This window comes from Chlorocebus sabaeus, chromosome 22 (genome assembly GCF_047675955.1).
Source record: "Chlorocebus sabaeus isolate Y175 chromosome 22, mChlSab1.0.hap1, whole genome shotgun sequence".
NCBI classification, from domain to species: domain Eukaryota; kingdom Metazoa; phylum Chordata; class Mammalia; order Primates; family Cercopithecidae; genus Chlorocebus; species Chlorocebus sabaeus.
Window position 1 is genome coordinate 6,426,291 of NC_132925.1, and position 72,089 is coordinate 6,498,379.

The following is a 72,089-nucleotide window of genomic DNA, read 5'->3' on the forward strand; positions in this document are numbered from 1 at the left end:
GTGTCTTTGCCAGGTTTTGGTATCAGGATGATGCTGGCCTTGTAAAATGAGTTAGGGAGAAGTCCTTTTTTTTCTATTATTTGGAATAGTTTCAGAAGGAATGGTACCAGCTCCTCTTTGTACCTCTGGTAGAATTCAGCTGTGCATCCATCTTGTCCTAGGTTTTTTGTTTTGTTGGTAGGCTATTAATTGCTGCCTCAATTTCAGAACTTGTTATTGGTCTATTCATGGATTCAACTTCTTCCTGATTGAGTCTTGGGAGAGTGTATGTCTCCAGGAATTTATCCATTTCTTCTGGATTTTTCAAGTTTATTTGCGTAGAGGTGTTTACAGTATATTCTCATGGTAGTTTGTATTTCTATGGGATCAGTGATGATAGCCCCTTCATTATTTTTTTATTGTGTCTGTTTGATTCTTCTCTCTTTTCTTCTTTATTGGTCTGGCTAGTGGTCTCTCTATTTTGTTAATCTTTTCAAAAACCAGCTCCTGGATTCATTACTTTAAGGGTTTTTCGTGTCTCTATCTCCTTCAGTCCTGCTCAGATCTTAGTTATTTCTTGTCTTCTGCTAGGTTTCAAATTTGTTTGCTCTTGCTTCTCTGGTTCTTTTAATTATGATGTTAGGGTGTTGATTTTAGATCTTTCCCACTTTCTCCTGTGGGCATTTAGTGCTATAAATTTCCCTCTAAACACTGCTTTAGCTGTGTCCCAGCGATTCTGGTAGGTTGTGTCTTTGTTCTCATTGGTTTTAAATTATTTATTTATTTCTGCCTTAATTTCATTATTTATCCAGTAGTTATTCAGGAGCAGGTTGTTCCATTTCCATGTAGTTGCATGGTTTTAAGCGAGTGTCTTAATCCTGAGTTATAATTTGATTTCACTGTGGACTGAGAGACTGTCATGATTTCCATTATTTTGCATTTGCTGAGGAGTGTTTTACTTCGAATTATTTGGTCAATTTTAAAATAAGTATGATGGGGTGCTGAGAAGAATGTGTACTCTGTTGATTTGTGGTGAAGAGTTCTGTAGATGTCTATTAGGTCTGCTTGGTGCAGAGTTGAGTTGAAGTCCTGAATATCCTTGTTAATTTTCTGTCTTGTTGATCTGTCTAATATTGACAGTGAGGTGTTAAAGTCTCCCACTATTATTGTGTGTGAGTCTACATCTCTTTAGGTCTCTAAGAACTTGTTTTACAAATTTAGGTGCTCCTGTATTGGGTGAATATATATTTAGGGTAGTTAGCTCTTTTTATTGCATTGATCCCTTTATATAATATAAATTATATAATACAATGCCATTATATAATGCCCTTCTTTGTCTCTTTTGATCTTTGTTGGTTTAGAGTCTGTTTTATCAGACACTAGGATTGCAACCCCTGCTTTTTTACTGCTTTTCATTTGCTTGGTAAATATTCCTCCCTCCCTTTATTTTGAGCCTATTTGTGTCTTTGCACATGAGATGGGGTCTTCTGAATACAGCACATCAATGAGTCTGGACTCTTTATCCAATTTTCCAGTCTGTGTTTTTTAATTGGGGCATTTAGTCTGTTTACATTTAAGGTTAATATTGTTATATGTGAATTTGATCCTGTTATTATGATGCTAACTGGTTATTGTGCCCATTAGTTGATGCAATTTCTTCATGATGTTGATGGTCTTCACAATTTGGTGTGTTTTTGCAGTGGCTGGTACTGGTTTTTTCTTTCCATATTTAGTATTTTCTTCAGGAGCTCTTGTAAGGCAGGCCTGGTGGTGACAAAATCTCTCAGCATTTGCTCGTCTGTAAAGAATTTTATTTCTCCTTCACATATGAAGTTTAATTTGGCTGGATATGAAATTCTAGGTTGAAGATTCTTTTCTTTAAGAATGTTGAATATTGGCCCCCACTCTCTTCTGGCTTGTAGAGTTTCCAGAGAGATCTGCTCTTACTGTGATGGACTTCCCTTTGTGGGTAACCTGACCTTTCTCTCTGGCTGCCCTTAACATTTTTTCCTTGATTGGAACCTTGGTGAATCTGATAATTATGTGTCTTGGGGCTGCTCTTCTCAATGAGCATCTTTCTGGCGTTCTCTGTATTTCCTGAATTTGAATGTTGGCCTGTTCTTACTAGGTTGGGGAAGTTCTCCTGGATAATATCTTGAAGAGTGTTTTCCATCTTGGTTCCATTCTCCCTGTCACTTTCAGGTACACTGTCAAATGTAGGTTTGGTCTTTTCACATAGTTCCATATTTCTTGGAGGCTTTATTAGTTCCTTTTCATTCTTTCTTCTCTAATCTTGTCCTCATGCTTTATTTCAGTAAGTTAATCTTCAATCTCTAATTCTTCTGTTTTATCAATTTGGCTATTGATACTTGTGTATGCTTCACTAAGTTCTTCTGCTATGTTTTTCAGCTCCATCAGATCATATATGTTCTTCTCTAATCTGGTTATTCTAATTAGCAATTCCTCTAACCTTTTTTCAAGGTTCTTAGCTTTCTTCCACTGAGTTAGGACATGCTCTTTTAGCTCGGAGGAGTTTGTTATTACCCACCTTCTGAAGCCCACTTTTGTCAAACTCATTCTCCGCACAGTTTTGTTCCCTTGCTGGTGAGGAGTTGTGATCCTTTGGAGAAGAAGAGGTGTACTGGTTTTTGGAATTTTCAGTCTTTTTGCACTGTTTTTTCCTCATCTTCATGGATTTATCTACCTTTGGTGTTTGATCTTCATGACCTTCATATGTGGTTTATGTGTGGACATACTTTTTACTGATGTTGATGCTATTCCTTTCTGTTTGTTAGTTTTATTTCCAACAGTCAGGCCCCCCTGCTGCAGGTCTGCTGGCGTTTGCTGGAGGTCCACTCCAGGAGGCCCTGTTTGCCTGGGTATCACCAGCAGAGGTTGCAGAACAGCACAAATTGTTGCCTGTTCTTTGGTCTGGAAGCTTTGTCCCAGAGGGGCACATACCAGATGCCAACCACAGCTCTCCTGTATGAGGTGTCTGTTGACCCCTGCTGGGAGATGTTTCCCAGTCAGGAGGCACGGGGGTCAGGGACCCACTTGAGGAGGCTGTCCCTTAGCCGAGCTCAAGAGTTGTGCTGGGAGATCTGCTGTTCTCTTCAGAGCCGTCAGGCAGGAACATTGAAGTCTGCGGAAGCTGCACCCACAGCCACCCCTTCCCCCCAGGTGCTCTGTCCCAGGGAGATGAGAATTTTATCTATAAGCCCCTGACTGCGGTTGCTGCCTTTCTTTCAGAGATGCCCTGCCCAGAAAGGAGGAATCTCTAAAATGCCTTTCCAATGCAGGCTGGATGTTTCATTGATTGGCATTCCTTTGAAAACGACATCAACTCAGACTAGCCTGCAGGTAGCTAAATTTTAGTGGCACTACATACACTTGGCTCATACTTCTGTAGTATTTCTAGCAAAACTTTCTTAAAGTCAGAATCTCAATATTTTTATTCTTCCCAGAGACTCTCATATTTAGTCTTTAGTACTTATTGAGCAAAAAGTAAATAAATGATTGCAGACTCACTCATGTAATTATTATATGTTCCTCAAATCTTAACTTTACCTTTTGAGATATGTTTCAGTTTCTGTATTTAATACTTTAAATTGTAAGTTTATCCAAATTTCTTACCTTCTATTCTCTTACAAACTCCTTTCCATTTATTGCATGTGCTATTTCTCATTAGTGACTTTGATTTGCCCATTTCTCATAGTCTAATTGCTGTTTTCAATTACGCAGGTCCTTTGCTCTTTAATTCTGTGGTTTTTGCAATAACAGATATGTTGAACCAGCTAAAGCACACTAGAACCCTTGACTAGGAGCTGCAATGACTTGCTTGCTTCTGCTTTCCTCTTGTGCTCTGGGAATTTTCCTAGTGGTTGACTTCAATCTTGATAGTGGTGAAAATATTTGAAGCATGATTACACTTCCAAGAGCTTTATAACTAGTCTAAGGATTACTGAATTGAAGTTGTGACTCACTTAATTTCAAAGCAGCACTGCAAATAGTCTCTTTAAATATCTGAGGTACATAAATAGCATGGTTAGACTAAATCATGCTTAAGAATAAGTGGCAGTAGCCTTCCTTTCTAAGAACAAAAAATTTGAAAGGACATCAGTTCATTTCCATTCAGCAAACTCTTGGTTTTGGCCCTATAGTGTAATTCTAACTTTGGATGAAGCATCCAATTCCATGTGTTATCACTCTTGATGCAATAGATTTCAAATTTTCTTGGCTGTTACTTGCACAAATAAATTCAAGTACACATGGGATGGACACACACACATTTGCACACATATACACATGTGAGGCAAAAGTGTCAAAGTTATATTCATATACTTATAGTGCTTACAGTTACTATAATTCATTCTATTATTTATTCTATATGTAAATTATTATTGGTCATAGAAGTAGCATTTGCTGCTAAATTTATTTCACATGACATAAAAGTGTTATGAACTGCAGTTTGAAAAACCCAGTCATGTGTAGATAACTTTGAATGAACTGGTTTTAGCAGGATATGGGATGCAGAACAGGCACAAAATAGGACTAGAATAGTTTTGAGCAGTATCATTAGAAAGCCTTCTCTTAAGATATTACATACCTATGTGAAAGCACTCTGTAACTTTCCAATTTTACAAAGAATTTTTAAAATAACAAAATTTTAAATGGAAAATGTTTTGAGTAATCATCACCATTAGTGCATACATGCATTTGGAAAATATTTGACACCTTGCAGTGTTAAAGATTTGCAAACTATCTGGTTTTCACATTTCCTAGTAGTATTTCAATTTTTGAAGTACTTTTATAGCTGTGAAAATAATGCTATTTGATGGGAAAAACCCAGTTTTTAACTTTTTAAGGTCTTTAAAATGTTTTTAAAAATCCTACATCAAAATGAAAAATATGATGCCTGGTTTTAAAACATCAGTTGTAGAATTCTAAGCATGTATTAATAAAGATCAATATTTAGAAGAAAATAATAGATTTCCTCAACCACGTAACCACTTAAAATGTTATAATTCATGATCTATTGTTAGATTCTATTTCCAACATCTGATAGAAAAAGTGTACAGGGGATGTTAGATTCACAGCTTGATATCCTTAAGATGCATAAAGTTCATTACAAATAAGGAATGTGGACAGTGCAGGAAAGATCTAAGAGTCAGTTAAGTACCTACATTACCTGTAAAAAACACTTTCATTGTGTTTTGTGTTAACATTCTAATGCGTCCAAAGAGTCATACCATCAAAATAGCCCTGCCATAGTAGCTGTGCAAGGAAAATCAAACAAACTGAATGCTTACCCTAGATCTGAGACAGCCATTGAATGTGAAAAATCCATGTGGAGACTTGAAACAATTTAAAACAGATTATTTTATAAAATCTATCAGCCAGTAAAGTATGCTTTTTGTGGATAACATTTCATTCATTCATTTAATAAGTATCCATTGAATATTTTCTATGTGTCAGTGTGTTAGATGCTAAGAATTTAATAATAGGCTACGTAGGATCTCTGCCTTTCAGTTTTCTTTTTTCTAATTTTTACTTTCTTTTCTAGTTTTTGCTTCCTTTCCTATGAAAGGGTCACTTTCATAGACCTCATTCATTTTCTGTGGCAAGCAATTTTCTTTTCATCGATTTTCACTAATTGCTGACTCCTATATGCTTTTTGCTCAGCTGTTTCCTTTAATTTTAGTCAATGCCTAGAATGTGCTTAGAATTCTCCCATTGAGAATATCAACTCTCAATTCTGAGAAAGTTGGGACTTTCAGTCCATTTGATCCCAAGGCACATAACTGCGTATCTGTTGTTGTGTTACAAACAATCCCAAAATTGATAGGTCATTTCAATAATATTAACTTATTTTTCTTTACAAATCTGCAATTCTGACAGGGCACAATGGAGAAAGCTTATTTCTGTATGATGTAGCATAGAGTGACTCAAATAAACTCCCGTGGCTTGAGGATGTATTTCCAAGTATGTGTACTAATGTGACTGTCAAGTTGATGGTGACTGTCAGTTTGGAGCTCAGCTGGGGCTATTAGTTGCAGGCTTTATTTTCCCTCCATGTGAGGCCCTCCATGAGCTGCATGAATTTAGATTCCCGACATTGCAGCTGGGTTCCAATAGTGAATGCGCTATGATAACTAGGCAGAATCTTCTATGTTTTTATGGCTGAATATTAGAAATCCCAGAATATCACTTCTGCCAAATTCTATTGGTAAAGGAAATCATCAACTCAAGAGGAATTAGACCTCACCTATTGATGGGAGAAAGTGAAAAATAATCTTTTTTCATCTTTAACTTAACACATCTAACAAATATGTCTGATACCTCATTCCTAACCTGGTCTTAGATATGGTTCTGAACCTAGAGTTTGTCTTTCTCTTTTACATACCCTCTTTTTTCCTCTTTCTCTTTCTACCTCTGCAGTATGTTAACACATCTTGCATTTATGGCTCCCCTAACCCTCTTAGTTCTTCTCTGTCTTGTGTATGTGTCATACAAGGTAAAAAAAGGTATCCTGCGGGATGGATGAGGTTTCCACAACAGAGAGGGATTGACAGTGATACTTTCACCCTTTTGTTTGACTTGTGTTTCTATGTATCGTGGTTTACATGTGCCCAAGTCAGTGGCTCTTAAGTTTCTATTATCTAGTTTTGATGTAATTATCATCATAAAGTATTGATGGCGGCTGGGCGCAGTGGCTCATGCCTGTAATCCCAGCACTTTGGGAGGCTGAGGCAGGTGGATCACCTACGTTCAGGAGTTCAAGACCAGCCCGACCAACATGGCAAGACCCCATCTCTACTAAAAAATATAAAAATCAGCTGGGCGTGGTAGCACACGATTATAATCCTGGGTACTCCAGAGGCTGAGGCGGAAGAATCACTTGAATCTGGGAGGCGGAGGTTGCAGTGAGCTGAGATCATGTCATTGCACTTCAGCCTGGGCAACAAGAGTGAAACTCTGTCTCAAAAAAAAAAAAAAAAAAAAATTGTTGATGGCGTTTAAAATGATCACTCTGGAGAAGCATCACGTTTAATCTCTGGAGTTGAACAAGAAATTAACAAAACTAATATTTCACCTAGCACTGTCTATAAACTCTGCCTATATTTTGTTAATATACATTCTAAAAAGACAGTATCACAAAAAAATCAGCCAACAATTGCAATTATCAAGACCTATTTAATACAGTTTGCAACCGTAAGCATTGTTCTAAGTGTATTCCTTGTTTTGGGATTTTAGCTAATGATAACATCATGCATAGCTTCATATTTTAAAATACTACCTAGCTTATCTATATGTAACCCTTTTAAATTTTAAAATGTGTGTATATTTTATAATGTATATAATACAGTAGTTAATAAAAATTTATATTAATTAGCAAAATATTTTATATAAATTAAATTTTTATATAGTATGTATGTAAACATTTTCTACTGAGATAGTGGAAAATTTAAATGTTTTCACAAGTGGCCTCTAATTCTGTGAAATAATTTTTATGTCTTTTAGCGACCTGGTTCTAATCTACCAATATAATCCTAGAGCCACTACTTCACAGGACTAACTGTTGGCTCTCGATAAACTGAATTTTTTTCTTTATTTGTTGATATTCTTTCAGCTGTATTTTGAAATCTCCTACATGTTTGTCTGCATCACAAAACTTTAGTAATTAGAAAATTCCACCTTTTTTAAAAATTTTACTTTAAGTTCCAGGATACAAGTGCAGAACGTGTAGATTTGTTACACAGGTATATGTGAGCTATGGTGGTTTGCTGCATCTATTGATCCATCATCTAGGTTTTAAGCCCTGCATGCATTAGCTATTTGTCCTAATGGTCTCCCTCCTCTTACACCCCAGCTGCCGACTGGCACCAGTGTGTGTAGTTCCCCTCTCTGTGTTCATGTGTTCTCGTTGTTGAACTTCTACTGATGAGTGAGAACATGTGGTGTTTGGTTTTATGTTCCTGTCTTAGTTTGCTGAGGATGATGGCTTCTAGCTTCATTGATGTCCTGCAAAGACATGAACTCATTCCTTTTTATGGCTGCAGAGTATTCCATGGTGTATGTGTGCCGTATTTATTTTTATCCAGTCTATCTTGATGGGCATTTGGGTTGGTTCTGTGTCTTTGCTATTGTAAATAGTGCTGCAGTAAACATACCTGTGCATGTGTCTTTATGTAGAATGATTTATATCCCTTTGGGTATATATATATATACACACACACACCCCCCCCAATAATGGGATTGCTGGGTCAAATGATATTTCTGGTTCTAGATCCTTGAGGAATCACCACAGTCTTTTCCATAATGTTTAACTGATTTCCATTCCCACCAATGGTGTAGCAGTGTTCCTATTTCTCCACAGCCTCGCCAACATCCGCTGTTTCTTGACTTTTTAGTAATCACCATTCTAACTGGTAAGGGATGGTATCTTATTGTGGTTCTGATTTGCATTTCTCTAATGATCAGTGAGTTGAGGCTTTTTCATGTTTGTTGCCACACAAATGTCTTCGAGAAGTGTCTGTTTATATCATTTGCCCACTTTTTGATGGGGTTGTTTTTTTCTTGTAAATTTAAGTTCCTTGTATATTCTGGATATTAGAACTTTGTCAGATGGGTCGATTGTGAAATTTTTCTCCCATTCTGTAAGCTGCCTGTTTACTCTTATGATAGTTTCTTTAGCTATGCAGAAGCTCTTTAGTTTAATTGAAAATTCCACCTTCTATTTATCCTTAGTTACATTATTCCACTTTAATCTCTTCTTGATTTCTTCAGCACAAAGTATGTATTATAGAGCCATTTGTCTTGCATTATCGTTAATGTTCCCTAATCTCTTCAGCTAGGTTGTAAACTCTCTGAAGTCAAAAAATATTTTTAAATATAAAAACTTCTGGAAAAAAAAGAACAGGGAAGAAGCTAAAGAAAAAGTACTCAGAACTTGAGGGATATAAACTGTTCTTGTAGTCTGATGATTCATTTCAAAATTAGGATACAAAAATATGACTGGGAAATTAGCTTTTTCTTTGATATTGCTTCAGAATCAATATAAGCAAACATTTGTCTTATTTAGATTATATGCCAAAAAACCATTTCCTATGCTTAGTTAAGATATTATGGGGAATTTATCCTGACATTAGTTGTCCAAATACATAGAGGAAAATCTCTTAGTGTAATCTTTATTTCCTTCTCAAACAACTTCATTGGAAGTTTACTATAACACAATATGATGAAAATAACTTTAGACTTTCAGACTTTTCTTGTAATGTTTTGGCAATTATTGTTATCAAAATTCATGAGAACAGAAGTGAACACCCTTGTGTATTAGAGTGCTTCACTTCTTTTACTCATTTTTCAGTCATGATCTCTTTGGTTCACAGCTTTCTTTGCGAAAATTCATGCTGGAAAATTGAAACTAAGATGCTTCCAAAAGTCCTAAAATTCCAAGGTATACAATAGTGTAACTATTTGATTATTATTGAGAATGTACTATAGATGACTTGACTAACTAAGCACTTTATGTGGACTGTCTTCTTTATTCTTTGCCTCCTTCATTAAACCTGAAACAGTGCCTGAGACACAATCTTGTGTGCAAGTAGTTTATTTCAAAGGCTATAAATGGAATAAAAGATAAAGGATAAGGGAAAGCACAGTGGGGAAGAAAGGAAAGCCAATAGGGGTAGATATTGACCTGTTTACTATAGTGGAGAATTGATGCTCAATTCCATTAGAAATATCTTCAGGAACTCTGTAGAATGCACCTCAGAACAGACTGCCCAAAAGGATAAGAAATTGAAGCATGTTGTTGGTTGTGAGCTCCCTCAGCTTCCAAACTGCACTTTGGTGCTCATGCTAAGAGACTTCTTGCTTTGGAGACAGACTTAAGAGGGGAAGGAAAAGATTCCTAACTTTGCCAAAGTGGGACAGCAGTTCTGAGCAAGGAGCTGTCCTTGCTTGTACTGAATTGTACTGATTGTACTGAAATCAAGTTAGCCAAGAGGATACTTTATAATCCATAATTTAGAGCTGACAAAACTCTCTTCTAGAGTTAAAGAAGAGAAGTAAATTATGCAATGTGATACAGGTAGGATTTGGTGAATTCATTGTTCAAAACAACTCCATTGGGCTTCAAAACCAGAACTCTAGTAATATGGGCTGAGATATAGCGGTACTAGTAGGGAAGGACATTAAACAAGTTACAGCAAATAACAGCTCTCTTCAGTTTTTTAAAGGTGCTTATATAGTACAAAGCACTGTATGTAGTATAATATAAAGGATTTTTTATAATATAATCATTAAGAGCACACACAGTGGCACCAGACTGGTGGCTTCAAATCCCACTTAATCTACTTCCTTGCTGGGTTTCCATGGGCAATTACTTGGCTGTACTTCCCTTCTTTTGTTCTTGTTTTCTTTTTACAGTTACATAAAAATAAGCTTTACAATAATTCCGAGCTCATAGCTATGTTGTGATAATTAAATGAGATTACGTAGGTAAAAATACTTCAACCTAAACCTAAAGCACAGGAAGTTATAAAATGCTAGCTGTTTTTAATACTAATTCTAATTTTATTCTTTTCCAAATTATATCACCACTTTCAACTGAGGAAGCAGTAATGTAGAAACCTCAGAGCTAGATTATGAGTTTCTCAGTGCAGGGGAATGTATCGTGTTAATCTTTTTTTTTAAACAATTGGCTACCAGACAGTTTATGTCATATGATACTACCTATACAGAAACCAACACACAAACTAACAGACTTTATTATATATTTCTTAAATGGGTTGTTAATTGTCAGATAAAGTCAAACTGGTATAGATACCTACACTTTAACTGAAGACTTTAAGCAACTTGAAATTTATGAAAACAATACAAGTTATGAAAAGCAACAAAACAATCATACTACGCTCTGAAATCAGTTTTATGTGGTAAATAATACAATATAGACACCCTGTTAATTTAAGCATAACTACAACAGATTACAGATTCAATGCAGTGAGATACTGTTACAACTTTGCCACACTCTCTTCAATAGCATTGTTTTCCAATATGTTCTTTGGAATTCCTTAAGTTAGTATGGCTGGAACAGTAATATTCTCATACAATACATAATGTCTGTATCTGGAAGTCTACAAGTTTTTTCAAGCTATTTTTATGTGTTTTGCAGTAGAGTCACATTTCTCTATATCAGGATCCTAATTAGTATATAAGAGAACATTTTTAGTCTTTTCAAGTATACTTACTTCAGGTTTAAGTATTGAGTGTTCATAATCACCATTGTTAAAGATAATTCTTTTCCTTACATTGTATCCTTTAAATTGCTAATTTCTTGCTTTGTTTTTATGTCCTAGAAAGAGTCACTGAAGCTTCAGCAGTGTTCAGGTTTTTTGATCGGTGGTTCATATTCTGAAACAGGGTGCCTTGTCACATACCGGTGTGTACTTCCACAAGATAGCATGAATAGAGGAATGTTGTTAGTCTATTTTTTTTTTCGGTAAGAAATGGAACTTTCTAATTGGAATCTGAAAACAAAATAAACCCATAAATGGTTGTTTTTATTTGCCAAAGCCATGAACAGTATAAACTTCCTGGGTGTCTTGACTGAATAGCTTCATTGGTGGACTATCTTATGACAGTTATTATTTAATCCCTCCACTCCTCATATACAGTGGGCTGCACTTGCCCTGAGAAACTACTTAATACACACCTTTTGAATACATTACTATTAATGTGAGGACATTTTCACGTGCAGTGTGATCTGACTACTGAAGGAGTATAACATATAATAAAGCACAGTAGAATAAAGAAAAAATTGTTAAAAATATGCCAAATATACGTGGAACTAAGACATTTATGTAAGAACATATATTTATTTTTTACATAATTATTTGTGTAATTATATAAAGTAAAAATTTAAATTAATTTTCACACTTTTTTTTTCCTTTTTTGAGACAGTGTCACACTGTCACCCAGGCTGGAGTGTAGTGGTGAGATCTCGGCTCACTGCAACTTCTGCCTCCTGGACTGAAGCAAACCCCCACCTCAGCCTCCCAAGTATCTGAGAGGACAGGTGCTTGGCACTACGCCTAGCTAATTTTTGTATTTTTTGTAGAGATGGGTTTCACCAGGTTGGCCAGGGTGGTCTCAAACTCCTGGGCTCAAGCAATTCACCCACCTCGGTCTCCCAAAGTGCTGAGTTCACAGGCGTGAGCCACTACACACCATTGCACACTTTTTTCCTAATACAGTATTTTGAATATTGGAGTATTTTTTTATCTAGCTTAATATTAATGCAATAAATATACAGTTTAATAGTTGCCAACCAAAAATGCAACAGCATGAAAACATTTACTTATTAATGCTCATGAGTCTGTCTGTTACCTGTTTTGCTCTTCCTGTGTTGACTGAACTCATTTGTGAGTTTGTAGATGACACTGTACTGGTTAAGCAGTTCTGCTAATTTTGGAAGTGCTCTATCATATGTTTGATTGCCATATACCTTTAGGTCAGTCTATGATTCCCTTATTTGTGACAATCAGACTTTTCTCCATATCATCTCCCATCCTCCAACAGGCTCTCTTGGACTTGTGCATTTGGCAGTTGCTGGATTCCCACTGAAAGTATTCCAGACCTTTGAAGTTTGTGCTTGGGATTCCACAAGAAAATATTCTATTGGCCAAAACAAGTCACACGTTAGCCCATATTCAAGAAGGGAAATATACTCTGTCTATTGATGAAGGGGTTTGAAAGTCAGATTGGAAATGGCTTGGAGATAAAAAGAGAATAAAGTATTAGGGTGCTTTTTATAATCAGTCTATTACTATAGCTTTAAGAAAATGTGCTAAAATATTTATCTTAAAAACTTAAGCTTTGTCTTTCTTCCACGAAGAAAACCAGTATTAAGCTGTTTTAATTACTTAACCTTACATCTGATTTTTCATAAGCCTATTGCAAAGTCATTTGACATTTTAAAATTGTTGTTGTAGAATTATATTGATCTCTATTATCTATGAGGAAAATACTGCTGGCTTATTCTTTAGGCCTATTGTTTTGAAATCAGAATAAGAGTGCCTTGAAAACACATGAAGACCTTGCGCTGAATGAGTGGGCAAAGGTACCATTAAGGGGATAGTTTTCTAGATAATCAGCCATGGTGGGAACCTCTGCATTTAGACATATTTTCAGTTAGAATTCATTCAGCCTTTGCTGTGTTCCATCGTAGATGTTTCTCAAATTTACCTCATTTTTTTTTCACAGACATCCCAGAGCTAATGTTTCTCCAATTTACAGATGAGGATACTGAATCAGAGAGGTTAATTGATTTATCTGAGCTCATGCCATTAGCAAAAATTTGAAAGCCTTAACACACTCTTTAAATCCATTATCCCATTTCCCACTATACTACAGATTTATCTCGAAGTGGTACTGAGTAGCATTTGAATTGAATGAAATCATTGGTTGTATGACAAGTTGGGAGACCCTTAAAAAATCCAGATAAATTATGATGAATATTTTATCCAAGGAAGTAACCATGAAAAAATAAAAAATGAATGTTTGGATATAACATTTAGTTAATGTCTTTTAATCTTTATTGCGGAACCAGAATGTTGAACCCCCATAAAGTTAATTGAATACTTGAGAAATTGACTACTACCTATATGCAGAAATAATCTAGTGACAGGAAGCTTTAAAACTGAGGTAATTAAAACAATTATTTGTGCTTTCTACAATCATGAATGAACTTTATTTTGTCTAACTCAATTATTTTATGTATGCTGCAAAATGGCTGTTACTATTTTCATCCTATATATGAGGTAGAGATATTTCAGTATTTTTTAAAACTTTTTAATAGAAAAGAACATGAATAGGGACAAATATATTATTTCACTTTGTCAGTAAGCCATAAAATATTCATGTACAGCAATATTTCATTTATTTTGATTATGTGAGAATGGTTTTCATAATTATTGGAAATGCTTATTCTGAAACAAAATATTTTCTTCCTTCACATCTACTATAAAACAAAAATATTTTAAGTGGGCATAACAGTACTAACTGAAAATGATTCAAATCAGACACATGCCGTGATAAGCCAAACACTTTCTTTTTTAATTTAAAATTGTTTTCTCATAGAATAAATAATATTTTACCCTTGAAGGATTTTCTTTCTTTCATTTGTGGAAAGACCAGATGGGTCTCACAGGTCATTCAGAGTTATGAAAGAAACAAACAAAAAAAAATCTTCTCAGAGGCGAGATATCCTTTATTTTTCACTAAAAAACAAATTATTTGCTTGGATGGAAACCTTTTGTATAGCAGTGTAATTGCTGATATCTGTGGGGTGTCTTGGAAAATGAGATGCTCTGTCTCAAGGAGTTATAACTTATCCTTGTGCATAAAATCTGAATAAATAAATGGGAGCAGACCTTGAAGTTTCTTGCAGAGAGGAGATACATGAAACACAGCTGAGAAATCAGGACAAAAATATCAAATGATAACAAGTGAACAAAGTAAAATGATTTAGCAGTGGGACTAGCTTGGTCTTTTTTCCTGTTAGGTGTGTTTTAAAGAAATGTCCTAGCTTTTCGTAAAGAATTACGTCTTTTCTTATCTTCAAAAATATCAAATACTATGTTTATAAAGCCAAATGCTTAAGATTAAAAATTTAACTACTTTCTCTGTCTTATTTTTGTGTATTTAATTAATAACAGTTTGCAAAATAATCTATGCAACAACAAGTATGTATTAAGTGCCTGCTATGAGGCAAACCCTGTTCTTGACACTTTGGGTAGAGCAATGAACAAAATAACCAGAATGTGTTTCATCTTGGAGTTATAAATTATAGAATAGAAATAAATAAATACATACTAGGTAAGTTTGCGATAAAACCTTTGAAGAAATATAGGAATGTCTGGGGAAGGTCTTTCTGAAAATGTAATATTTGAACAGATATTTTTAGGAAGGGATGGAACAAGCCAAATATATATCAGAAAGAAGAATGTCCAAAGTCAGAAAAAAAAATGCAAAGGCTCTAAGACCAAAAGTATTTAATGAGTTCATGGAACATAAAGGAAGTGAATAAGACTGTATTAAGGGTATAACAGAAGATTATAGCCCTATACCATATAATAGTCCTTAGGTATTTCAATGAGCTTACTTTAGTGTCAAATATCAATTCATATACTCCTGATATTGTGATTTAATTTTTAAGTATATACTTGTTGGTGCTTATGAAATTTAATTAAACTCAAATTTCAACAATTTGAAGAACCCGAGGTAAAGTAAAAGCTTAAGATTTTCCTTCTCTTACTTCCTATCCCATCCATTTCCCAACAGTAGAATAGGATTGAAGATTAAAATATCCCAAAGAACAAAACACAAGAGGGAAGGAGCATGACTATTTCTAGAAGCTCAGTACAAATGTCATGTCTATGTCTGAAACATCAAGAATTGTGGACAGAAATAGCTCAAATGGGAACAGATTAAAGAATAAAATAAACACTTCCTAAAATTTTGCCTTACTGAGAAAGGAGCACAGTATCACAGGAAGTGAGTAAAGGAGAACTTAAACACACAGCATGAGGGACTAGGGGAAATACTGAAACAGGCTGTGTGATTAATAGAAACCACTCCCCCTGGATTGTCTTTGCACTTACAGATAAGCAGTGTTGAAAAAAGTAAGAGGAGGGGGATGGGAAATTGGGAGGGGCCAGGCAAGATAGCTGATTAGACGCAGCTGGGAAACAACCCTTTCAGCAAGAGGAACCAAAATATGTAGTAAACCATCACACTTTGAACAGATCTTTTGAGAGAAAACACTGAAAGTCTGTAGACAATGAAGACACTATAGCTGAAGAAGGAAGAAGGTGGGGATCCTGCTCATAGTCCCCACGTGCCATGACTGGCCTTGGTCTCTAACTGAACCTAAGGAAGGGGTGAGTGAAGGAAACTTGGGGCATTGCTCTCCCACTGTAGACCTCTGGGAACTTAGCTACAGGAGCTTCCACAACCCCATTAGACCTTTGAACTGGCAGGAGACGACTTTCAGAGATCAAGCAGAGGAACAACTCAAACTTACATGGATCCCAGAAGATTTCTCTGCACAGTACAGCTGCAACAAAATGCAACCATAGGTGTGTAGCCCCCAGGGCTCTCCATCTTGCCCTAAATGGCTGCAACTCCTGTGATCAGTTGGGCCCAGAGAGAGCAGAGTTACCATTGCTACAGGACCAGGTCACATCTGATCTATATCCCTACTTGCCTGCCAGCCCCTTCCAAGACCACATGTCTGGCCGCTCCTGCAGAAGAGTGCCAATGGCATGCCTCCAGTGCTCCACCTGACTGTTTTGCTGGTGACCTGGGGGAGCATTTCAGCCCCCACAACACAGCCTGTGCTTGACCTCAAGGGGCCAGAGGACAAATCTGTGCCTGGTCCCAACTCCCCAGGATTCAAGAACATCACCCAGGGTGTTAAGCTGAAATCTGCGGCTTAAGCTCAAGCAAGAAAGGAGCCACCACTTTCAGAAAACAAAAAAAGAGTGTGCTGAAGGTTTGTGTGCTGGCATGGGAGCTGGGTGTCCCTCCCTTCACAAGACCAGTATGGGAAGGGTGTGCATAGATAGCCAGCTAAGCTTCCTCCCAAAGAAGCCCCATAGCTTGAAACATCTGGAACAGCTGAGTGATCTGGTTGTAGAAGGCTTGGGAAAAGGAGGCTTGGCTCATTGGGACTGCTCCTGAGGAAGACACTGGAGTAAGACCCATTGGGTTGGAGGAATGTGAGCCCACAGTCATCTGCCAAGCTGAAAAGCCAAGACCATGGACACCACACTGATTACACACCTCTGGTGCTACTGCCCTGCCCAAGTATCCTCCATGCTTGACCCATTGTATCACCAGACCACAGACATACTCCACAACTTGCTCTGACTCTGGTAATCCCATGAAGCTGTGGATCCCCTGCTGGCCTAATTCATGGCTTGGGCCACCCCGAAGTGGAGGGACACAGCCTGCCAAAGTCTCCCTTGGGGCAAATAAAATGAAGGTATGGTGCCAATAGTTGAAGAGGACATCATCAAGCTCAAGGAATGAACAAGGAAAGCATCTCTTGTCCCCTGACTCTTCTCCAGAACACTGCTCCATACACCCTGAAATAGAAAAGGGGTGCACAACTGAGTAAGAGGTGGTTGGAGCGTCTTACTGTTAAGTGCCACCTACTGTACTACAGTCTAGTTTAAACCACCAAGCAAAAATACATTGCCTCAACACACTATGTCTGTGAAAACTCACTACAAGAACCTATTTACAAACAAGGAACCTGTTCAGATCCTTGGCGCTTTGAAAGCACCCAGAAATGAAGCCAATCAACTATACACAACATACACCAGAAACTTTCAGGGGAAATAACAACAACAAAAAATTCCATCCAAATGTTGGCAAATTCAAAAAGAAAAATAAATGTAATTTCCCTTGGATTAGAAAGAATCAGTGCATGCAAGAACTCTGGCAATCCAAAAAGTCAGGATGTTTCACTATATCCAAAGGATTGCACTAGCTTCCTAGCAAGGCACCCTAACCAGATTGAAATAACAGATGTAATTTAGAATCTGAATTACAGGAAAGCTCAACGAGATGCAAGAGAAAATGGAAATCAATCCAAAGAAACAAGAAAGAAATCATCCAAGATTTGAACAATGACATAAATATGTTAAGAAAAGCAAACTGAACTTCTGGAACTGAAAAATTTGCTATAAAATTATAAAATTACAATAGAAGCTTTAACAACAAACTAGTCAAGCTGAGGAAAAAATTTCAGAGCTCTAAGACTGATCCATTGAATCAAGAAAACAGTAAATAAAAAGGGAATTACAAAAATGAACCAACCCTCTGAGAAATATGGGATTATGTATAGTGAGCAAACCTGGAACTCATTGGAATTTCTGAGAAAGAAGAGAGAGTAAATAACTTGGAAACCATATGCGAGAATATAGTCAATGAAAATTTCCCCAATCTCACAGGACGTATCAACAAGCATATACAAATAACTAAAGAATTCCTGAGAGATACTATATAAGGTGACCATCTCCAAATGCACATATTCAGACTTTCCAAGGTTCATATGAAAGGAGAAAACTTTAAGAAAGCTAGAGAAATGATTGTATCACCTGAAAAGAGAACTACGGGAAGCTAACAGTTAATTTCTCAGCAGAAACCTTACAATCCAGAAGAGATTGGGTGCCTATTTTTTTAACATTTTTTTAGAAAAAAAAAATTCAAACAAGAAATTTTTATCCTACCAAACTAAGCCTCATAGGCAATAGAGAAATAAAATCTTTCCAAAGCAAGCAATCACTAAAAGAATGTGTTACCTCTAGACGAGCTTTATAAAAGATGTTTAAGGGAGTTCTAAATATGGAAATGAAAGAATGATAGCTACAATGACAAAAGCACATTAATTACACTGCCCACAGACTGTACAAAGCAACTACACAATCAAGACTACAAAGCAACCAGCTAATAGCCCCACAAAAAATCAAAACCTTATGTATCTATATTAACCTTGAATGAAACTAGTCTAAATGCCTGACTTAGAAAACATAATGACAAATTGGATTTTAAAAAGACCCAGCTTTCTGTTGTCTTCAAGAGACCCATCTCATGTGTAACAATACCCATAGGCTCAAAGTAAAGAGATGGAGATCTATCAATAATGCTAATGGAAAATGAAAAAAGAAGTGGTTGCTATTCTTATATCAGACAAAGCAGACATTAAACCAGTGCTAGTAAAAAAGGACAAAGTAGGTCATTATGTTTTCATAAAGAGTTCAATTCAACAAGAAAACAACTTGCTTAAAAACTTAAGTCCACCTAATGTTGGAGTCCTTGAATTACAAAAAAGTGCTTCTAGACCTAGTAGAAGACTTAGATAGCCATATGATAATGGGGGCACTTCAACACCCCATTGACAGTGTTAGATAATCATTGAGAGAGAAAACTAACAAAGAAACTCTGGACTTAAATTTGACACTTGAACAATAGAACAAAATAGACATCAAGCAAAGAAGGAGCCCCCACTTATGGAATACTCTACTTAATAACAGTCTCATCTGCACAGGGAAGATATTCTAAGATCAACCACATTTTTGACAATAAAGTATCTCGATAAATTCAAAAAAATTAAAATCATGCCAAGCATATTCCCAGACCATGATAGAAGAAAAAAAAATCAATACCAAAATGGACTCTCAAAACTACACAATTACATGAAAGCTAAACAACTTGTTCCTGAATGACTTTTGGTTAAACAATAAAATTAGGGCAGAAATAAAACTTATCTGAAACAAAAATACATGTACAACATACCAAAATTTCTGATATGCAGCAAAAGCCTGGCTAAGAGAAAAGCTTACAGTTTAAAATGCCTACAGCAACAAGTTAGATCTCAAATTACCAATCTAACAGTACATCTAAAGGAACTAGAAAAGCAAACAAACAAGCAAACAAAAAACTAGCCCCAAAGCTACCAGAAGAAAATAAATAACTCAAATTACAGTAGAACTAAATGATATTAAGATTCAAAAACCATACAAAGGACCAACAAAATAAAAATGGGTTCTTTGAAAGGATGAATGAGATGGATAGAGTGATAGCTAGATTAACAAGAAAAACAAAGATCCTAGTCTTCTACTAGGTCTGGAAGTACTTTGTGACAAAAGTTACACTAAAACGGATCCCACAGAAACACAAAAGTTCCTAAGAGACTGCTTTGAACACCTGTATGCACACAAACTCAAAACTTCAGGAATTATTGTTTCAGGATTTCAGTTTCTTCCTGATTCAATCTTGGGAGGTTGTGTGTTTTGAGGAATTTATCAATTTCATTTTTTGCCCAGTCCTAATATGGGTTATGTCCTGTACCTTGTTCTTTATTCACTGTCCTTGAGTAATCCAAATAACAAAGCTGATAATATGATAGTGATGCTAGAACTGTGAGTATCAGAGCCATATTCCCAACTGACTGCTTGACAGTTCTACCTGAGTGTTATTGGCTGAATTTTGTCCATTCGCCTCACACCCCTAATTTATATGTTGAAGTCCTAACCCTGGTACTTCAGACTGTGACTGGACATAAAGGTGTTTAAATAGATAATTAAGGTCAAATGAGGTCACTAAGATTGCCCCTAACCCACTATGATTCATGTCCTTGTAAGAAGAGAGTAGAACATAGATAAAGATCATGTGAAGACACAGGGAGGAGATAGTCATCTACAAGCCAAGAAGAGAGACCTCTAGAAGAAATAAACACTGCCAATAACTTGACCTCAGACTTAAGACTCAAGAATTGTGAGAAAATAAATTTCTGTTTTGTAAGGCAAGCTATTTTGGTACTTTGGTGTGAGAGCCCTAGCAAATTGATGCACTAAGTATTCCACCAACTCATCACACATATTATCTCTAAAATGGAATTTGTGATCTTTCTCATCAAATTTAATCTTCCTGGGTCACCTATCTCAGCCAGTGCTGACTTTATTTACCTAATTCCTCAAATCACAAACAATATCTTCATTCTTGACTTAGTTGTCTCTCTCCCTATAGTTTGATAACAATAGGTTCTCTTTAAACCACAAAGACAGCCCTCCAGTCCATCCACTCTATCTTCCCTGTCATCAGCCCCGTTGAGGTCATTATAGTCTCTTACTTGAATTACTGCTTGAGTTTTCTAAATGACCTTCCTGCCACTGTTTTGTGCCCTCCAACACAACGTCTCTGAAATCCACATCTGCTCACCATTACTTGCCTACTCTTTCTTGGCTCTCATTGCTTTAAGGATACAACTGAAAATGTTTATCATTGGCTTTAAAAGCTCTTTGTGAACTTTCTTGTATTTATCACTCTAGTTTGATTTCACTCCACTGTACTTCTAGAAAACTTTGATATAGAAACTGAACTTGTCTTTTTCATTTTCTTGGTCATGTTGCTGCTTCTCTCTCTCATCTCTAGAACTCTGCACATGTTATTCTCTTTGAGAAACATTTCTCTTCCTTTTCCTGTCCCTATTTATAGCCCTTTTCTGAGCTAACATCCCCTAGGTATTAGTTTTGGCAACGCTTGGTCTGAGAAGATTTTTATAATTCTAAAATCTGGGTTAGGGTCTCATTCTATATGCACCTAAGCTTTGCTACAGTCCTATCCAGGCACTCATCAGATTGCAGTGTTTTGCATATTGATGTGCCTGGACATCTCACTAGGTTATAGTATTCATGAGAGCAGGAATACATTCCTATTAACTGGTAAAGAGAATATACATTGTAGGTATTCTATAAATACTTTTAGATGTATAAATGAATGATTAAAGAAATAAAGCACAATGTTAACTGAAATTACCCTGGTCTAATCTAACTAAGGAATGTATAATATTCTGCCCTATGCTTTTCTCTTTTAACTAAATATTTTCAATGAACATGTATTGCATCTCTTAAAAATAGACTAACCCAAATATAGTATTTCTGCAAGCTTTATGTTTTTAAGGTGTATGCTGAAATGAAGCAGGCTACAGTATTTGTTTTTATACATATGTAAGCTAAATATATATTTAAAACATTACTTGTTATTTTTACTTTCAGTGTAATTTAAACATACTTATGACTATTCTTACTTTCAACTGGAAGGGAAAAGTTTTGTATGTGTCAGGAAAATAGCATAATGTAGTATTCTTTAAATAATTTAGTGTTTGAATGTTATATAAAACTAAAGCAAAATTTAAATATACTCATTCTTTAAATGTTATCATGGATATATGTACCATCAATTTCCTTGTGTAAAATGATTGTATTATCCTGTTTTATTCTGCAATTTCCCATTTAATAAAGATATGTCATTGAAAACTTAGCGGTCCTAAAATTTTGTTCTTCTCAAGCTACTAACTTAGAATTGTATGCTCATAAAATTTATCTTAATTTTGAACCTCCTAAAGTTGTCTATCAATAAGTTTAATGTTTCCCAATGAAGGCCTTGTATCTGAATAAACAGTCAATAAAATATTACTGGCTGACAAGTATATTCATATTCACATAACAGAATGAATTTATTTGGCTTTATTACCCATATGTTCATCACAGTTTTGCCCTGATTAGTATAATGCTTGAGAGAGCTGACAATGACTGTGCTCTATCTTAGATCACTTAACCTCTCTGCAAATCAACTTACTAATCTATATAATAAAGATGATAAAACAAACATAATAATGCTACTTTATTATATTTCTTGTGAGAATTAAATGATATTTAAAACGATCAATACATAGTATATAAAAAGTTTAAATAAATGTCATTTCAAAGTGATTGACAATATCCTGTCCACTATTCCCCTCAAAAATATGAATGTTTGTTGTTTTCTGTTGTGTGGAATAATTTGCATTGTGCAATGTCATGGCAGTCCCTTCTCTGCCAAGTCTATAGAGATATAAAATTTCCCTAATATTTGACTTGTACTTTGAGGTTTTAGAAGGAATGACCACCATCGCCATTGTTTTCTTATAAAGAAACTTGTATTGACCACATTTTTCAGTTTTTAGTTATTGCTGCTTTAAATCATTTTGTTTGGAAAATGTCCAGAATCTTTTTGGCAGAATGTTGATAGAGGTTATTAACCACCACATTAACTCTTTCAGTTCACAAAGGTGCTGCTTGGGAAAGTGCCTGTGTAGAGAGCTAGCCAGTATCCTAAATTGAGAACATTAATGTATCTTCAAAAATCCTTACTTTACTTCTGGGAACAATTCATGAAAATAAATTTTCCACTAAATAACAATGTGCGGTTAATTATCTTTCCACATGTAAAGTGACTCACTTTCTCAAAATTGGTGGAATTATTTTGTCCCTAGTAAGAGTTGAAAGCCTATTGTTATAATTTATGTCAACATTTACTGAATGCCAGCAGTACTTCAGGCAGCCAGTGTGACACAATTCTACATCGATACCTGTAATTATGCAGGTTAAATTAGTTTTGTTACATATACGCCGATACCCAATTTTTAAGCATGGATAATTTCATCTTATGTATTTCAAAGACAAAGTTATAGAGGACATCACGCACATACAACAAAAAACTTTTAAAAGTTCAGTTGTTTCCTAGCTATCTATGACAAGCTTCAAAAACTTGAAAAGGAGGATTGCTGACAAAGCAGAGAATATGAGTATACTTCTTTTCAAACAATAACAATAACGAATGAAAGTAGAAACTAAAATTCAACCAGAAATAAACCCTTGATGGTTCTCCTGTCAGCCTGTCACCTACATGAAACACCTGCTAAAGCAAAGGCACACAGAGCAGCTGTTGCTGCTAAAAGTACTAATGCTAAAGCTTTCCACAAAGACTTTCATTAATATCAAATTGTGCTGACACGTTTTATCAACCCAGTGACACGGCCCATCTCAACTGGGATCTTCACAAGGCCGTCTCCAATGTCACAGTTGTGTCCAGCTTAGTATTCATACCATTTTCTTAGTGTATTGGAACTCAAGTTATCCTCTTCCCATTTTATATATCCTAATAGTGATGAACATTTACAAAGTCTCTAAAATAGACTATTCTTACTGAGACAAAATAAAAGTCATTCCACTTTCTCCATATGTGAAATCTATAGATAAAAGTGGTGAAAATATTCGTGTTTGTATTTTCCAGTGTCTTCAAAATTAGTGAATCTTGCAACTACTTCTCAAAGAAAGAAACCTGTAAAAACAAATACCAAAGAACAACAACAAACTCTGAAAATTCAGCATAAGGTATATAAGAGGAGGAACTGAGACCTCAATTTGAATAACTCCTTAAGTTACCATACCTCAATTTCTTTTTTTTCTTTATTTTTTTATTTTATTTTTATTTTTATTTTTTGAGACAAAATCTCACTCTGTACCCGGACTGGCAGTGGCACAACCTTGACTCACTGAAACCTCCACTTCCCAGTTCAAATGATTCTCCTGCCTCAGCCTTCCGAGTAGCTTGGATTACAGGCGTGCACCACGCCACCCAGCGAATTTGTATTTTTAGCAGAAAAGGGGCCAGAACTCCTGACCTCAGGTGATCTGCCTGCCTTGGCCTCCCAAAGTGCTGGGATGACAGTCATGAGCCACCTTGCCCGGCCCATACCTCAATTTCCTTGCATATTCAGTTGCCATGGCCTAGAATGCCCCTCCATCACTTTTCAGCTTGGTGATTTCAAATCATTCTCACACATTCTTCAGGTGAAATATGTCGTCTTTCAAGTTTATTGAGGTAGAGCTAAATAATCCCTTATTTATTACTAACGTTATATATACTTTATAGTACTTGTAACGTGAAGGTCACTATATTGTGAAACTCTGATAGCATGGACTTGGCTTTCTCCATTTGATAATTCTACTACCTACCTCAGAGCCTGTTGAATATCAATGCAATTCGTATTTGGTGAATTAATAAATGAAATAAAAACATCACCTCAATAGAAATTAGCTAAAGAAATTATTATTGTCTGTAATTTGAACCGTATAGGCTGGTATAGTGAAGATTTTCCTATGGAAAGGAGCAATTCTAGAGAAAAACTATTACAGAACACATACAAGTCAAATTGGCATCCTGTTTAAAAGAACTGGTGCTTCTTTATTTTCCATATGTAAAATGGGGATGATTAATTCTGCTTGAAGCAGTGGGATTTGCTACCTAAAAAGCAAAAGTCATCTGAATCCAGCTATCAAAGCATAGTGTTTAGGACACTAATGAAAGGACTCCTGGACAATTAGTTTTGCATATCTCACTTTTATCAGGGATTTATAAAGGTTGGATTATGTTCAGAGGAAAGAGATCAGGATAGAGAGAACATGGAATTATGTGATAATAAAAACTTATGTCACTTATAATGCTTAATATTGAGAAAAAAATATCTCAGAAGAAAAAACTAGAGCAAGGACCAGTGAGTAGAAAATGCTGGGAGAATTCAACAGAATACTGAACAATGGTTATGTGAACAATTAGTAAAATCTAAAGGTGAAACGGTCTATTTCAGAACACAGTGAATTATTTGTCAGTGAAGATATTCAAGCACTTGGTACAGGGAAATAAACCATTAAATGGGCTGTAAGACGAGCGTGATTCCAAGGATTCTTCCTTTATTTAAATTCCATAATGCTAATATCCTAGTAAACAGTGTAAGACTTTAGGGCTCCAATTTTACAGCATATTTTAGTGTTTTAAATTTTTATTTTAATGCTTTAAAGAGACATTTGGAGACTTCTTTTTATAAGATCATTTCAACTGTGGAAATCTCAGGTTTGTACACACTTTCCTAGTATTAGAAGTGAAAATGTAATTGCTATAGATTTTAACTTAGTGTTTTTAGTAATGTGAGATTTATTACTTTCATAGTAACACACCTTTACCCAATATTTCATGCATTTTCTCCATAAATACCAAACTTGTTTGGCACTTTCCAATTTTGAAATACCTGCTGTTACTACTTCATTGTACTAGAGATCTTCAACATGGCAAGAAAAAAAAATAAAAATGCATCTAGTTTGGAAAGGTAGTATTAAAACTGTCTTCATTCTCTGATGACATGATTGTATTTATAAAAATCTAATTAAATCTATTAAAAACTGTTAGATATAATGTGAGATTAGCAAGTTTTCAAAATATTGCAGCATATATGATAGCACTAAAATATAGAACACTTAGATACATAGCATTTTTTATGCAAGACTTATACTGAAAAATTATAAAACATAGCTGAGAGAAATTTTAAAAGATAGAAATTACAGGACAGAATTGTGTTCACAGATGAGAATACTCAACATTGTTAAAATGCCAACTGTCCTATATTGATCCATAGATTGAATTCAGTCCCAGTTAAAATCCCAGTAGAATTTAGAAACTGACAACCTGATTCTAAAATTCATATTAAAATGCAAAGGATCTAGAATAGCCAAAATAATTATGAGAAAACTCAAATTTGGCAGATAAGCCACTGCCTGTTTTGTTTAATAACCTGTATATATGCCAATGTTTGCTATTGATATCTAAAGACAACTAATGAAAATATTGTGAAATATTCCTTTCATGAATCATTTATGTTTTAAAAGTTTGAATATCAAGTATAAACTGTTCTATACGTTTTCCAACTTTAAAAATATTTTCCCCATTCTATAAGATTTTTGTGTTGTTACATATTCTTTAAAATGCCATTAATATTTCTTAATGAAGAATAATGGACATTCTTTATTGATTATTCTCATATTCAGTTTGCCTTATTTACTATTGTACATAGGTCCATACTTGGAGTTTTCCCTGTATTTAAGATTATTTTCATAGCATGTATTACCAGTTATAATTTTAATTACTAGATCAAAGTGTATGGACATTTTGTGAATATCTATAATATATATTTTCAATATATATTTAAAATTTTAAGTTATAATTTTTAAATATTTATATTTTATAAACAATAATCTACAAAATAATTGAATATATAGGTAGATTCATTCCATTAAATATAGATATGTTAATTCAATTGGATAATGTGTCAATAATACCTATCCAGTGTTTTCTAAATGAATGTTTCTAGTTTACCTTGCCTCTGCTGATTTTCAAAGGTAAGTTATGAAATACACTTATCAAATTCAGAATTTAGGACTTCTTGAGCTTTGTTAAAATATCATGAGGAAAAATGGTATATACATTTATTTATATGGCTTCTATTTTTTTTTACATCTATGAGATGTTTTCATAAAACCTTACGGAAAATGCATATTATGAAAAATGTATGCATAGATTTCAAAAGTTTTGGCACCAAAACAAACTTGTACTAACTTGTAACGTGTCTGAACAGGACCTAGTTTGAGATACTAAGGATTAGACATCAGTTTAAAGGGGGACCCTATCACAGCAACATGAATTCTGCTAAAATTGTGACAAGAACAAACACCAAATTGATGATATAGGTAGGATAGAAGAATGGTGAAATCGCGATGCTTTACGCAAAGTTGGTAGGGACAATGCCCTGTAGAAATCAGTAGTATACAAATGGATACTCATTTAAAAATGTTATGAGACAATGTTGAAGACGAAGCCTGCAAAGGCAGTCTGTCCCCATCAGTTTGCAAGGCAAAAACTTTGTTCATGCCCAAATTAAACAGGACCAACAATTAACAGCTGAAAGAACGGCCAACCCCATAGACATCTCAGTTTGTTCAGGTTACACCATTTTGACTGAAACATTTAAATCGAGCAAACTTTCTACTCAATGAGTGCCAAAACTGTTGTGCCCTGATCAGCTGCAGACAGGAGCCTGATCAACTGAGGACTTTCATTCAATGAAAATTTTAAACAAGTGAGATAAAGATCCTGAAGCATTTCCTTGAAGAATTGTAACAATTTAAGATCCTGAAGCATTTCTTTAAAGAATTATAACAGGCTATGAAACATGATTTTACCAGGACAATTCTTAAGCTAAAAGGCAATCTAAGCAATGGCCACCAGTAGATGGAAGTAGTCGAGTCAAAGCACAAGTGGACCGGTCAAGAGCAAAGGTGACAGCAACAGGTGTTTGGGATGCTCAAGGCATTTTCCTTGTGGATTTATGAAGGGCCAAAGATTGATAATATCTGCTTATTCTGACAGAATTTTGAGAAAGTTAGCCAAAGCGTTAGCAGTATTATACCTGAGAAAACTTCACCAGAGTCCTTCTCCACCACAATAAAGCTCCTGTTCAAACTTCTCTTTAAAAAAATTGCCACTTTGTGAGAATTTTAATGGGAAATCATCAGGCACCCACCTTACAGTCCTTACCTGGCTCCTTCTGACTTCTTTTTATTTCCTGATTACAAACACATGTGTAAAGGGCACTCATCTTTCTTAATATAAAAATGATGGCATTAACATGATTAAAATTTCCAAGACTGTCAGTTCTTTAGGGATGAATTAAATATTTGGTATCATTGCTTACAAAAGTTTCTCAAACTTGATGGGGATTATGTAAATAATTTTTTTTTTTTACTTTTATCTTTTAATTCTATTTTTTTCCACACTTTTTGGAGTCCACTCATAATTGCTTTCCATTTGAATTATTATGAGGAGTACCTGTTTTGCTCTGAGCGCTACCATCTATTTGACCTATTAATATTTTTCTCCTACATCCATATTACTGCCATTCATATTACAATTGTAAACTTTTCTCTAATTGTTTTGTAGCAAACGTGAGCTGTTTAACTAACAAAGAAATGTTAAGTTTTATAGTCAAATAATATTTCTTTACAATTTTTTCAATACCTTTTGAGCTTAATTCTTTATCTAGAGTGCAACAAATATTCACTTTCATCTGGATTTCCTTTCATTTTATTACATGTAATTTACCTATTAACCGTTTGAGTTTTTAAATACTTTCTTTGGTGTACGTTGTCAAGTGATGATATAATCTCCACTATGTCTGTTTTATGTCCAGTTGGTATTGAGCTACCCTACAATATTTCATGCACACTCTCCTTCACAAATCATCTGGAATACTTAACTGGAGCTTAACTGTTTCTGGTCACTATTATCTTACCCACTGATGTCTTCATTCTAGGTCAAGGCTTGTCAGATTACTTTTCATTGCCAAATATTTATTTTGTATTATTTCCTATGTATTCTTTCAAATAGACAATGATTCATTTAGCTGTTTCAAAATATTCAAATCAAAATTGAAATGTCATTCCATTGATATTTACAATTAAATAGATGTATCTACCTACATTTTAATTTCTAAACCTAGAAATGCAAGTGTTTTTCTCAATTATGTGTATCATTTTAATAGATGTTACACAGTTACTTCTGAATATATGCCTTTAAAACCGATAAGTTTTTAGTTATGTACAGATGATTTTTCATAGAATCATTTTAAGAAGCAAGGTACCAACAAACACATTCTTTCATAAGTTCTTACTGAGTAACTATGATATGCTTGGTTAAATGCTGGGTGCAGTCATGGGCAATCATAAATAAAATGAAAAACCACTTATCTTATAGCAGTCAAGGGTTATACACACTAGAGTGTTTTGAAGGTCAAGATACATTAAGGAGCTTAGAGTTTTTCTTGAAAGAAAAATCGTTTCTGAGCTGAGTTATAGTATTACAAAACTGGATTTTTAGAAAAAATTCTCGGCGATCATCTCATCTGAATAACAATGTGTGGAAGCTACTGGAAGGTGAGAAAGCACTAAAAGGAAGGAATGTGGAAAGTATACAACTATAATACAAACAGGTAATTAAATCTTAGTAAGAATGGTAGAAATGAAGTGAAATAAAAGTAGTATGAGAAACATTGTAAATGTAAAATTGAGAGGAATTCAATTATTCCAAAGCCAATTATTAAGCCTAGTATATGGGTCAGGCACTAGGAAAGGTAAGATAAATACAAATAGAAGAAGCAATATTTTTTAAGTGATATCTAGAAAATGACTGAAATAGGCAAATAGGGATATACACTGTGTTATAAAATCATAAAGCCACGTTACAAGTGACGTTTATGTTATAAATGCATCCACAAAAGTGATGGGTCTGATACCTTCCAGGCCTTCGACTGAGCATGGACCATTTGTTCTGAATTTATTCAAACAACAAGTATTTATAGATGACATTTGGAAAGTACTAGACACTGGGGATACAAGAGTGAACAAGACCAATATTGTTTCAAACTATGTAGAACTCAAAATTTGTTGAAGGGAACAAATGAGACACAAGGCAATTATACCACAGCATGATAAACACTGAAATGGGGGGATAATTTGTTAGTATGCTAGAAAACAATAAAAGTAAGTAATCTAGACATTATGTGTCAAAGCTTTCTAATACAAGGATTTTACAGAAGCAATATTTGAAAAATGAATACTTTTATGCATAAATATATCATTAAAGAAATTTTCTGTATCCTGAACTAAAAAAACAAGAATGAATTTCATGCAGGCTAAGGTATCTGTGAATCAAAATGTTCCAACTGAATATATAAATTCAATACTTATACATGTATTTGGAAAGCAGTAAAACATTGTAAAGGCGAAAGAAGAAATCATAATAGAATTACAATTTCAAACTAAAAAAAAAAAAAAAAACCCGAAGTAGCAAAATTTCTGGTATGTAAGGAAAAAGTCTTAAGCAATTTGTAACTATTAATAAACACATTAGAAAAAATAAAAATCAATAGTAAATGAGTAGTTAGTCAGGCATGGTGGCACAGGCTTATAGTCCCAGCTCTGTAGGAGGCTGAGAAGAAAGGATTCCTTGAGCCCAGAAGTTCAAGGCCAACCTGGATAACATAAGGAGACCCTATCTCTAAAACACAAAGTGAAATGATTTTTAAAAGTGAGTAAGGCATATTCAAACTTACTATGTTTAAAAAATGGTAGAGTATACTTGAAAGCAGATTAAAGTAATAAACATCAAAGTAGAAATTAAGAAGATACAATTTTTGAAAAAGGAGAAAATAAACAAATGATTTAATACTTTGTGGAAAAGTTTTTTTGTATGTGACAAAACAGTGACCTTATTGGTGTAAGATATGCAATAGAAGGCATATTTATGTAATATTAGATATAAAATAAACAAGTTAAATTCAGATAAATATTAAAAATTTATAAGCTAATAACCTAATATATTACATCAATACATTTAAAAATACAGAAGTAATGAACAATTTTAGCAAAATGTGTAGATCTCAAAATTGTCAAAGAGAATATCTTAATAGATCTATAGTTATTATAGAAACTAAATCATTTACAAAAGCACGCTTATGCTTTTCATAAACAAATACATCAGCCCTAGACTATTTTATAAGCCAATTCTACAAAACGCTCAAGAAGAAATACTTCCTATGTTATAGAATATTTTCTGGATAATTGAAAATGATAAACCTATTTAGTTCATTTCATGAAACTAGTATATGATTCATATAAAAACTTTCAACAAAACCCAAAAGGGAGCTGATTCAGTAAAATGGCAGAATAGAAAATCTAGTCTCCACTACCTGCCCTGCCAATCCCCCTAGAATGTTTGGCTAGCAACTACCAGAGACAGGAAAATCTTTTTGAAAACCCCAGTAATTGGAAACCAGCCAAAGATACCCACGTGTCCTGCAGAAATGAATTAAAACCTTACTAGAAGAGAAAGAAGAATGGCGTGTCTACAACCATGGTACACCTCACTGTCTCTCTCATATCTGCACAATTCCAGATGGAGAGGATTTCCCCTGGTCCACCGTTTTTGTAGAGAAAAAAGAACTGGGGGCAGTCATTCAGCTTTCCTAGCATTGTGACACTTGCCCAGAAGCCCGCTCTGATCTCACCTCCCAAGGAACAGTATGTCTAATGGCAGTGCTAGATTGCCTAGGGTCAAGTGAAAATAAAGAAAGTAGGCAGAGGTCATAGTGACGAGTATACAGATCTTAGTGATGATGCCTCTATGTTCCTGCCAGGTGTGGCACCAGAGATATTAGCTAACTTTATAGCCCACTCACAAAGCTGACCTAGCCACCTTCAGAAACACGGTGGGAAGTTCAACCTAGTTTGAGTCCCTAGACAGCTAGCCTCCATGTCCAGCCTCATAGCCCACAATGACCCCACACAGGCAGAAAGATTCCTGGTTCTGCCCATTTCAAAGAAGCGTGGTGGCTAGAGTTGCTTGACTGAGGAGGTCAAACAGCTGCTCAATTCAACAAAAAAGCCCACCTCACAGTTGCACCCTGAATGGGAGGAAATCTTAGCTGCTTCCTTTGTGTAATGGTCAACAATTTGGACTCTGAAAGGGAAATAATTTTCAATCTTGCATTTCTAGGGAGCATCACTTCTGATCCCACCCATCCAAAACTCCATTCCACCTAACTATGGAGCCCATACTGTAGTCCTGCAGAACTGCAGGTTCTAATTAGTGAAATCATCCAGCCAGATAATACATCTTATGACTAGCTTGAACAGAAACCATGTTAGTACTCAGATAGCAGCTCCACCTGATAACAGAGTTCAGACAATTGTCTTGCTAGCTAGTGTAGCCCAGTCAGCAGACTGACTCAATGTTAGAGTAAAGGCAGCCACCCAGCCAACAAGAAAACCCACAAGAAGCTCTGCCTGCTTGGGGTCATCCATCAGCTGGCCCTTCCAGAATCACAGGCTAACCTAAATGGTGAAAGTCTATTACTGCCAAAGAACCACAGGCAAAGGCCAGAAAAGGAAGTTTTTTCCTCAAATATGCAGACAACACGACAGCACAAGACATACAAAGACTGAAGGAATCTTGACATCTCAAAAGCAATAATAAAGATCCAATCATGGATTCTGACAAAATGGAGATCTATGAAATGACTGATACAGAATTCAGAATAATACCTCTTAAAACTTTCAGTGAACTACAATATGTGGATAGAAAATTAAACGTAATTAAAAAAAAAATACAAAGATAATTTTGACAAATAAATGAAAACAATAAAAAAGATAAAAATACAAATCTTAGTGATGAAGAATACTGTGACTAAATTGAAAAATCGAATATAAAGCTTCAACAGCAGGTTTGATCAAGCAGAAGAAAGAATCAGTAAGCTAGGAGACAGAACATTTGAAATTATCCAGGCAGATGAGAAAAAAGGCAAAATGTAAAAGAATGAAGAAAACTGATGGGAATTATGGTACATTAGGAGATCAAAATTCACATAATGGAAGTTATAGAAGATAAAAGACTAAGTAGCAGAAAGCATATTTAAAGAAATAATGGTGAAAAAAATTCTAATATGGGGATAGATGCCAACATACAGGTACAGGAAGAGCATAGGTCTCCAACCAAATTCACTCCAAACAGGAGCTCACCAAGACATATAATAATCAAACTATCAAAAAATCAAAGACAAAGTTATGAGATAAGCAAAGTATTTCTTCCTCATTTTAAAAAGGTAACATATTCTTAGTAGTGGTTCTCTTTCAGCACTTTATACACATCATCCCGCTCTCTCCTGGCATGCAAGATTACTGCTGAGAAATTCACTGAAGACCATTTTGGCACTTGTTTGCGTGTGATTCAAACCATCAAAAAATCAAAGACAAAGTAATGAGATACACAAGAGATAAGACTTAAAACTCTCAATAAACTACGTATTGAAGGAACATACCTCAAAATAATAAGAGCCATTTATAGCAAACTCACAGTCAATATCATACTAAATGGGCAAAAGCTGGAAGGATTTCCCTTTGAAAACTGTCACAAGATAAGGATGCCCTCTCTCACCACTCCTATTCAACGTAGTATTGGAAGTTCCGTTCAGGGCAATCAGGCAAGAGAAAGAAATAAAGGGTATTCACACAGAAAGGGAGGAAGTCAAATTGTCTTTCTTTGCAGATGACATGATCCTATATCTAGAAAAACCCCATCGACTCAGCTTCTTAAGCTGATAAGCAACTTCAGCAGTCTCAGGATACAAAGTCAATGTGCAGAAATCACACTCATTTCTGTACAACAACAGACAAGCAGAGAGCCAAATCATGAATAAACTCCCATTCACAATTGTCACAAAGAGAATAAAATACCTAGAATACAGCTGACAAGGGAAGTGTTCTCCTCTTCAAGGAGAACTACTAACCACTGCTCTTGGAAATCAGAGAGGACACAAACAGAAGGAAAAACATTTCATGCTCATGGATAGGAAGAATCAATATAATGAAAATGGCCATACTGCTCAAAGCAATTTATAGATTCAGTGTCATTCCTATTAAACTACCATTGACATTTTTCACAAAATTAGAAAATACTATTTTAAAATTCAGAGGGAACTGACAAAGAGCTCGTAGAGCCAGGACAATCTTAAGTAAAAAGAACAAAGCTGGAGGAATCATGCTACCCAACTTCAAACTATACTACAAGGCTACAGTAGCCCAAACAGCACAGTACTGGTACACAAACAGGCACATAGACCAATGGAATAAAATAGCGAACTCAGAAACAAAACTGCACATCCACAACCATGTGAACTTTGACAAATCTAACAAAAACAAGCCATGGTGAAAGTTTTTCCCATTTAACAAATGGTGCTGGGAGAATTGGTGAGCCATATGCAGAAAATTGAAACTGGACTCCTTCCTTATACCTTGTACAAAAATGAACTCATGATTAAAGACTAAAAAAACTCAAGAAGAAAATCTAGGCAATACCATTTAGGACATAGGCATGGGTAAAGAATTTGAAGAGACAAATTCTTTCAAATTGTTTTTATTTTTATTTTTTATTTTAGAGACGGAGTCTCCCTCTGTTGCCCAGGATGGAGCAGTAGCGCGATCTCGGCTCACTGCAAGCTCCACCTCCCTGGTTCACACCATTCTCCTGCCTCAGCCTCCCAAGTAGCTGGGACTACAGGCGCCCACCACCATGTCCAGCTAATTTTTTGGTTTTTGTTTTTTGTGTTTTTTTTTTTTTTTTTTAGAAGAAACGGGGTTTCACTGTGTTAGCCAGGATGGTCTCGATCTCCTGACCTTGTGATCCATGGACCTTGGCCTCCCAGAGTTCTGGGATTACAGGTGTGAGCCACCCGAATTGTTTTTAGGAGACTCAACTCACAAACCGCAAATAGGCTGCAGGTAGTGGTTCACACCTATAATCCCAGCATTTTAGGAAGCCAAGGCGGGCAGATTATAAGATCAGGAGTTTGAGACCAGCCTGACCAACATGGTGAAACCCCATCCCTACTAAAAATGCAAAAATTAGCTGGGCGTGGTGGCGGGCACCTGTAATCCCAGCTGCTCAGGAGGCTGAGTAATGTGAATCCACTTGAACCCAGGAGGTAAAGGTTGCAGTGAGCTGAGATCACACCATTGCACTCTAGCCTGGGTGACAGAGACTGCATCACAAAAAACAAACAAAACCCGCAAGTAACCAAGGCTATCATGAACAACAAGATAAAGAAGCTGGAGGCATTACACTACCTGGTTTCAAATTACACTACATTTGTCCTCAAAAGAACACACAATAATATCAAAAATAGACAAATACGATTACATTAAACTAGAAAGCTTTTCCACTTAAATGAGGTGGAGAGACAATCTACAAATAACAAAGTATTTGCAAGTCATATATTCAATAACTGATTAATATTCAAAATATATCAGGAATTCAAATAGTTGAATAGCAAGAAAAAGACGTTTCTCAAAAGAAGACATACAAATGACCAACAGATGTAGGAAAACATGCTTAACATCCCTAATTATTAGGTAAATTAAAACCATAGTGAAATGTTATCTCACACTTGTCAAAAAGAACAAATGAATATTAGTAAGGATGTCTAGAAAATAGAACCCTTGGCCACTGTTGGTGGAAATGTAAATTAGTACAGCAGCTGTGAAAAACTTAATGGAAGTTCCTCAAAAAACTGAAAAGAGAACTACCATATGATCCAGGTGTCGCACTTCTGAGTATTTGCCCAAAAGATTTGAAATAAGCTTGTTGAAGAGATAGCTGAACCCATGTTCCTTGTAGCACTACTCACAATAGCAAAGTTATAGAATCAACCTAAGTGTCCATTAACGAATGAAGAAAATATGTTATATACGTACAATGAAATACCATTCAGCATTAAAAAAGAAATTGTCATTTGTGACAACACAGATGAAATGGAGAATATTGTATTTCATGAAATAAGCCAGACACAGACAAATATCGCAGGTTCTCACATGATATGTGGAATCAAAACCAACCGAAACGCATAGAAACAGAGTAGAGTGATTACAGAGGCTGGGAGAGGAGAGGAATGGGCGATGATGGTCAAAAGGTAGAAAAACTCAAAAAGGCAATATTTTTTTGAGATTTATTGCACAGTGTCATAGTTATCAATTGATAATAGTGTACTATAAATTTCAAAATGGCTAAGAATAAATTTCAAACGTTTTTACCACATAAAAAGTTAAGTATTTGAGGTTACGGATATGTTAATTGACTTTCACATCGTATTAATAAATTGTAACTTTATTTTGTACCCTATAAATGCATGTGATTGTGAATTATCAATTTAAAATAAAACTTAAAAAGCAAGCAGACAAACGTAAACCTAAAGAGAAAGAAAACGTACAAATTAGGATTTCAAAATAGAACTTTTAAGAGCATTAAAGAACAATAATTAGAGGAAAAAGTCACTCACCTATATACATGTAAAATCCCTAAATAAAGTACTAACTAAATTCAACAAAATGAGAAATGGATAAGAAATCATATAAGACTTTATAAACAGTAATTATCCTTTTGCCAACTTTCCATATAACGGTGAAAATAGAAGCATTTCTTGTTAAAATCAGAAATAAAGGGATTTTTGTTATTACAGCTTCTATTCACTATTGTTTTGTTCTGTCAAGCAGATTATAGAGAAGTGTAGTAACAAAGGCATAAATGAAATAAACAAAATAATTATGATCTGTAGACTAAACTCGGAATGAATAAATGTGAGGCTGTTTGGCAAAACGTCAGGATACCAAGGGCAGGTGTGTTCCTACAAACAATTAGTTGGAAAAATTTTAACATAGACAACATGTATACAAGAGAGTACATTTCAACGGAATTCTGCAGAGCATATATGGCCGTGTAACCAAGTTAAGGCTTACTCAGCACCAAGAAGCTTTCCTCTTGCCGCCTTAAATTCAGTATAGCAGGCCACTCTCCTCCTCAAAGGAAACCACTAGTTTTTTATTTTTATTTTTATTTTTTTGAGACAGAGTTTCGCTCTTGTTGCCCAGGCTGGAGTGCAATGGCGCGACCTCCGCTCACTGCAAGCTCGGCTTCCCGGGTTCAAACGATTCTCCTGCCTCAGCCTCCTGAGTAACTGGGATTACAGGCACGAGCCACCATGCCCGGCTAATTTTTTTGTATTTTTAGTAGAAACGGGGTTTCACCATATAAGTCAGGCTGGTGTCAAATTCCTGGCCTCAGGTGATCTGCCCACCTCAGCCTCCCAAAGTAGTGGGATTACAGGCGTGAGCCACCGTGCCTGGCCAGGAAACCACTATTCTTAACTCCTAAAGCAAAGATTACTTTTGCCTGCTTTCAAAATATCATAATTGAAATCATAACATATACTTATTTATCTGGCTTTCTTTAATATCATATTTGTGAAATTTTTATTACATATTGCATATATTATTTTTTCATTGCTTTTAAAACCCCTGGAATCAACACATTATATTTGCTTTAGCCTTTCTACTGTTGCTAGTCATTTTCTTAGCATAGTCTTGGACTATTCTGGTTAAGTCTACTTTGACCATATTTGAGTCAGCCTTTCCATGCATACGTGTATATATTTCTGTTTTGTATATATCTAGGAGTAAAGTTACTGGGTAATATTGTATGCTTAATGAATACTACTAAACAGATCCAAAATGATTTTAGTAACTTTCGTTTCCACACTATCATATGAGAGAATTCTTGTTGCTCCATATCTTCAAACTGTTTAAAAATTTTATCGTTCTATTATTGCCCATTGTTATTACAATGCTTTAGTTAATATCACCTTATAAAACATTTACTATACAACAGGAAAAGATAGTTGTCATTCTTTAGAAAATAGAAAAAATGTGGCCAGGCGCGGTGGCTCACGCCTGTAATCCCAGCACTTTGGGAGGCCGAGGCGGGCGGATCACGAGGTCAGGAGATCGAGACCATCCTGCTAACACGGTGAAACCTGGTCTCTAGTAAAAACAAAAAATTAGCCGCGCGTGGTGGCGGTGACTGTGGTCATGAACACTAGTTATTTTTATCTTTTTAATAATAACCATTTTAACAGGTATGAAGTGATATCTCCTTGTGATTTTAACTTGTATTTCCCTGAGGATTAGTGACATTGAGCACATTTTACATATTGTTGGCCATTATATGACTTCTTTGAGAAATGTCTATTCAGTTTCTTAACCCATTTTAAAAGCCAGTTATGTGTTTACCATTGCGATGTTTGAGTTCCTTGTATATTTTGGATTTTATCCACTTACCAAATTCATGGTTTCCTATTTCACAGGTTGCCTTTTCACTCTGTTGATTGTTTCCTTTGCCATGCAGAAGCTTTTTGGTTTGATGTAATCCCATTTTTCTTTTTTTTTAAAATGTCTATTCTTTTGGTGTCATATGCAATCATTGCCCAGACCAATGTCAAGACCAATCCTTATGTTTTTATTCAGAAATTTTACAGTTTCAGATCTTACATTTATGTCTTTAATCCATTTTGAGTTAATTTTTACATAAGACTTGAGATAGGAGGACAATGTCATTGTGGATATTCAGTTCCCAAAACTATTGAAGAGGCTGTGTTTCCACCATAGCATTTTCTTGACAACTTTGTTGTAGATGAGTTGAATGAAAATGCTTAGATTTATCTTTGGGCTCTCTATTCTGTTTTACTAGTCTACATGTCTTTTAAATTTAATGCAGTACCATATTGTTCTTATGATTTCATCTTTGTAATATAATTTCAAATCAGAAAGTTTGTTGCCTCCAGTTTGTTCTTTTCAAAATCACTTTGGCTATTTTGTGTCTTTCATGGTTTCAGATGAATTTTTATTTTTATTTTTTTGTGAAAAATGCCATTGGCAGATAAGGATTGCATTATTCACTTTTGACATTATGGGCACTTTAACAATATTAATGTATCCAATCCATGGACACAGCATATATTTCCATTTACATGCGTCTTTGTCTTCTTTTATTTTTACCAATGTTTTATAATATTCAGTATACAAAAGCCTTTCACTTCTTAAGTTTATTCCTAATAATTTTTTTGTTGTTGTTGCTATTGTCCATAGGATTGCTTTCTCAATTTTTTGAATAGCTCTTTGTTAGGGTATAGAAACACCACTAATTTTGTATGTTGATTTTGTATCCTGTAACTTTACTGAATTTGTTCATTAGTTCTAACAGTTTGTTTTTCTGTGAGTCTTTTATGTTTTTATATATGATGTCATTTACAAACAGATAATTTTGCTGCTTCTTTTGTGATTTGGATAATTTTAATTTTTTTCTTAATCTAATTTCTCTGAATAGAAGTGATGTACAATGGGTATCCTTGCCACATACTGGAGGTTAGAAAAAGAAGCTTTCAGAGTTACCCCTTATGTTGTTATCTGTATGTTTTTAAAATATGGCTTTTATTGTGTTAAGTTTCTTCTATACCTATTTTGTGAAGGGTTTTTAAAATCATGAATGGATGTTGAATTTTATACATTGCTTTTTTAATGCTTCTAATGAGATGATGACATGGTTTTAACCTTTCATTCTACTAATGTGATATATCATTGGTGGATATGCATATGTTGAACCATTTTTGCATCCAATAATAAATCTTACTTTGTCGTGGTATTTAATCCTTCTAATGTGCTCTTGGATTCAGTTCTATTGCATTTTATTGATCAGTTTTCCATCTGTATCAATCAGGGACATTAGTCTGTAGTTTTTATTTTTCCTGTGTTTTCTTTGGCTTTGTTATTAAAGTGATGTTTCCTGTCATCATACAATGAGTATGGAAGTGGTCCCACTTCTATTTTTGGATGGATTTCAGAAAAAAAATGGTATTAATTTTTTTGTTGAATGTTTAGTAGAGTGCATCCCAGGCTCTTCTTTGCTGAGACTTTTGATTACTGATTAAAAAAAAAAAGATTTAATCTGTTTAGACTTTCTATTTCTTCTTGACTCAGTTTGGTACATTGTATGTTTCTAGAAATGTATATATTTCTACTAGATTATCTAATTTGTTGATATATAATTATTTATAATCATCTCTTATGATCTCAGATATCTGTTGTAATGTCCCCTCTTTCTGATTTTAAGTCTTTTTGAAAAACAAAATTGACAAGTTCTTAGCTAAACTAAGAAAAATGAGAGAAGACTTACTTGCATTTTCATCATATCATGTATGGAAGGCTCCATTTATACAGCAAAAAATATATATTTTGCATACTAAAATTACTTTCAGGGAGGTTATGTTGAGGATAAACAAAATTCATTCTGTGTTACTAAATGTTTCATCATTCTTTGTCTTTTCCATGTTGTGAAGCATTTTTTCACAAAATAAGATTTCTCTCCTTTATTCTCAGTAAGATTGGAAAAATTATTTGGTTCAATTAACTGTTATTACTTAGAAAGACATGAGCTATATGGACTCAATTATTCTTTCTACAATATGATATGATATCCATTTAGTTAAATATACAATCTAGTAGAATTTAACACATGGAGACAGCAATATAAGAATACAAATTAAATTATCAAAACCAGTGGAAATAATTCTTGGATGCTTGGAAACAAAAAAAAAAAAAAAAAAAAATCAAACAAAAATGAGATGCAATTACACATGACATAAAGAAAATTTTTAAACATTTTTTTCATGTGGCAGATTTGAATGACAGATAAAGTAAATAGAGCTAATAAGAGATGACAGTAAAAAGGGCTAAGATTTCTAATGTTGCTTATTTTAACATCTTCCATTAAAAGCAGTTGAAATGGGAACCTATAGAAATGCAAAACCAGGTAGAACAGAGAAAACAATGGTATAGAAAAAGAGTATACAGATATGTAGATGTTAAATTGATCAGGCACTGATGATATGAAGAGAAACAGAAGCTAGATTTTGATTCTTGTAATTTATTGAGAATAAGCAAGACAACTGGAGAGTCTTTTAAAGTTAAAATAAAAAAATAATGAAAACGGTTATATTAAAAACTACATATTTATGTGTGTATTTTGTTTGCACCTTAATTAACAAAACAAAACAAAAAAAAAGAAAGATTTTCTAATCAAGAAATAAAGGTCTTAGGGTTGTTTTTCTAAGCTCTTCCCCTAGTTGCCTTGTCTACTTTCATGGCCTTCATTTCAAAGTTTTAAAAGCCCTATCATCCTAGATAATGGCTTTGGAAAATACAAGGACAAAAATAGGTACAATAAACTTTTGTATTAGCAAGATTTTTTTATTTTGTTTCACATGTTTATCAATACATTGGGAAAATTCAAATTATTCAAGTGAACTATTTGACTCACAACTAATTATAGAATGAGTGTGTAGGTGGCTTATCTATATTATTAAACAGTTCAGGGTGAGAATGGAAGACATAATAAGAAATGCTCTATAGAGACTTGGCCCAGTTCTGTTTAACATTTTCATTCATGACCTAGATAACAACATGGAAAATGTATTCTTTAACTAAAAAAAAAGGTTAGCACACTAAACCATTGTAAAATACTAGAAAAAATTAGAAAATATAGGAAAGTGTTTGGTACAATATAAGCCAATATTTACCATGTGGAAATTGGAAAATAATTTTCACTAATATGGCAGTAGAGGTATATATTTCCTGAGTGGAATATAAGTTGAAAATATATTAACTTAATACATTGTTTATAAAACCCAGAAATTGTGTTTGCTGTAATAAAAGCTTATGTATTAAACTCAGACTCATCTCAGCTGAAGACTCAACTAACTTAAACACATTTTGAAAACTGGAATTTTTAAGGTATCTGAAGCTGGAAATGAGAGGTTTTAAGAAGATACTAATTATCATACTATAAAAATCAGAATAATAAAATAGATTTAATTGAAATAATTAGTAAAAGAAGAATTCTATGACTTAGGTATCAGAGGTAGGAAGCTTTGTACTCTTCAGTCTGAAAATTTTGAAGATTAGCATTTTTTTCAATTTGTGTCTGAACTCAACTATGTCTGACAGTTGCTTTTAGCTTTATAACCCAGCATAGTCATACCATTTTTAATAAAACACCCAGAAATGAAACCCCTTTGTGTTAATTCTGTTTCACCTCTTGATAGCTGTTGGTAGGAACAATTTTAAGATGACCTCTAGTGACCCTCCCTTGTACAATCCTCTCTCCTTGAGTGTAAACAGTACTGGTTATTTCTTGTAACCAATAAAATATCACAAAGATAAAGGGATTGTACAGATGTACTGACGTTCTAAGTCAGTTGACTTTAATTGTATATTCATTGAGGCAGATCATTTATATTAATCAAAAGGTGAGCCCTTTATAAAAGGATCTAGAAGTGGGCTGCAAGGAAATGAACTCTGACAACAACCCGGAGGGAACTATGAAGCTGATCTTTTCCCCATTCAAATTCCTGGTGAGAATGTAGCCTGCCCAGCCTTTTAGTCTTGTGAAACCCTAAGAGGAGGATCCAACTAAACCATGCCAGGATTCCTAACACAAAGAAATGTGAAAAAATAAATGTGTGTAGCTTTTGCTACAAAACTTGAGGAAATTAGTTACGCAACATAGAAAACTAATATAGGAGATTTGGTCTAGTAACAACGTAAGAACTTAAGACAGTTAGCTTAACATCTCACAAAAAAATGTAGTCTCACTTCTTGTTTACCTGGGGAAGCAAAATGGGATCACATTGTATTCTACACTACCCTATCAATTCAAATGATAAATGATTAAAAAAGTGTTCTATAAATTTAAGTGCAAGCCCCTAATGAAAAGCTTCTTTGTGTGCACAGCTGTAACTTTGTAAACCCATCTTCAGGTTCTTTTCTTTACTCTGTCCAGGCACATTTACTACAGATTCCATCTTTGCTCTCTGATTTCCCTTTGGATTTGTACTTTAGATCTTTCCTTGTTTCTGTTAATGCTTTATACCATTTTGTAATTCCTAGGGCTCTATCTCTCACCATGGCAGCCTCATTTTTGTCACTTCCATTCCCCTATGTTTTCAGAAATTAAAGTCAGACAAAATCCTATAGATAATTCAACTAATCTACTTCATGGTTGAAATTTTGTATGCAACACTTTCTGTTCTCTCTCCATCTGCCACTGGTCACAAAATTCCATGTCATGTAATGCTCCAGTACCTCGTCATAAAAACTGAGGTCTATTTTGTTTTGTGTACCTTGAGGAAGATATCTTAATAAGGATGAAATGTCACAAGTTGACACTCTTTGCCGGCTGTTCATTTAGAGTGTCTTTCTTAAATATTTATTATGTATCTAGGTAGTAGAAGCAGTGGGTGTCAGGAAGGTTTATTTATTTTTGAAGAACAATAAATTTCCATTTGAGGAAAATTTAAATTTCCATTTGAGGAAAATTTAAGAAAGTTAAGAAGTTGAAATATTTGATATAATCCAGGTCAACACAGGAAAACGGTGTAGTCGGAGAATCATTTCTTTCTTTACTTTAGTGTCCTTGCCCATATTATGGCCATTGTCGGTAACTAACCACTTTAGTTTCCTCGCCCTCTGAAGTTCTCAGTGGCAGAAATGAGTAACAGTTGGGAGTCATTCATTCTTGTGTCTTGAAAAGCTGATTACATTTTAGTCTGAGTAAGATATATTAAAGAAGTGCCTCTCATACCTATCCATTTTAGTCCTTGAATGTATGTTGCATTAGGGTTCTTCAGAAAATCAGAACCAGTAGGAGATGTGTGTGTGTGTGTGTGTGTGTGTGTGTACACACATATATCCACACATAGATTTATTATCAGTAATTGGCTTACACATTATAGAGGCTGACAAGTCCTAAGATCTGAGGTCAGCAAGCTACAGACCCAGGAGAACCCAGGGTGTAGTTCTCGACTGCTGAAGTTCTGCAGGCTTGAGACCCAGGAAGAGTTAATATTTTATTTGAATCCAAAGGCAGAAACAAAACCCCAAAAAACCTGTGTCTTAACTCCAGGTAGTCAGACAAAAGAAAATAACCTTTTCTTTAAAGGATAATTTGTATTATTCTTATGTATAGAAAACAACAGCATATATTTAACCCAGTTTGTAGTGGCACATTTTTTTTAGCCCTTGCCTTTTCCAGCACCAGTGTGGGCCACAGATTTAGGGCTCAGGACCTTGCCTCCCCTGTGATGGCAGATATCATACCTGTCATTGTAATTGGTCCTGATAGCTTCCATTAGCTTTGCCAAAGCTCCATTTTCTCTCAGTTTTCCTATGTGAAGATGACAGTGGTGTAGGTCTTCCTGTGCATTAGATGTCACAGTCTTGCCTTCCCTGTGATCGTTTGGTAACGGACCCCCATTTTACAACACAGGGCAGATACGAAAACAACTGGCTTGATGGGATCTACGTCATATGCAGTTACCACAAGCTGAAACTTCTTGGTCTCTACACCAAGGTGGTGACAGTTAACCCGTGCTCAAAGGACAAGTGATCTCTTAGTGGGGACATCCTCTTTGCCAGCAACTTTCTTCTCAGCCCAGGCCAACAGACTCTGCTTCTTCCAGCACTTTGTTTCTGGTCTGTACTTGTGGGCCAGCTTAAGCAGCAGAATGACAGCTGGTCAAAGGCCTAGGTGAACGGGTTAATTGCAGGAGGCACTTTCTCACATTTACAGAGGATGGATCATTGTTGCTGCAACTGGATGTAGTGGGGCCATTTGACAAAGTAGGTTGGCCGGGCATGGTGGTGCATGCCGGTGATGCACACCTGTAATCCCAGCACTTCGGGAGGCTGAGATGGGTGGGTCATTTAAGGCCAGGAGTTCAAGACCAGCCTGACCAATATGGCAAAAACACATCTCTACTAAAAATTCAAAATTAGCCAGGTGTGGTGCACAACTGTAATCACAGCTACTAGGGAGGCTGAGGCACAAGAATTGCTTGAACCTGGGAGGTGGAGGTTGCAGTGAGCCCGGAAGATGCCACTGCACTCCAGGCCTGGGTGAGAGAGACTGTCTAAAAAAAAAAAAAAAGACAAAGTAGGTGAGGTCTTATTTGGTTCGGATGTCCTGTCCAGTGGCAAAATTCTTAGAACTTTTCTCAAACATGGAATTTATCACCTTCGTGGCCTGCTTCTTCATGACACCAGGGGTCAGTGCCACCTTCTTTCCCTTGACCTTCTTTCCTTTTGTCATCTTAGGTGGCTGAAGGAGCAAGTAACTAAAAACCTTCCTTGTCATCTTAGATTTTCTGTCATTTTCTCACTCCCTCCATTGCACTGTCCAGAGTAACTCAGATTATTCCTTTAAAGAGTTCTTTTCTAAATAATCTCTAAATATTGTTGTTTGAGGATTAGCCTCATGACCTCTTTATTTCATTCTGTAAACTTCCCCTAATTGCCTTGTCTACTTTCACAGTTTTAAAAGGCATCTTTATGTAGATGTCTTCTAAATTTTAAAAATAATTTTAGATTCAGGTTCAAATTAGATCTGAATTTTAGATTCAGATACTCATTTTAGATTCAGGAGGTACATGTACAGGTTTGTTACCTAGGTATAGTGCATGATGCTGAAATTAGGGATATGATTTGTCTCATCACCCCGATACTGAGCATAGTGCTCAATAGTTAATTTTCTAACACTAGGCCCCCTTGATTCCTCTCCCATATAGTAAGTCCCCAGTGTCTACTGTTGATATCTTTATGACCATGAATACCTAGTGTTTTAGCTCCCAATTATATATGAGAACACGTGATATTTGCTTTTCTGTTCCTACATCAATTTGCTTATGATAATGGTCTCCAGCTGCATCCATGCTACTGCAAAGGTCATGCATTTGGCTATTCTTGCACTGCTATGAAGAAATTCCTGAGACTGGATAATAAGAAAGGAAGTTTTATTGACTCATGATTCTTCAGGCTATACAGGAAGCATATGGTATCTGCTTCTGGGGAGTCCTCAGGAAGCTTCCAATAATGGCAAAAGGTAAAGGGAGTACAAGCACATCACATGGCAAAAGCAGGACAGAGACGGGGGGGAAAAGGTGCTGCATACTTTTAAATGACCAATCATGAAAACTCACTATCATGTAGACAGCACCAAGCCATGAGGGATTCACCCCCATGATGGAAACACATTCCATTAGGCACTGCCTTCAGCATTGGGAATAACAATTCAACATGAGATTTGGGCAGGGACAAATATCCAAACTATATCAGAACAAAATTTTGTTTTTATGACTGCATAGCATTCCATGTTATATATGTACCACTTTTAAAATCCAGTCTGCCACTGATGGGCACTGAGGTTGACTCCATGTCTTTGCTATTATGGATAGTGCTGTGATGAACGTAAGATTTCATGTGTCTTTTGGTAGAATAATTTTCTTTTGGATATATACCCTGTAATGAGATTGCTAAGTCAAATATGTTTTCTGTTTTAAGTTCTTTGAGAAATCTCCAAATTGTTTTCCACAGTGACTGAACTAATTTACATTCCCCTCAAGAGTGTATAAATGTTCCCTTTTCTTGTTGGGAATGGGCCCCCAAAACAAAAATCTCTGCAGCACTGTGACATGTTCGTGATGGCCATGATGCCCACACTGAAGGTTGTAGGTTTACTGGAATGAGGACAAGGAACACCTGGGTCTACCCAGGGTGGAAAACCACTTAAAGGCGTTCTTAAACCACGAACAATAGCGTGAGCAATCTATGCCTTAAGGACATGTGCCTGCTGCAGATAACTAGCCTGAGCCCATCCCCTTGTTTCAGCCCATCCCTTTGTTTGCCGTAAGGAATACTTTTAGTTAATCTATAATCTATAGAAATAACGCTTATCACTGGCTTGCTGTCAGTTTGAGTCAAACTCTGTTCAGGGCTCTCGGCTCTGAAGGCTTTGAGTCCCCTGATTTCCCAACTCCACACTCTATACCATGTGTATGTCTTTAATTCCTCTAGCACCACTGGGTTAGGGTCTCCATGACTGAGCTGGTCTCAGCATTTTCTCCACAGCCTCACCAAAATGTTTGACTTTTCAATAATAGCCATTCCGACTAGTGTGATGGTATCAAGTTATGGTTTTTATTTGCATTTCTCTAATGATTAGTGATTTTTGAGCATTGTTTCATATGTTTGTTGGCTGCTTGTATGTCTTTTTGCAAAGTGCTTGTTCATGTATTTTGCTTATTTTTATTGGGGTTTTGTTTTTTGCTTGCTCAACTGTTTTAAGTTCCTTATAGATTCTGTATATTTGTTCTTTGTCAAATGCATAATTTGTGAATATTTTCTCCCATTTCATAGGTCATATGTCTACTCTACTGAAAATTTCTTTGCTAGCAGAAACCCTTTAGTTCAATTATGTCCTACTTGTCAATTTTTGTTTTTGGTGAAATTAAGAAAGAAATACAGAAATTTCTCGAAATAAATGAAAATGGAAACAATATACCAGAATTTCTGGGAAGAAGCAAAAGTGGTGTAAAAGGAAATTTTAGTGCTAAAGATGTGCCTCAGAAAGTTAGAAATAGTTCTAATTAATAACCTGACGTCATACCTAGAGTAACTTAGAAAAACAAGAACAAATTAACCCCAAAGTTAGCAGAAGAATTAAAACCAGAGTAGAACTGAATGGTATTGAGACCCCAAAATTCATGCAAAGAATGACTAAAAGTTTGTTCTTAAAAAGATAAACAAAATTGAAAGACTGCTAGCTAGATTAACAAAGAAAAAGAGAGAAGAGCTAAATAAGCAAAATCAGAAACGGCAAAGATGACATTACAATGGATCCCACATAAATAAAAAAAGATCTCCAGATATTATAATAAACCCCACTATGAACACAAACTAGAAAATCTAGAGGAAATGGATAAATCCTTGGAAACACATAATCTCCCAAGATTGAATTAAGAAGAAATTGAAACCCTGAACAGACTAATATCAAGTCCTGAAATTTAAATCAGTGAATTTCAAAGAACTGTCAACTAAAAAACTCTGGAACAGATAGATTCACAATCCAATTCGACCAGGTATACAAAGAAGAACTAGTTCTAATTTCACTGAAGCTATTCCAAAAAATTGAGGAGAGACTCCTCCCCTAACTCATTCTACAAACTCAACATCACCCTCATACCACAACCTAGCAAAGACAAAATGAAAAAGTAAAGTATGGGCCAATATTCCTTATAAACATAGACACAGAAATCCTCAACAAAATACTAGCAAACCAAATTCATCAGGATATCAGATATCTAATTCACTATAACCAAGAGGGATTCATTCCCAGTGTTCAGGTTGAATCAGCACATACAATACATGTGACTCACCCCATAAACAGAGGTAAAAACAAAAACCATATGATCTCACTAGATGTGAAAAATGCTTAATTCAACATCCCTTCATGATAAAAGCCCTCAAGAAACTAGACATTGAAGGAACATACCTAAAAATAATAAGAGCCATCTGTAGCAAACTCACAGCCAACATCATACCGAATGGGCAAAAGCTGTGAGGACTAAGCTCTGATTTTTTTAATCTTGCCCAAATTCCTATCTAAGGGTTCTGCTGAGTCATGCCTTACAAACCATAAATTCTCATCAGATGGGTTTTATTTAACCCTAAATATTGTGACTTACTTTCCAATCTGACTCTGGCATAACATTATGTGACAAAGAAGAAAGTCAAAATATTTTACCCCAAAACATGTTTCTTTGCCATATCTTGAAATGGCCCTGCAAAGCCATCCTTCGTCGGGGAAGTCTGCATCTGTAAAGAATCTCTATTAACATAGCTTGATCTTTTTCTTCCAGGCCCTCCCAATCCTGAAGAGATTAACTAAGAGAGTAGAACCTTTTAAAGATCTGAATAGGAAGCACTTGTCATCTCTTGTCTCTACGGGCAGCCAGTATGAGACTTCAAAAAAGCCTTGGTCTCCACACTCTTTTATCTTAACCTCAACATTTTCTTTCTATGAATCCCAGATCTTTAGTCAAACTCAGCCAATTGTCAACCAGAAAATGTTTAAACTTATCTAAAGCCTTGTGCGTCCACCAACCACTGGCCCCCTCCACCCCACCCCACCCTGGCCCCAGGACCCATCACTTTGAGTTGTCCCGCTTTTCTGGACCAGACCAATGTGTTTCTTAAATGTATTTGATTGAAGTCTCATTCTTCTCTAAAATATATAAAACCAAGCGGCTGCAGGGCCACCTTGGGCACATGTTCTCAGGACCTCCGGAGGACTATGTGATGGCCATGGTCACTGTCACTCATATTTGGCTCAAAATCTCTTCAAATATTTTACGGAGTTTGACTCTTTATCGACAATTGAAAGCATTCCCTCTATAAACTGGAAAAAGATAAGTATGCCCACACTTACTATTCTTATTCAACAGTACCGGAGGTCCTAACCAGAGCAATCAGGCAAGAGAAAGAAATACAAGCTATCTATATAGGAAAACAAGAAGTAAATTGTTTCTCTTTGCTGACAATATGACCCTACAGCTAGAAAACTCTATAGGCTCCACCAAGAGGCTCTTGTGATAGCTAAATGCCTTAAGTCTCAGGATACAAAATCAATGTACAAGAATCAGTAGCATTCTATATACCAATAAAATTCAAGTTGAGAGCCAAATCAAGAATAAAATCTTATTTACAATAGCTGCAACAACAAAAGTTCCTAGGAGTACATACATCTAAGAAGATGAAAGATACGTACATGGAAAACTACAAAAACACTGCTGAAAGAAATAACAGATGGCACAAACAAATGGGAAAATATTTCACGTTCATGTAGTAGATGAATTATTATTAAAATGGCCATACTTCCAAAAGCAATCTACAGATTCAATGCTATTCCCACCAAGCAACCAGTGACATTTTCCACAGAATTATAAAAACTATTTTAAAATTTGTAGGGAACTAAAGAAAGAGTCCAAATAGTCAAAGCCACCTGAAGCAAAAAGAAAGCTGGAGACATCACATTACCGAACTTCAAACTAAGACTGCAGTAACCAAACCATGGTATTGGTACAAAGACAGACTCATGAACCAATGGAACAGATTAGCAAACCTAGAAATAAAGCTGCAAAATGACTGTTACCTGATATTTGGTGAAGTACATAAAAATAAGCAATGGGAAAGGACTCCCTGTGTAATAAATGGTGCTGGGATAGCTGGCTAACCAATGCAGAAAGATGAAACCGGACCTCTATCTTTAACATAGAAAAATTCATTCAAGATATATTAAAATTTCAACATAAGACCTCCAACTATAAGACTTCTAAAAGACAACCTAGGAAACACCATTCTGGACATTGGCCTTGGTCATAAATTTATAAAAACTTCCTTTTACTTGAAGGAATGCCATCCTTTCATTTAACTTAGAGCTTCAACTAGTAGTATGTGGTCTGCCTACATTAGAAAAGGCAATAATAGGCTTTGCTTAGTCTACCCATCAAACAGCCATCTTATCCAGGAACTCCCTCACAGGCACACTTAGAATAATGATTGATCAAATGCCTGGGCACCTTTGCAATCACATTGACACATAAAATTCACCATCATAGTGTGCATGCATTAAAAATAATGTCAGATACTTAAAAGTTAGTTGAATTTGAGAAGAGCTGAGAACAATCTAAAATTAGATTTAATGGTAAACCCCTTTTTCCTTACTTTTTCTTTCCCTATCTTCCTTTGCCTTCTTTTAGTCAACATAATTTACTGAGACACTACTAAGAACCAAAACTACTTGCATGACTAGAATATAAACTATTACTGTAAATTCTACAACATACAATCAATATTATGAAAGGCTATGATCAAGTTTTTGTGGAGTCTCAGAAGAGAAAGACCCTAACTCTATATAGAGATGGCAGAGTATTTTTCTCCAGGGTAGACAGAAAAGGCCATTTAAGAGAGAAGAAATAGGTAGAAGATATCATATAGTCTATTTAATGAAAGCTTGTTTGCTCCCTACAGTTGTGGTTAATGTTGGGGTGTTGGACCCAACACCAGGCTGGGGGGGCGACGAAGTCCGGCGGAGTCAAAGGAATGAGAAAAGCCAGTTTGAGAGAGAAAGTGGGACCGGGGGCCATCGCTAAGTATGGAGTCTGCGAAGGCCCTGGGCTCTGGAAGCCCGGACTATTTATTGGTGATCAAACAAAGAAACAGGTGGTGAGAATGTGGGGTTGAAAGGCGGCATTGCAGGAAGCACATGATTTACAGCTGTGATGGTTTAGCACATGCTCTGCTACTTGAGATAATGGAGAGCAGGTTCTTTTAACTCAAGATACAATCAATCCTGGGAGAGCAAGGAGCAAGGAGCCAGTAAGTCTAGACACATTCTAGAGCCACAAGCCCTGGATTCTATCCAAGCCACATGAGGTTTTATGACCTAGGCTTAGATTATGGTGCCTCAGGGTAGCCTTCCACCCTTTAACACAGAGCTTGGTGTTCCAAAGGCCACAAGGGGTTTTAGACCTTGGACTCTGGATGTGTTCCAAGACTCTTTTACATTATGTCAGACGTGCAAGCCCTGCCTCAGCTTCTCCCAACACTCAGCTTTTCCCAACGGTTAAGAGCTTTCTATTTTGTGCGATGGCATCTGAACTTTGTCCTATATGCAAGTGGAGTCTTAAAGATATACTTAACATAGAGAAATATCATAATTATGAATTATAGAAACACACCTTTGCCTGGGGAGTGGGGAAGTTGAGAACACATTGAAGAGCATATTGAAATTAAAGGCTTATGAAACCTATTTTTTTTTCTGTAAGGCATTGTAATAATTAAGGTAAGACACAAAAAGCAAAAACAGTAGTGACAAAGAAGATACCAAACTAAAATAGACTGATATAGAAGCAGAGTGATACAGCTATAAGTGCTAAAGTAAATGAATGAATCTCTGACACCCATATTTCTGAATCAAGCAATCACATTAATTAGGAAATCTTCCGCCAAAGTGAAAGATTCAGGAAGGGAGAGGTTTTGAAAAGGCTAGGTAACTAGTTCAACGATGGACACTTGAGTTAAATAACATGTGTTAATGGGTATTCTGTAGGAACTTACCAGAGAATTTGTAATTGTGACCATGGATAAGGTTGATGAAGGAGAGTATATAAACTGACAAGAGGGGAAGGCCAATAGTACAACCTCAGGGAACACCAACTTTTGTGGGACAGGCTGCAGAAGAAAAATCAAGAGAGAGACTGAGAAACAGAGTTGAGAGTGGTAAGAAACACATGAAAAATAACCCCCCCCCCCAAAATGATGCAAAGCAAAGAAAATGTTTCAAGATTAACAATGTTTCAGTGTAGACACGTTGGACATTTCAAAAAAGAGATTGACTAAAATCATGTTTTGATATTGCTTTAGATTTATCTTAGTAAAATATTTGCCTAAAGGTGTTAAAGACTATGCAAATACGCGGGGAATCAAGAATGGGAGTGAAGGATGAAGAAGAACAAGGAAGACAACCTCTTCACCTGTTGGGAATGAATAGGTTAAAGTCGGAGAGTGATACAAAGTTGAGGGACAGTATTCATGAAAAATGGAAGAAAGATCAATGGACTCTATTTTAAGCCTATCTCTTTCCTCTCCTCCCTAATTATTGCATGGGCTCCATGAATCCTCATTCCATTAACTCTCTTCTCTGGACTCTGATTAATTTTTCACATTTTCGAATAGATTTAAAATATCTACTCAATACTTAGTGAAACGTTGGTTAACAATGCCTTATCTGGTAACAATTTTCAATAACAACTTATCTTGGCAACAAATTCTGTTACTGATATTGACATTTTAAATTTTTATAAAGAAGAAAAAATAACATTCAAACAAAGATACAATTTAAGGCTCTTGGGTACTTAAAACTGGCTGATCAACAGTGCTACGCCACCCTACATCATTCCAAACTGATATAGCAGATGTATCCTGAGTCTCTAGAGAGTCAGAAAAGGAGAATTAAAACAATGCCTGTTTTTCTTTTTTATTATTTATTATTATTTTTTTAATTACTGAGACATATTGGAAATGAGGCTGTTTTCCTTGCTTCTAAACATCTACGGCCACCTTCAGTTTGTTAACTTCATTTTGGAATGGTTTCATTACTTTTGTATATTTATTCCTTCGTGCCTCCTTCTTTTGGCTGCCCATGTGTTTAAACCCATTTTCTAAAAGAATGTTTTGTTTGTTCAGCATGGCTTACAAAACAAAATGTACAAACTACAGCCCTAAAATGAATAAAGGATTTTCACTCCAGCAGCCACTTTTCCTTTTATATGTCCTTTTTACAATAATAGGCAGTGTTAAGTGACCTGAGGTTTCCAGATTTTTCTTTCATGACATTATATACCTTTTTCCCCATTAGTAAAGTAATTTGTATCTAGGGATTAAAAATAGTTACTGCTTTGACATATGTGTGTCAATTAGATATTTCCATCCTAAATTAGACCAGAGTTGGAGAGACATACACTTCTAGCTTTACATCCTCCACATGGTATAACACAGGAGTAGGAGGATTTGAAACCCAGAGAATAAAAATTGTCTCGCATTTAGCGTGAACTGAGTAAGTTGGGTGGCAAATTCTTACTGTCAGTCATACTTATGTGTTCTGATATACTTGTCTGGAATACATCATTTCCCCGTTCTGGTTGCTTTAGTTTAGAACTTTGGTTGCTATGTTATTATTGTGTAAGGCACTGCTTCTTTGAACCTATATTTAGTGTCCAAAATTTTTGTTAAAAAAACAGCTATTTATGCGCACAGTCACTCAATGTATAGTACGTGAAAGAATAAGGAGTGGTTTAGAAGCAAAGAGATCTGCTGTTATTCTTCAAGGAGCGAAATATATTTCTGGAAAATCTATTTCAACAGGGGACTTAGGAGGCTCGTCAACTTATAGCCATTGCTAAATTGAGCAAACAAGCTGTTCTCCATCAAAATATTTAGGAGACAATAGATAAAAGGATGTCCTCACATTTTTTAAAAAGAGAAGTTAAGACATCTGACTCAAACAGTGAACCGCAGGGAGAGGGATATTGTTGAGGAATTGAAGCTTATCCTTGTAGTACATTCCATGAAAAGAAAACAGAAACGGATTCTATGAAAAAATATTTAAGAGGAAAACTATTGGTAAACTATTTCACAAGTAAATAGAAGACTCTCATGATTTATTTAGAATTTTGATAGTAAAATTATTCCTTCTAAATATGCTTACAATTTAAAATATCATTATACTAATAAAATTTTAACTGAAAAGCAAACAATAAAAATTGTTTGACTCTGTCATCCTATGAAGAGAATTAGCTATAGAAAAAAGTATGAAAAGTACTAACTGGCCACATAATCTCTCATTTTCATAGAAAAGTTATCATTTTAATGTCATATACTCAATTAAGCAATTTAATTATAGAGTAGTTAAAACAATAACTAATGCAAAAGATAAATCATGGAATAAAGCAGAACAGAACTGCTAAAATTTTGCATGAACCACATTTAGATTTGAATTTGACTTACAAATAAAGACTTGTACATGAAAAGGAAAAATACTTCAAGCTTTATTCCAGCCTACACATTAATATTTATGTGTGAATTAAAACTACATTAAATAAAAGAACTAAATTGACCTGACAAATTTTTAATGTTTATTTTAGTATAAAATAATAAGAAATGGTCATATTTATTTTATTTTGATATGCCAATTACAAGCTGTGGTGAAAATAATGTATTTTAATATACTATAATACTCATGTTTATTTAGACAAATCTTAAGCAATCTTTAATATAAAAATTAGAATGTTCATATTGAAATATATGTTTAGCATCAATAATTGCTTTATATAAATAAGACTATATAAAAATATGTTGCACTTAAAAAGAAAAATCAGACAATTATAAATAGCTAACAGGATATTTTGAACATAATATATTAGAAAGAATAACTTACCCAAGTGGCTAATGCAGGTGCTACAGGCTTTATGATTATGCTTATTATTTATCAGAGAAATACAATGGATTTTCTTTTCTGAATCCAAAGACATAGGTTTTTGCATATGTCTTGCAAATATGATTAATGAATAATTTAGAAATCACAGCAATAACATCTATATATTGTTTCCTTTTGTAAAAAATACATGTAAAGACCTCTAAAACATTTTCCAAAGATTTGTATGTGTGTGCTTTGTGTTCTCTAGGCTTCCGAAAAAACAAAACAAAACAAAATTTAAAGCTTGAGGTCTAAATTATAAAGCAACATGATAAAGTAAATATAATTGATTTACATTAGTTTTTAAACTAAAAGTAAACTATCAGTGTTTATAAATGTCTTATAGGTGAATCTGTCCTGTCTGAAATGTCATTCATCAATTAGACTGTTATCCTTGTCAAATTAATATTAATGTGATTTTCACATTTCTAATTCTCATTTATACTCTATCCTCAACCACCATAGGAAGTATCTGAGCACGCTAATAATTAGCCATACCCTATAATTATAGAATTTGAAACTGAAAAGCAAATGCACATGATACTCATAGCAGTAAAATAGTAATAATAAAAGTTATGTATATTGTATATTATTACGTTCATGCTTTCCTTAGTAATGAGAATATGGTCTAAGAAATTTGTCTTTAGAAAATTTTGTTGTATTGTCAGCATTACGGGATGCACTTACACAAACCTAGATAGTATAGCCTATTACACACTTAGGCTATTTGATATAACCTATTGCTTCTAGCCTACCAACCCATACAGCATGTTACTGTATTGAATACCATAGGTTACTGCAACACAATTGTAAGTACTTGTGTATCTAAACATATCTAAATATAGAAAATATATAGTAAAAATCCAGTATTACAATCTTATGGTACCCCCATTATATGTACTATCTATTATTGACCAAAATATCATTTTGTGGCACATGACTATATATGCAAAGAAATTAAATTGCTTCCCAAAAGTAAGCAAATACATTTAAATGGCCTAAATGATATCCATTGAAGACTATTCATACATGTAGGGTATCAGTACACTGCATTAAAATTTTTATGTCATTTTTTGGTTTGGATTCAGCTATTAATAGTCCTAAATAAATATTTCTGTGAATTTGTCTACCCTAGGATCCTACTCTGTTAATAAAACTGATGATTACTTTGTGTACATGCAAAATATTTCTCATCTTTCTTGCAATCTATAAAGTGCAATGTAGAGAACTGGGTTCTTGTTCTTGGCTTTGAGAAAAGATAGGATGTAACTAAATTTGAAAGACATCTGTAGAATGATAAGCCTAATCTCTGAGGAGATAGGGTGGCTGCAAGACCTTAACATAACTAGTAATAATGTATGTATACTGACATCTTAACGGGCTGTTACTGTCCTTATGTGGAAATGAATCTTACTTAGGTGATGCCACATTTTCCTTAAGAAATAGAGCTTGAGAAATTAAGAGTAAAACAGCATGATGTTCGGATTCCTATCTATTGTGTTTTGCTACTTTATTTTTAAACTTAACAATTTTTCCAGTCTGTAATTTTAATGTCTAATGAACATGTTATAAATAACTTTATTTCTTCTCTCTCTAGGTGTTTAATTATTAAACAGCATAGTGGCCTTTTGTACTACTATTTTCCTTTTATATTTTATAATAATATTAACCCTGCTAGGACAATTATTTTAGGTATTGTCCCCAAAGTACATGTAACTCATTTTAACATAAAATTAGTAGTCCTTACAATTATATGCTTCTCCAACACAATCCATCTTTAATAGTTTAGCGTAGGTGAAATCTACTGACATTTAAATTGTGATTCACGCTACTTGCATTCCAGGTAAGGGTACTGTCTGTCTGCCTGTCAAATATGCCCTTAACCTTGAACTCAGCTGGATATCCTTACCCTTTCACTTCACTATATATAATACAGTCTATGTAGAAATTCAGATACCTGAAATAGTCCCCATGCCTTTATTTCATGGACTGCTGAAAAGTTCTTATGGCTCTCCATGGTCCATTCCTCCTCTGCAATGTTTTATATGGACTTTCAAAATAGAAATAAAAAGATGTAGAATTTAGATTTAGTTATTTTACATTAGAAAGGCTTTCCATGTCAATTATTATACAGGTTTTTGTTGTTGTTGTTGTTTCTCTCAAGATTGAAAAGGCCTGGAAGTGTAAGTTGTCATTATTTCTTATCTAAGCTAGGCAAAAAACATCAAATGGAGTTAGGACAAACTAAGTTTTAAAAAATGTATACGTTCACTTCATTCAATTGTTGAGTTTAAATAAAATTCTATCAATTTCCAGGAACTGAGAGTCACTGGAACGTTCAGCAAATCACTCAAATTTTAATTCTCTAACCCTTAATGACTAAATTTATAGAAAACTGGGGTGATCTGAGAAAAAAGTAAAAAGAAAAAAAAAAAGGTCCTAGTAAAGAGTAAGTAGTAATGTAAACTTTTCAGAGTAATGAATACAGAGTTCAGAGTAAGAATACAGATGTAGTGGTATTCACTGGCTATTTATAGACAAAATACTCTATAAAATGAAAATACAATATTATCTTTCTTATAAAATTGTTGAGGTTTCAATGACTATATCTAAAGTGGTTTTCCCAGTCTGTGGTTTTGCTTTATGCAGTCAACTGTGGTCTGAAAATATTAAATAAAAAAATCTGGAAATAAACAATTTATAAAATTGTGTATCATCTTCAGAAGCATGATGAAATTTCACGTCGTCCTGCTCCATCTTGCCTTGGATGTGAATTACCCCTTTGTCTAGTATCTTCACACTATAGTTACTACCTGCCCTTAGTCACTTAGTAGTCAAATGTCTTTTTAAAAATTGGGAACACAAATGGGCAGTTATGACTTTTATCAAATTACTCTTTGTAATTGCATTAAATATTTGTACCATGAAATTCCAAGTAAAGTACAAAGAAGGACAAAGGAAACATATTTTATACACAAAAAATCAGAGAATTATCTTGAAGCAGTTGTAAAAATATGCAACAATAATAAGGAATTTCTACTTTTGTGTCTTATCATATGTTCTCCCCTTATATAACCTCACCAAATGGTCTGATATTGTTAGTTTATGCATATTTTATTTTGTTTATTATCAGAGCCATTAGAAGCATAAAGACAACACATCTATTTTTAGGGAACTCATTCAGTATTTGAGAGATATTTCTAATATATGTCCTTTGTAAAGTTTTCACACGTAAAACACATGATATTTGTATGGAAAATTTAACTGCTGTGTAGTTCTATATTAATAAATTGCTGTTAATTAGTTTTAGGAAACTAATGGTATGATGTTATTTCTGGGGTTTTCCAGGCTGTAGGATTTTATTGTTTCAATTGATCTCTTCCCCATAACTCTTACAATTAGGTTAGTGAGAGCTAAGGAAAAATAAACAACTCAGTTAAATATATCTTTAAAACATTTTTAAATGTTCATACTGCATCCTAATTACTTTTATATTCCAGTCTTATGTGATCGATACAATAAGTGCTTTCGAAGATGTTACTTCACCTCTGTCCCTGTAAGTCTGCACCTAAAGTGCCTTTATTATAACTCATGTCATACCACAGTCTTAAAGGATCTACTAAGAGGCATTCACAGACACTCAAACTTCATCACTCCAACCATTATCAGTTGAAAAAGTAGTGCTCAAAGGAAGAAAGATATTTATATATATATATTTTCTTTTTGTGCCAGATCTATTTCTTTATTTTGGTGTTCTTATATGTGTTCCTAGCCTTGGTTTAGGAATGGTATTTAGGAACGGGAGCCAGTGATGCCATACAATGAAGTTTCTAAAGCAAACCAGGATTCTCTTCCCCTAGGAGGATGAACTAGAAAGAAAGTAACAAGTGTATGTATAATTCCTTGGCAAACATTGTAATGCTTTTGTATTACAAACTGACATTTTCTAGGAGTGGTTTCAGGACAAGCTGATTGCTTATTTCACTACTCCGGTTCAGTCTGAGTTCTATAGCAAATACTGATTTTAAGGAATTAAAATCAAAGTCACTCATGGAGAGAAAGATGTTGACACCTCTATCTGTCTATGTCTTTGATACTTTAACAAATACATCTTATACAATTTAAACATAAAAAACATTGAAAAATCTATTTTTGTTTTAGAATTGAAATATATTTCACTGTTTTCTCATAGGATCTATCACAAATACTATCCTAACACAGCATTGGTGAGCTATCTTTTACAACAAATTGATAATGAATAAATGATGGACATTAAATTAACAATTAATTCTCTTGTTGCAGAATACACGCCCACCTTCTTCTCAACTTCTGCCGTAATGAAATGCATGATAATGGCTGGCTTTCAAGAGTGGCCTGTTGTGTGTATATAAAATCTAACTAACAAAAGAAGGGAAAACACTTTGAAAATCTACAAACATGGTATTTCCTAGATCTTTCCATTCAAACTATTATAGTGGTTCCTTCCAGCCCAATAAGCCATATTTGAAAGCAAACCTGGGGTCAACTTGTGTGAGAGTGTGAACGCTACCACAGTGTTGACCTGTAGCTTTTTAAATATCAGATTATGATTTTATTGATAAAAATAAATAAAATGAGGTCACTAAGCAGACTGTTTCTAATTTATTTTAGAAAGCATTTTTATAATTTACTTGAGTAAGTTAGTTGTCTGAATTATCAAACTTAATTACTTCAAAACCCACAAAATAGGTAGGGAATGAGACAGCTTAAGTGCCAGGTGTCAGGTAGTAGTGCAAAAGAGAACTAAAATAAGCACATAAGCTTTCGAAAAGCACAATATCTGCTGATAGGTTGCAAAAGGTTGACGTTTACACGGTGTGTGTGTGTAATTCCATTGACTATGCAGTCACACACAGTATAACAATGTTTTGGTCAATGACAGACATCATATATGACTTTGGGTCCCATAAGATTATATTGGAGGTGAAAAATTCCTGTTGCACAGTGAATGTTGACAATGTATGATAAGGTCATAGTGAAACACATTACCATTTCTATGTTTAGATGCATAAATACTTGTCATTATATGACAATTGGCTGCAGATATTCAGTACAGTAACATTCTGTACAGGTTTGCAGCCCGGGAGCAATAGCCTAGGAGTGTAGCTGTCTCTGCTATCTAGAGTTATATAAGCACACTCTGTGATAGTCCCACAATGACAAAATTGCCTAACAATGCATGCGCATATCCCTGTGATGCATATGTGTGTGTCCTTTAATTCTAATCCTGAAATACCATGTATTACCATTACCTTTTTTATGTGATTCACAATTGTAATGGCATAAAAAGTGATTCTGGGAATCTCATAGCTCTTCACTATCCTTTGTATTATGTACTGAAGTTGCATTTTAAAACATAATACATGATTAGATGTAGCAGATTTTTCATGAAGATAATAATTTATTACTCTGTGAATTGATTCTTCCTGTTGAGCTTGCAATAATACAACTCTTATTCCAGTCTCTGCGAAAAGGAAGTCTTTCCTCTACCTAGCTTTAATGATTTTTCAAGAAGTTATTCTTATATTCTTTAATGTGAACAGTTCCTTCAGTGGCCACAGTGCAAACAACTAATATGATGTAAGAGAGACAAACTCCAACAACATGCAAAATACACTGGTCAAACTTGGGGCCCTAGGCTCTTGTTTATATTTACATATTGTCATATGAAGTCATCCGTTACATTATTTCAATAATGAAACATTTACCAGCGTACAAATGAAGTCTACCTGTAAATTTTCTTTACACGGATTACCAAATTGTTGAAATACAGAATTTCACTGGCCCACGCCCTATATTTGGAAGTTCTATAATTTTAAGAAACCACAGGTTTGCATGTGAAAATATTTTAGTTTTCACATGGATTTTTTTTGAATGAATAATTCATTGCTCTCTTTTCATTATTTTGTTTAAGATAACTGAGGATGAGTCTAATGTATTGCTTGGTGATTAACCTACAAATGATTAACCTTGAATATAAAAGAATCATGACATATCTCATTTCAATGTAATGCAACATAATGCAAAGTAACATAACAGAATAATACAGTATATTTGATAGTAATTTTATCATGTTTTTATTTTTATTTTTATTTTTATTTTATTTTTATTTTTTTTGAGATGGAGTCTGGCTCTGTCTCCCAGGCTGGAGTGCAGTGGCCGGATCTCAGCTCACTGCAAGCTCCGCCTCCCGGGTTTACGCCATTCTCCCGCCTCAGCCTCCGGAGTAGCTGGGACTACAGGCGCCCGCCACCTCGCCCGGCTAGTTTTTTGTACTTTTTTAGTAGAGACAGGGTTTCACCGTGTTCGCCAGGATGGTCTCGATCTCCTGACCTCTTTATCATGTTTTACAAGTGTTATAGGGTGCCTACTTTATGCTAGACATCATAATGGACAACAAGAATAGAAATTAAAAACACAAGTTTTGGGAGCATACAGACTTTAGTGGTGTGTTACTATCTGTTAGTTTCTTTGAGATGCTATAATAAAGCAAAATACCATAGAGTGGGTAGCTTATAAACAACAGAAATTTATTTCCCACAGTTCTAGAGGCTGAGAAATCCAAGGTCAAGGTATCAGCATATTGGTGAGGGCTTGCTCTTCCGGTTCACAGATGATACCTTCTCACTGTGTCCTCACATGGTAGAAGGGGCAAACAAGCTTTCTCTGACCTTCTTCATAAAAGCACTAACCTGGCCAGACACAGTGGTTTGTGCCTGTAATCCCAACACTTTGGAAGGTCAAAGTAGACGGATCAATTCAGGCCAGGAGTTTGAGACAAGCCTGGGCAACCCAGTGAGATGCTGTCTCTTAACAACAACAACAACAAAAAGACACTAATCCTGCTTATGAGGGCTCTAATCTCATGAATTAATTGCCTCCCAAAGACCTCACCTCTAAATACTATTGCACTGGGTACTGGGGACACATAAACGTGCACACTGTAGCACTATGTTTGTGGATTTTGATAATTTTCTAATTTCTCTGAACCTCAGTGTTTTTAATACATAAAGTGAAACTAACAGTACCTGCATCACAGTTGTGTGTGTTTGAAGTTTAAAGAAGAAGATGCAAGCAAAGCTCTTATACACAGTCTGGAAGCCCTCCATGGAGATTACCCATTAAAGGAATTTGGAAAATGTTTAGATATAGACTCCACATTCAGTTATCTCCACAGAAGAGGCAGAAACATAAACAATAAGTGCATCAGTAAAAATGCAAAATATGAAAGTAGCATGAAAAGGGGTGAGATTTAGAAATGCTTTACTGAGGAGATGCTGTTTAACCAAATTTTGAGGAATGAAAAGGAGTTTGATACAGCGAGAGAGAAAAGCAAGATGGAATTATTTTATATTGATGGAATGTGGTAACAAAACAATGTTACCACAATGTGGTAGTGTTACCAACTGGTAACAATACAACTTTAATCAGAATGATAGGAGCCATGAAGAAGTTCAGAATGATGGAAAGGTCAGTTTCAAGGGAGTCAGACACATTCCATAGAAGTGGATATAAAGACAGCTTCTTTTTCACTTCGGGGACAGTTGATTTCCTTCCCTTAGAGCTCTCAGAAAATTTCACATAGTTTGTAAACACTCATTATCTATTCAAACGTTATTTATTGATGCCAGATACTAAGTTTTGGAAAGAAAAATGGAAATACATAACAATTCCTTGTTCTTAAGTCCAATTGGAGAAAAATGTATATAAGTAATTAGAACACACGAAAGTAGTGCATTAATAGAGCTACATTCAAGATATTATGGGGATAATTCACACCTACCTGTGACAGAGATCTTGTAACCAGATTTTCCCACTATGACAAACTAGAGAGTCTGGGTACAACAGTTTAAAACAATGACTACTTGAAGTCAACATAAAGATCAAAACAAGCCAAAAATATGGGGTTTGATATTCCAGAAAGAATAAAATGTATTGTGGTAAACTGAATTTTTCTGTAGACTTTCCCTGTCAAGGACTTTCTTTATTCACTGTGAGAGGTGGAGAGACTGTAGAGGAAACAACAGTCTGAAGCTTGTCGCATCTCACAAATATTGGATTTAAAGCTAGCAAGGCAATCAGAACCTGAAGGGTCAATATCCTGAATATAATGCTACCTATCTGGGGGCAAGTTTCCAGGAAACCAGTTCCAAAGCAGCCATCAGGAGACTCAAAAGCTAGGCAGAGATTTCAGTAGCTCCTCACTGTTGGGACAACAAGGACATTACCCCATTTGTGAAGGAAGAGGGGCCCTTGTAAAGTCCCCAGGCTTTCACCTGAGCCCTTTTATCTATTTCCAATCTTAAATGTTGATGTTTAATTTTAGTCCTTTTCAATTGCTGCCAGCGTGCCCATGATTCCAAGAATACTACCTTCACAATCAAATAGTTTTGTCACATCCAGATTTATATTTGTGACTAAAACTGGGTATCTCTACCTATGCATTCATAGCTTTGACAAGGAGCTAAGTGCAACTATGAATGCATTCTCCTATTTTTACTCTCCCAAGTTCCTCTTCCTGAATTTCTTATTTCGGTTAATGTAACATCTCCTCATTGACTCAAGAACCTGGTAAATATCCACAAACAATTTCTGATTTCTTGTCCTCACTCTCTAGAAGTTATATCCTAACACCTGTAAATTAATGCCTAAAATGCCTTCAAGGACCCATTTTCACTCTAATTCTACTTGTCCTTATCCAGATGATATTATCTCTTGCTCACATTATTTCAATGCGCTCCCAACAGCATACGTGCTTTCAGCCTCTCTTTCTCAGATATCCACAGTGTTTGTCATTTAACATAACATCTCATTTCTTGTCACGCAAATAATTGCCCAAATAAATTCATGACCATTCACAATCTAATCTCAGTTCCTATAAATTTCACCGGGGACCTGTGACCCTGATGCCCTATATACCTAGATGTGTTTATTCATGCTTCTCTCTCTGGCAAGAATACCCTTCCTAGCCTTTAGACACTTTACAAAAGCTGGGTCACCCTTCAAGGCCCAGTGTAAATAGTATCTCTTCTATGAAGTCTTAACAACTTCATTGTTTCCACTCAGAGATTAACTTCTGTCTTTCTCTGTGACTCTGTAACTACTTCAGTCGTAGTGCTGGATTAACACTTAGGGACATTGTAGTACCATGAATTGCTCATAAATCTCTCTCTTTTTTATGTGGTATGCTCTATTAAACCTGGGCTCATACTAATTGCCTTGTTTCTTCACAACTTAGCATAGGACTCCTGGGACATCGTAAGTTGTGGATTGAATTAGATTTTCTCACCCAAAGGGTTTTTATGGCTGAGAACACCCCAAACATGAAAGAAATGGGCTTTTAAAATGAATAATTGTATTCTTATATCATGCAAGAATGTTTGGGAAAAAGCAGCATTCAAAAACTTGTACCAAAAATTATAATCCCTGTAGGAAATTTACGTAAATATTATGCACATAACTTTTAAGGAGGTAAAGTAAGAAACTGTTTGACTGAAATAAAATTATTATGATATCACTTTTAAATTGGATGTGTTTGTCTGCTGATCTTTTTTTGTGATCTACCATGACTGTAGACTTACTTACATTAATTGTTATCAGCTTTCTGAATTGAAACAAAAAACATTTCAGCAAGAATATAAGTTAAGTAAATATCTATTTATTCATCAATATTTTCTATTTCTAGCTTAGAATAAGGAAAAAAATATAATTTGCTGCTACGAGCACCATACTTAACATCCAGCATGGAGAACATCTGAAAAATAATATATATATTTTTTGTTTCTGATAAACACAAATGATTTTGGTAAATATGTTAGTTTCTAGCATTTACCTTTTCCACTGACTACTGTGAAAATAAAATGAAATAAAATAAATTATAAAAGCTTAATTTTGAACGTGTAAAAACAACCTGAAAGAAAACATAGCCATCATCATCAGGGTAAAACATTGTGTGCTTTTTAAAAAGTATTTATTTGGAGAGTTATGACAATTTTTAGTCTTTTTAAAAAATCACACGCTACATGAGAAAAAATTTAAGGGAGGAAGACTTTACACATAATGTTAGAGAATGTTATTTTTATTTTCTAAAATATTGTTAGCCATACATCCTCAGCCAGATCTTTTGATGTGATAATACATTATCTTCTAAAACCTTACTGCCCAATCATGTCTATACTCAGATTTCATGAATCACCATTCCTAGATCTGAAGCATCTTTTCCAGAAAGCAAAACTCCTACATAAAAGACAATCACCAGTGATAATTTAATATAATATGTTTTAGACCATCTATGGGATGCCTACTGGTAACAAAGAATAAAGACATCATTGTGTTTTTGTAATTTTTCCCTAATAATTTGATATTAATTTATGGTACAATTGAGGATTTAATTTTCCCACTGGTATTAACTTTCTACTTAATTAAGTTAAACTAAAGGATAATCAATTTATTCATTACTGTACTTTCCATGTTCAATTCAAAATCTATTTGTGTAACTACCACAGCTTTTCTATAAGTTCTTGGCATAGTCAAAGGCTTTTCAACTAGGTGTGTTATTGAGAGGTAGACAAAATACACAGAGGTAAAGGTATAACTTAAATTGCTTTCACAAATCTCCCATTCACTTTTTCTGGAAATCTATAGAGAGACCAACATGGTATATTGACCGACAGAGTGGCACTTTAATTTATGTTGTTTAAAACAGTGAATTTCCTTGGAAATTGAATAGTCTGTGATGCTCATCATAAAATAAATGGTTTCATGATTAATAAATGCACTTAAATTACAATATTACCACTCATCCTAATAATCAGAAATCTTACAGAATCAGTAGTGTAAAAATAGTACAATGGGGCTGGAAAGGAAAGTTGTTTATAAAAGGACAAGGAAATACTAGAGACACATGAAAGATTTTGGGAAAAAAGCTCAAATTAAGTCAAATTTAAATTCCTATTATATCAATCTATGAGACATTTCAGTAATTACAGTGTCTCTTTTGTGAAATAGTCTAAGAAATTTCAAAAGCAAAATCCTTGAAAAAAACATTAGAGTAAAATGTGCTAAATGTACCTGAAATCTACATTTTAAAAATCTAAATTTTCAAGAAAGAGAAAATTGTTATCCAGAATTTCAGGAAAGATAAAGTTAAGAGAAAATAGGTTCTTTCGATTTTTTCCCCCTAAGGTGTATTTCCTTGTATTTGTCTTCAACTCTTTTTAATATAATGAGGGGAGTATGTGCTTCTACTTCACTCTGAAACGATTTCTCCCAAACTTTATTTGTTTACATCCTCAGTACAATAACTTTAAACAGCAGAAGCATTAGTAAATATTTTCTTGTTTTGCAAATAAGGACAATGAGAACCAGAAAGTTAAAACTATTTGTTTCCGTCATAAAAGAAAAACTAGAATTAAGTAAGACTCTAATCACTATAATAGGTCACATCTAATCCTCTGTAGCCATATTTTGATGCTGCTACATTATTGAAGGAAGAAAATCCATTGAAAATTGTTGGTATTTTTTTGATGGAGGTTCCCTTTCTTGATATCCAAATATTAAGTTTCTGTTCTGTCTAAAAAAATAGGACTTCCATAAGTCTTCTTTGCTGTTTGGAGTTTAGGTGATCTGAATATAAAGTAAAGAAGTTAAAAAGACCGAAAGTGTTAGTAATTTAGTCTCATAATTTCCCCTTCAGGGAAGTTGTATACTTTTTAAATAATAGATATGCTAAACTATATAAGTATTTATTTATTAAATTTTAGCAGCAATTCATAATAATTTCTTGTAGTCCACATTTATACTACTAGATTTTCTTTTTCTGCATGCTATACAATTAAGGGATTACAAATGTCAATACACCAAGCAAGCTGGAAATCATTATTAATTGCTAATACTGTGTAGCAATGACTATGTGAATCTATGAAAGCATCTCTGGGCTAAAAACATGAACAGGAAACTCATAGAAGAGGAAATTCCAATCACTTGATACACTGATAAAAGAGTTTTTAGCCTTGCAAGTCACCAGTAAATTGCTAGAAGCATTAATGAGATTCTTATTTTATCCATCAGATTAGCAAACCTCAAGTGTTGACAAGGCAAACAGTGTATGGAATCAGGCCTTCTCATATGCTGGGAGACACACTTAAAGGACAGTTTGGTAAAATGTATTAAGGGTTTACATGTACATTCTCTATGACTTAGCATTTCTACTTCAAACTCTTAGAATTTAGGCTAGGAGAAACACTCTTATATGAATGCAAAAAGGAACCATAATGACATTCACCCAGCATTGTTTGTAATTTAGGAAAAAAAGGCAAATAAACAATCAATATGAAAAACAGGTAAAAAACAGTAGGTCGGAATTATGTGCATTACTTTAAGACAATGTTTAGTAAAACAAGAATGTATTTCTGTAACTTTTCTTCTTCCTTCTTAAATAATATTGTGTATTTCCCATGATGTATGTGTGTGTGCTCACATTCCTGCTTGTGTTTGTAAATACCCAGAAAACAATCATTGAAGATGCACAGCATTCAGTAGCCAACAAAGAGACCATGATTGATGGTGGTTAATAGCAATAGTTGTAGTGAGTTCATTCTTATGTACAATATTTTAATACTTTTCCAGGAAAAATTATACATGTTATTTATATAAATAAAATTTTACTTGAAAAATAAGCTTAAAATAAATCTAATAGTAGCTTTAAGGAAAAAAAATGTGTAATCTCATGCCTAATGTTCTTCATTTAGTTACCATTTAGCTTTATGTCACCATTGGAATCTAACAGGTTTTTCGCTCTATGTCATCTCGGAAAGAATGATAATCCTTACCTCTTTCTTAAAGCAAATTATGTCTCACTCTAAGCTATATTTTCAAATACATGTAGTACAATGTTGTCTGAGAGACACTGCTTTAACAGTGAACATTTTTAAATGATTCTAAAACATTTTGGTCATGCACAATACTTGAGTTCATTTGGTTAGATGATGGTAACCTCTGGAGAATTTTGAGGTTGGCTAAGATTAGCTCTATCCCTGAAGTCTTGCTAAAAGTTGGAAAGAAAACCAACATTTAGACCAAATCTTGTTATATATACAGAAATGTATTAAGCAATTATTAACAAGTAGACATAAAATAGTTCATGCTACTTATTTTATAAGTACCATGAAACCCCAGTTCTCTCAACTTTTTGTGCTTCAACCACAGCCTAAATGATTGATATAAGTGAGACATGCTAATATTCTGGAAATACGCCTCTATTTCCTGTTTAGCTGATATCAGACAATTAGAAATCCCTGAACCCAATGACTGGATACAAGACCATGTAAAGATCAAGCTTTTTGAGAATTCTGTGCGCTGATTATGCAAAGATGAGAAATGATTCTTAAATATTTCAATTTGTATATCTTGAATACTATTAATTTTACTGAGATTCTATTGCTAATATCATTATAATAATTAACAAGCCATAATTTTGCCATTTGAAACATTGTATTATACTATTGGAGAAATCCTTGGTATTAAGATATGAATACTAGAAGTGCTTTTAATAGTTATTCCTGAGTTTAGAATTATAAAATTTAGTTATAACTGACCCACATTGAAGTTAATTTATTGATTAAGACAATGGACTAAACCTAAGTATAATATAATCTGCCCACTACAGTATTAGAATTTTATTTTATTTTTAAGCATTTTTTAATCATTTCAATAGGTTTTTGAGTAACAGGTGGTGTTTGGTTACATGAATAAATTCTTTAGTGGTGATTTCTGAGATTTTGGTGCACCCATCACCTGAGTTGTGTACACTGTAGTCTTTTATCTCTCACCCCCTCCCACCCTTTCCCCCAAGTCCCCAAAGTCCATTACATCAGTCTTATGTCTTTGCGTCCTCATAGCTCAGCTCTCACTTGTGAGAACATACAATTTTTTTCCATTCTTAAGTAACTTCACTTAGAATAATGGTCTCCAATTCCATCCAGGTTGCTGTGAATGCCATTATTTCATTCCTTTTTATGGCTGACTAGTATTCCATGGTGTGTGTGCGTGTGTGTATGATGTGATATATATATACACACATATAAATACACGTGTGTGTGTGTATATATATATCACATTTTCTTTATCCACTCATTGATTGATGAGCATTTGGGCTGGTTCCATATTTTTGCAATTGCAAATTGTGCTGATATAAGCATGTGTGCAAGTATCTTTTTCGTATATTGACTTCTTTTCCTCTGGGTAAATGCCCAGGAGTAGGATTGCTGGACAAAATGGTAGATCTAATTTTAGTTCTTTAAGGAATCTCCCTCTGTTTTCCATAGTGGTTAAACTAGTTTACATTCCCACCAACAGTGTGAAAGTGTTCCCTTTTCACTGCATCCATGCCAACAACTATTATTTTTTGATTATGGTCATTCTTGCAGGAGTAAGGTGGTATCACATTGTGGTTTTAATTTGCATTTTCCTGATCATTAGTGACGTTGAGCATTTTTTCATATGTTTGTTGGCCATTTGTATGTCTTCTTTTGGGATTTGTCTTTTCATGTCATTAGCCTACTTTTTGACGGGATTGTTTGTTTTTTCTTGCTGATTTGAGTTCCTTGTAGAATCTAGAAATTAATCCTTTGTCAGATGTGTAGATTGTGAAGGAGTAGTAAAATCTTTTTCAGACAAACAAATGCTGAAAGAATTTGCCAGCACTAAAAGGGCTGCTAAACGGAGTTCTAAGTCTTGAAAGAAAAAAAAAAACAAAAACCTCAAAATACACAAAAATAAAACCTTCTTGAAGCATAAATTTCACAGGGCCTATAAAACAATAACACAATGGAAAAAAACACAAGGTATTCAGGCAACAACTAGTATGATGAGCAGAACAGTAACATTTCAATACCAATGTTGGATGTAAATGGCCTAAATGCTCCATCTGAAAAATACAAAATGGCAGAATGGATAAAAATTCACCAACCACGTATCTGCTATCTTCAAGAGACTCACCTCACCCATAAATAATCACATAAACTTAAGGTAAAGGGGTGGAAAAAGACATTTGATCCAAATGGACACCAAAAGTGAGCTGAAGTAGCTATTCTTACATGAGACAAAACAGACTTTAAAGCAACAACAGTTTAAAAAGAGAAAGAGAGACATTGTATAAAGACAAAAGGACTAGTCCAACAGGAAAATATCAAAATCCTAGATGTAAATGCAACTAACAATGGAACTCCCAAATTTATAAAACAAGTACCACTAGACTTAAGGAATGAGATAGACAGTAACACAATAATAGTGAGAAACTTCAATACACTACTGGCAGCAGTAGACAGAACATCAAGACAGAAGATCAACAAAGAAACAACGGATTTAATCTATACCCTACAACAAATGGACTTAAAATATATTTAGAGAACATTCCAACAACTGTGGAATACACATTCCATTCATCATCACATGAAACATTCTCCAAGATAGACCATATGAGAGGCCACAAAACAAGTCTCAACAAATTTAAGAGAATTGAAATTATAGCAAGTACTCTTTCACACCACAGTGGAATCAAATTGGAAATCAACTCCAAAAGGACCTTCAAAGCCAGGCAAATGAGTGGAAATTAATTAACCTACACCTGAATGATTGTTGGGTCAATAATGAAATCAAGATGAAAATTAAAAATTTATTTGAACTGAATGATAATAGTGACAACCTGCAAAAATCTCTGGGATACAGCAAAGGTGGTGCTAAGAGGAAAGTTTACAGCATTAAATGCCTATGTCAAAAAGTCTAAAGGAGCACAAATAAACAATCTAAGGTTTCACCTCAAGAAGGCAGAGAAACGAGAACAAACCACACCCAAATCCAGCAGAAACAAAACAAAAAAAGATCAGAGATACACTAAAGGAAATTGAAGCCAAAAGAAATTCAAAAGATGAATAAAACTGAAAGCTTGTTCTTGAGAAGATAAATACAATTTGTAGAAGACTAGTGAGATGAACCAAGAAAAGGGAAGATCCAAATAAGCTCAATTAGAAAAGAAATGGGAGATATTACAACCAATACCATAGAAATACGAAAGGTCATTCAAGGCTACTATTAACACCTTTATGCACATAATAAACAAGTACAGTTGTAATATTTTAAATGCAGGCATCAAAACAATGAAAATGCATAGTTTTAAAAAAATGCATGATTCGTATTAACTGAAATCTGATATGACTATGGAGGGCTTGGAGCTCACCACTCTGACTGTTGTCTTCTGATTAAGAACAAGTGCATCACAGAATATGTGTTAAGCTCCATTTTGTGTGTGTGTGTGGCTTAAAAATGCATCGTTAATCTCACAGGTGATTTAAGTCTTTATGTCCTTATTTCTTTATTATCTCCCTCTATTACTATGTTAGTCAAGATTCTTGCTTAGAAAACATAAACTCAAACTGCTTGAACAATAGTTCACATTTTATTAAAACAGAAGTCCAGAAAAGTGGTAGGGTCCAGGACTGGGTTACTATTGGCTCCATCTCCATGGCTTTGTGAGTCCCCAAGATTCTTCCCTCTTCATGCATAAAATCATCGTCAAGATGGCATGGATATTGTGATAAAATGGCTGTAGTTCGTCTTTCCACTACATCATTCTGATTGGAGGAGGATATATGTTAGAAATTTGACTATAAGTTTTATGCTTTGCTTTGATTAGATCAGCTTAGTAATATTCTCATCTCTGAAGCAATAATTGTGGCCAGAGGATAGGTTATAATGATTAGTATTGTCATAAATACATACTTAAATTCCTAGATGAAAGTTTGGCTAACCTCCTGGAATAGCATGTAGAAATTAGGTGCTATGGTAAAGAATAAAGAGTAACAATGAGTGCTGAAGAGAAAACAACCGTGTATCTACTGCAGTTATTAACGTCCTAGTGTCTTCTTATGAGAATATCATGGTAGATCCTCTAATCTGAAATAGTTTCAAGACAGGAAGGGGTATATTAGGTAATTTTCTCATGTTCCTCCATCCTGGACTAATGGATGTCAATAGGAAGAAACAACGAATTTGGGGGTATTAATTTAATACACAACTATCATGAAAGGGCCATATAAAGACAATTTTTTCTAAATCATGCTTTAGTCAATACTGTGCTGAAGGGGTAATAGCTGGAAGTTGTTTTTAAGTCTGTGGGCATTAGTTAAAATGCCATAAACATCATGTGTAGACACTTCATCATTCCTTTTCTCCAGAAAGCTCGTTTCCAAATTAAGGTAGAGGTAACTTAGATGAAGAATCTAGCTTTGGTATTCTCTGAACTCCTGCTATTTTTAATACTAGTTCTATCTTAAAATAATATTTTAGTGAGGAAATGAACTTCATCATTTTAGGGCTCTTTGGTCTAGTCCCACAACTTTACTTTCATTATGAAATGTCCCGTCACTCAA